The sequence below is a fragment of the Bombina bombina genome, chromosome 1 (assembly GCF_027579735.1).
Source record: "Bombina bombina isolate aBomBom1 chromosome 1, aBomBom1.pri, whole genome shotgun sequence".
NCBI lineage: Eukaryota > Metazoa > Chordata > Amphibia > Anura > Bombinatoridae > Bombina > Bombina bombina.
The window spans coordinates 234,549,756-234,621,844 of NC_069499.1; the positions used below are offsets into that span (position 1 = coordinate 234,549,756).

The 72,089-nt window shown below is 36.8% G+C and overlaps 1 protein-coding gene across 1 annotated transcript; it reads right to left on the reverse strand.

Annotated features, from left to right (window-relative positions):
* Nucleotides 1-13,760: 13,760 nt before the first annotated feature.
* Nucleotides 13,761-37,643, reverse strand: LOC128645111 (delta-like protein 4). Its single transcript, XM_053697875.1, has 11 exons — nucleotides 37,193-37,643; nucleotides 36,807-37,067; nucleotides 36,071-36,113; nucleotides 34,670-34,942; nucleotides 30,108-30,168; nucleotides 29,521-29,651; nucleotides 28,746-28,915; nucleotides 27,823-28,042; nucleotides 26,540-27,248; nucleotides 23,293-23,416; nucleotides 13,761-15,528 (listed from the first exon to the last, which is right to left on the reverse strand). The coding sequence occupies exons 1-11, from the start codon at nucleotides 37,250-37,252 to the stop codon at nucleotides 15,523-15,525; spliced, it is 2,058 nt and encodes a 685-aa protein (XP_053553850.1). The 5' UTR covers nucleotides 37,253-37,643; the 3' UTR covers nucleotides 13,761-15,522.
* Between the last annotated feature and the right edge of the window lie 34,446 nt (nucleotides 37,644-72,089).

The following is a 72,089-nucleotide window of genomic DNA, read 5'->3' on the forward strand; positions in this document are numbered from 1 at the left end:
TACAAAGGAAAGAAGTGTTCGCCAACCAGTCAGATAAAAATAAAAGTCTCTTTATTAATTGTATATAAAAAACACAATCCGATGGAGTAGTACAACAGCAACCGGACATGCAAACACACAAACTGGCGCAGCACTGGATGGCTTACGCGTTTCGGCTTACACAGCCGTAATCATAGCCTGATATGCTGAAATACTAACGAGTTTAAAACAACCTTAGAGGTTCCTAATTGGTTAAAAATTACAACGCCCTTTGTAAGTGATGTCCAATAGAAAGTCAAAAATATGACATGCATATATTATACATAGACGCCCATATATACCTGTAACACTATCTGCATTTGTAAAATACTGCATAGAATACTCGTCAATTGGAGACTGGGCAGTAAATACCTCTAGATTACCTATTATATGCAGCAGAACGCAAAGGCAGATATAAGGCACACCAAAAATGGAACAAAACAAAACAGAAAATAAATAATGGGGATAAAAATGCAGATAAGATATACGTACTACACTGTTTCATAATATGTCAGAGATACCACTAAAGAAATGTATATATGTATACTACAAAACTTAGCTAGTGGCCATACAGCTTCATAGGAGTTCCTGTGTTCATTTTCTTAACTTTCTCATTTGGTATATGCTGGCTATACCTGACCCAGTCTCCTAACATAAGACTCCGCCCACTGCAGTGCCATTATGGAGGAAAACATGCAACAATTTTATTCACTAATGTCCATTACTGCTCGAAACACTGACACACCAGATTGTGAACTGATTTTTTCGGATGATAAAGGAGTATTGACCCTCAGTACACTATTTGAGAATATGGAAAACCTTCTGTTGAAGGAATCTAAGGTAAAATAGGACATATGGACATTTGAGAAATATAGGGCACTAAAAATGATCCCTAGGGGTTTGAGAATTTTTAAATTCCCTACTTTTGATGTTGACACAACAGATAAAGAGTTCATAGAGTCCTGGAATAGTGTCTTAACAGAATGTTCATTAAACCTTATGTTTCTTTTGATTCATTATAAAAACAAACAACTAGAACAGATTAGGAGAGATATAGCAGAGTTACAGTTAGAAATGAATAAAAGGAGTACTACTGTTGAGTTTGCTAAATTTGATACCATTTTGAGAGGATTAGTAGCCAAGGGCAGGGCCTCGATTATGGAAAGTAAACATACTAAATTTGTAAGGGAGAAGTATGATTACTCTTCTAATATGGTCTATATATGGAACAAGAAGCTCAGGGGTTCTTATAGACGTAATCAACCCAGATATGGGAGAAGGAGAAACCGTAATAATAAAAAAGGCAACAATACAGCCAGTCAATCTAAGAATGATACCTTCTCAGGGAGTGATACAGACTACTCTACCGATGAGAAAACCTCAGATAACAAGTCCAATAGTGCTATAATGCATGTGATTTTAAAAAATACTAAAATAGCCCCATCAGCCTCTGGCAACTATAACAGCACTATTCCTTCCCATCTCAACCACATACATACAGACAATGAGAACAACACACATCACATGGTAGTCAGACCTAAGGATATGCAGACATCCTATTCTAATTCTATATCTACTCAAAACAAATCAGAAGAGTTGCTACTTGAAGAGGTTTTTCCCCAGGATCAGGACAACCAAAGAGGTGGAGGGACAAGCGGTATACCCAAGAATCCCACTATACAACAGAGCCAAGAGAGATATCAGTTGAGGGGGACAAAACCCCAAACCAAATATAAATAAGTGCAAATGAAAATGGAAGCATTAATAACACTCAAAAAAATGCTTATAATAATGTGATTAACATCTCATCCCTTTCTTTAACTAAGGACCAATTTAGAGTCCTAGGTTTAGGCTTAAGCTTCTCCCCGTCCAATGACTTTAATGTTTTCCAAACTATGATATATCTAAATAAACTGATTAGAAAGATCACATTGAGGAAGTTTTTTTCAGACAATAACCCTTCAACGCCAGCAGAGGTTGAGTGTAGACAGGGAATAGACCCTAGTACTTTTAAAGAGACATGTGATATTATCACATTACAACAACTCCAGATAGAAGGAACTAGAGAGACAGGAGAAACTAAGAGAGGCCCCACTTTCAAAAAGAAATCCACTTTCTACCCTATTCAGAATAGGGGAAACATAATAGAAACCTTTTATAATAGAGAAGAGAAAGATCTGGTGTCTCTTAAAGAGAGCACAAAACATCACAAACACAACTTGAGTTCTAAGGAGAGGGTGGTGTTGAAGAATTTGAAGGACAATATGGACATTACCATACGTAGAGCTGATAAAGGAGGGATAGTGGTGGTCATGGACCGCAAACAATATGTGTCAGAGGGTATTAGAAAGCTCACTAACCCCCAAGAATATTCTATTTTAAAAGCAGACCCCACAGATATTTTTCGACATGAACTGAAAGATATTCTAGATGAGGGAGTTGAACAAGGTTTTCTAGATACAGCCACTGCTGAATATTTATTACCGGACCATCCCAAAATTCCCCTTTTCCATCATTTCCCCAAAGTCCACAAGTCCCTTGTGAATATTAAAGGGCGTCCCATTGTTAGTGGCATTGATTCTCTTCTTGGGAATCTCTCAGAATGGGTTGACACAATCCTCCAGCCCCTGGTCACCACTCTCCCTTCCTACCTTAGGGACATCACTCACGTGCTTCAATTGATGAAGGACGTAAGGTGGACAGAGAAATCAAGATGGCTCACAGTGGATGCTGTGTCGCTTTACTCAAGTATACCCCATCACAGGGGCATAGAGGCCATCTGTTTCTATCTAGAAAATTTCCCAGACTTCACCAATGAGTTCAACATTTTCATCATTAAGGTGGTAGGTTTCCTACTCACACACAATTTTTTCTTATTTGAAGGGGTGTACTATCTCCAAAGATGTGGAACAGCCATGGGAGCTAAATTTGCTCCCTCATATGAAAATCTTTTTTTGGGCTGCTGGGAGTTTTTTCCACATCTTTGGAGACAGTAACCCATAAAGGCATCATGTATGGCTGTACAAGCGATACATTGATGACCTGTTGTTCATTTGGACTGGATCAGAGGAGGAGATTATCTTGTTCTTAAAAAATTTGAATACAAATTATATCGGCCTCAGTTTCACGTATGAGCAGAACCCAGTTCAAATCAACTATTTAGATGTCACTCTTATTGGACAGTCCAATGGGGTAGTCAAATCTGTAGTCTATCGCAAGCCCATTTCGGGGAACACTGTTTTGCATGGTACTAGTTGCCACCCAAAACATGTCCCCTTAGCTATTGCTAAAGGGGAATACACAAGACTTAAAAGAAACTGTTCAGATCCTGAGGACTTTAGAATACTATCTAAAGATCTGGAACAGAGACTAAAGGACAGGAAATATCTACGTAAAGATATACACAAAGTCAGATTATCGGTTTCAAATAAACCCAGAGATTCTCTTTTAACATCAATATAACAGCAAAAATAAGTTTGAAGGGGTTACTTTTGTTAAAGGGCATAGTACCCAGTATGCACAAATTTGTGACATCATACGTAAACATTTCCCTGTTCTAAATGCAGATGATAAACTTATTGATACAGTGAAGAAAGGTCTCAGGTGCACATATAGAAGGAGCCCCACTTTGGGGTCTTTGCTATCTCCCACACTTCTCCCTAGTAATAAGAATTCAAACAGTTCATGGCTCAGACACTTGGGTATGTTCAAGTGTGGACACCAAAAATGTAAGCCCTGTGAATTTGTAAATATTACCAGGACATTTAGGAGTAATGTAACCAACAGGACTTATTATATTGGTGCCTGCATGAACTGCACCTCTAGATATGTAGTATTTCTAATTGAATGTACCCTATGTGGCCTACAGTACGTAGGACTCACTTCCTGGGATGTGAACACTAGGATTAGGGAGCATTTTTCATCTTTTAAACCGACCAGGTCTACTACACCAATAGTTCAACATTTTGGTATACATCACAATGGCAGCCTTAATACTTTTTCCTGGTGTGCCATAGAAAAAATCCAGAAGCCAAAAAAAAGAGGTGATATTGATCGCCTACTAGCTAACGCCTAGATTTAGAGTTCTGCATTAGCCGTCAAAACCAGCGTTAAGGGCTCCTAACGCTGGTTTTGGCCGCCCGCTGGTATTTAGAGTCAGACAGGAAAGGGTCTAACGCTCACTTTCAAGCCGCGACTTTTCCATACCGCAGATCCCCTTACGCCAATTGCGTATCCTATCTTTTCAATGGGATCTTCCTAACGCCGGTATTTAGAGTCTTGGCTGAAGTGAGCGTTAGAACTCTACCGACAAAACTCCAGCCGCAGAAAAAATTCAGGAGTTAAGAGCTTTATGGGCTAACACCGGTTCATAAAGCTCTTAACTACTGTGCTCTAAAGTACACTAACACCCATAAACTACCTATGTACCCCTAAACCAAGGTCCCCCCACATCGCCGCCACTCTAATAAAAATGTTTAACCCCTAACCTGCCAACCGCACACCGCCGCCACCTACATTATCCCTATGTACCCCTATTCTGCTGCCCCTAATATCGCTGACACCTACATAATATTTATTAACCCCTAATCTGCCCCTCCCAACGTCACCGCTACCTACCTACACTTATTAACCCCTAATCTGCCGACCGGACGTCGCCGCTACTCTAATAAATGTATTAACCCCTAAACCGCCGCACTCCCGCCTCACAAACCCTATAATAAATAGTATTAACCCCTAATCTGCCCTCCCTAACATCTTTGACACCTAACTTCAAGTATTAACCCCTAATCTGCCAACCGGACCTCGCCGCTACTCTAATAAATGTATTAACCCCTAAAGCTAAGTCTAACCCTAACACTAACACCCCCCTAAGTTAAATATAATTTTTATCTAACGAAATAAATTAACTCTTATAAAATAAATTATTCCTTTTTAAAGCTAAATACTTACCTATAAAATAAACCCTAATATAGCTACAATATAAATAATAATTACATTGTAGCTATTTTAGGATTTATATTTATTTTACAGGCAACTTTGTATTTATTTTAACTAGGTACAATAGCTATTAAATAGTTAATAACTATTTAATAGCTACCTAGTTAAAATAATTACAAAATTACATGTAAAATAAATCCTACCTAACCTAAGTTACAATTAAACCTAACACTATACTATCAATAAATAAATTAACTAAACTACCTACAATTACCTACAATTAAATCAACTAAACTAAATTACAAAAAAAAACCCACTAAATTACAAAAAATAAAAAAAGATTACAAGAATTTTAAACTAATTACACCTTCTCTAAGCCCCCTAAAAAAATAACAAAGCCCCCCAAAATAAAAAAATGCCCTACCCTATTCTAAAATAAAAAGTTAACAGCTCTATTACCTTACCAGCCCTTAAAAGGACCTTTTGCGGGGCATGCCCCAAAGAAATCAGCTCTTTTGCCTGTAAAAAAAGCATACAATACCCCCCCCAACATTACAACCCACCACCCACATACCCCTAATCTAACCCACCCAAACCCCCCTTAAAAAATCTAACACTAAGCCCCTGAAGATCTTCCTACCTTATCTTCACCCAGCCGGGTATCACCGATCCGTCCAGAAGAGGGTCCGAAGTCTTCATCCTATCCGGGCAGAAGAGGACATCCGGACCGGCAGACATCTTCATCCAAACGGCATCTTCTATCTTCTTTCATCCGGCGCGGAGCGGGACCATCTTGAAGCAGCCGACGCGGAGCCATCCTTCTTCACCGACGGACTAACGACGAATGAAGGTTGCTTTAAATGACGTCATCCAAGATGGCGTTCCTCGAATTCCGATTGGCTGATAGGATTCTATCAGCCAATCGGAATTAAGGTAGGAAAAATCTGATTGGCTGATTGAATCAGCCAATCAGATTCAAGTTCAATCCGATTGGCTGATTGGATCAGCCAATCAGATTGAGCTCGCATTCTATTGGCTGTTCCGATCAGCCAATAGAATGCTAGCTCAATCTGATTGGCTGATCCAATCAGCCAATCGGATTGAACTTGAATCTGATTGGCTGATTCAATCAGCCATTCAGATTTTTCCTACCTTAATTCCGATTGGCTGATAGAATCCTATCAGCGAATCGGAATTTGAGGGACGCCATCTTGGATGACGTCATTTAAAGGAACCTTCATTCGTCGTTAGTCCGTCGGTGAAGAAGGATATCTCCACGTCGGCTGCTTCAAGATGGTCCCGCTCCGCGCCGGATGGAAGAAGATAGAAGATGCCGCCTGGATGAAGATGTCTGCCGGTCCGGATGTCCTCTTCTGCCCGGATAGGATGAAGACTTCGGACCCTCTGGAGGAGCTCTTCTGCCCGGATAGGATGAAGACTTCGGACCCTCTTCTGGACGGATCGGTGATATCCGGCTGGGTGAAGATAAGGTAGGAAGATCTTCAGGGGTTTAGTGTTAGGTGTTTTAAGGGGGGTTTGGGTGGGTTAGATTAGGGGTATGTGGGTGGTGGGTTGTAATGTTGGGGGGAGTATTGTATTTTTATTTTACAGGCAAAAGAGCTGATTTCTTTGGGGCATGCCCCGCAAAAGGTCCTTTTAAGGGCTGGTAAGGTAATAGAGCTGTTAACTTTTTATTTTAGAATAGGGTAGGGCATTTTTTTATTTTGGGGGGCTTTGTTATTTTTTTAGGGGGCTTAGAGTAGGTGTAATTAGTTTAAAATTCTTGTAATCTTTTTTTATTTTTTGTAATTTAGTGTTTTTTTTTGTAATTTAGTTTAGTTGATTTAATTGTAGGTAATTGTAGGTAGTTTAGTTAATTTATTTATTGATAGTGTAGTGTTAGGTTTAATTGTAACTTAGGTTAGGATTTATTTTACAGGTAATTTTGTAATTATTTTAACTAGGTAGCTATTAAATAGTTATTAACTATTTAATAGCTATTGTACCTAGTTAAAATAAATACAAAGTTGCCTGTAAAATAAATATAAATCCTAAAATAGCTACAATATAATTATTCGTTATAGTGTAGCTATATTAGGGTTTATTTTACAGGTAAGTATTTAGCTTTAAATAGAATTAATTTATTTAATAAGAGTTAATTAATTTTGTTAGATAAAAATGATATTTAACTTAGGGGGGTGTTAGTGTTAGGGTTAGACTTAGCTTTAGGGGTTAATACATTTATTAGAGTAGCGGCGAGGTCCGGTCGGCAGATTAGGGGTTAATACTTGAAGTTAGGTGTCGGCGATGTTAGGGAGGGCAGATTAGGGGTTAATAATTATAATGTAGGTGTCGGCGACGTTGGGGGCAGCAGATTAGGGGTTCATAGGGATAACGTAGGTTGCGGCGGTGTCCGGAGCGGCAGATTAGGGGTTAATTATATATTGCAGGGGTCAGCGATATTGTTTCCTATGGGGAAATCGTGCACGAACACGTTTTTCAAGCTGGCCGCTACCATAAGCAACGCTGGTATTTAGAGTTGAAGTGGCGGTAAATTATGCTCTACGCTCCCTTTTTGGAGCCTAACGCAGCCCTTCAGAGAACTCTAAATACCAGCGTTATTTAAAAGGTGCGGGGGGAAAAAAACACGCGTAGCTAACGCACCCCTTTGGCCGCAAAACTCTAAATTTAGCCGTAAGAGAGAAGCTTACTGAATTTTTACTCTAGAAACTAGAATACCCAAGGGCCTTAACTCTAGATGACATCATGAATTATTGGGAGCAATATGTCAGAATATGCATATAGCCTACAGTCATTTTCTATCACTGTGCTTACTAGAGATTTTTTCCAATAGGACTAAATCCCTAAGTATCTTCTAGTAATTCAGTAGCAATCAGGCCATTTGTGTGTGTTTTTTCCTAATTTAAGTGTTATATTCCTTTTATTTGCATACAGGGTAACAGATAAACATATTTTACATGTATGGCCACTGGCTAAGTTTTGTAGTATACATATATACATTTCTTTAGTGGTATCTCTGACATATTATGAAACAGTGTAGTACGTATATCTTATCTGCATTATTATCCCCATTATTTATTTTCTGTTTTGCTTTGTTCCATTTTTGGTGTGCCTTATATCTGCCTTTGCGTTCTGCTGCATATAATAGGTAATCTAGAGGTATTTACTGCACAGTCTCCAATTGATGAGTATTCTATGCAGTATTTTACAAATGCAGATAGTGTTACAGGTATATATGGGTGTCTATGTATAATATATACATGTCATATTTTTACTTTCTATTGGACATCGCTTACAAAGGGCGTTGTAATTTTTAACCAATTAGGAACCTCTAAGGTTGTCTTAAACTCGTTAGTATTTCAGCATATCAGACTATGACTACGGCTGTGTAAGCCGAAACGTGTAAGCCATCCATTGCTGAGCCAGTTTGTGTGTTTGCATGTCCGGTTGCTGTTGTACTACTCCATCGGATTGTGTTTTTTATATACAATTAATAAAGAGACTTTTATTTTTATCTGACTGGTTGGCGAACACTTCTTTCCTTTGTATCCTTAAAAAATATATGGCATTGTTTCTCAACCACGGTCTTCAGGTACCTCCAACAGGCCTGGTTTTCATTATAGCTGAACTAGTGCACAGGTGAAATAATCAGCTGATGGGTAAGAGCACGTTAGTAAACATTGTATTACTGACCAGCTAATTACTTCACCTGTGCACTGGTTCAGCTATAATGAAAACCTGGCCTGTGGGGGGTACTTGAGGACCTCGGTTGAGAAACACTGGTATATGAATGTAAATGGCTTTAATGTATATATATATATATATATATATATATACACACACACACACACATATATATGTGTGTATGTATACATGTGTAATTATGTTTATATGTATACATATATAAATAAACACACACACATTATATATATAAATATATATATATATATATATATATATATATATATAGACACACACACACTTTAGAGCCCTTTCCTCTCAAATACCTAAAACCAAGAAAAATATTTGTATTCAATTTCAATAATGTGTTTTACTGTGTATGTACTGTAAATATTTTACATTCCAATGTTCTTCACATATGGGGAAAATATTCTACACATTTTTAAATAGCTATATAAAAAATAAAAACACTACCATTACCAAAATTAAAAAAAAAACAACCAGTAAGACCTATCCTAAAACTAAGGTCCACTTAAAAAAAGCCCACCCCTAAAAAAACAAACCTAAACTAACATTAAAACCTACACTAAATACTTGATTCTGTTTAGTAAGCGCCTTTGTGCAAGGATTTATTTGTCAGGCAGTGTCCTAGTTGAAGTGATTAGCTCTTTTGCACAAACAATCCCTACACTAAAACCAAAGTAACCCCCCCCAATAAAACCATCTTTTAAAAAAAAAAAAAAAACTAACCTAAAAAAGGTGCCCTGCAAAGGGCATCAGTGATTTCTCTCTCTTTTTCTCTCTCTCTCTTTATATATATATATATATATATATATATATATATATATATATATATATATATATATATATATATATATATATATATATTTATATATTGTGACAGAGCTAATAAGATTGTGTATAATGGAATCTACAGTATGTTTCCCACAAATTTTACAATGTTCTTGATAGAATTGAAAATTTACTATTTATTGTGTATCATGGGCCGGTAATGCACTCCACAGTTTGGAGGTGGCAGAAAATTGCAGGCGAGGAATCCAGTTCAGGTTTTCCCTGTAAACTAAGGTTTTCTAATATTTTCATGTCGGGATAGTGCACTTGAGAATATGTGATCATGTTTGCATGCGAGTAGGGTGCTTTTTTTCTCCATTGACTTCTATGGGGAAATACAGTGGGGCAAAAAAGTAGTTTAGTCTGCCACCAATTGTGCAAGTTCTCCCATTTAAGAAGACGAGAGAGGCCTGTCATTTTCATCATAGGTATACATCAACTATGAGAGACAAAATGTGGAAACAAATACAGACAATCACATTGTCTGATTTGGAAAGAATTTATTTGCAAATTATGGTGGAAAATAAATATTTGGTCAATATCAAAAGTTCATCTCAATACTTTGTTATATATCCTTTGTTGGCAATGACAGAGGTCAAACATTTTCTGTAAGTCTTCACAAGGTTGTCACACACTGTTGCTGGTATGTTGGCCCATTCCTGCATGCAGATCTCTCTAGAGCAGTGATGTTTTGGGGCTGTTGCTGGGCAACACGGACTTTCAACTCCTTCCAAAGGTTTTCTATGGGGTTGAGATCTGGAGACTGGCCAGTCCACTCCAGGACCTTGAAATGCTTCTTACGAAGCCACTCCTTCATTGCTCGGGCGGTGTGTTTGGAATCATTGTCATGCTGAAAGACCCAGCCACGTTTCATCTTCAATGCCCTTGCTGATGGAAGGAGGTTTGCACTCAAAATCTCACGATACATGGTCCCATTCATTCTTTCATGTACACGGATCAGTCGTCCTGTTCCCCTTGCAGAGAAATAGCCACAAAGCATGATGTTGCCACCCCCATGCTTCACAGTAGGTATGGTGTTCTTTGGTTGCAACTCAGCACTCTCTGTCCTTCAAACATGACGAGTTGTGTTTCTACCAAACAGTTCTACTTGGGTTTCATCTGACCATATGACATTCTCCCAATCTGCTTCTGGATCATCCAAATGCTCTCTAGCATACTTCAGATGGGCCCAGACATGTACTGGCTTAAGCAAGGGGACACGTCTGGCACTGCAGGATTTGAGTCCCTGGCGGCGTAGTGTGTTACTGATGGTAGCCTTTGTTACGTTGGTCCCAGCTCTCTGCAGGTCATTCACTAGGTCCCCCCATGTGGTTCTGGGATGTTTGCTCACCGTTCTTGTGATCATTTTGACCTCACGGGTTGAGATCTTGCATGGAGGCCCAGATCGAGGGAGATTATCAGTGGTCTTGTATGTCTTCCATTTTCTAATTATTCCTCCCACAGTTGATTTCTTCACACCAAACTGCTTGCCTATTGCGGATTCAGTCTTCCCAGCCTGGTGCAGGTCTACAATTTTGTTTCTGGTGTCCTTCTTTGGTCTTCACCATAGTGGAGTTTGGAGTGTGACTGTTTGAGGTTGTGGACAAGTGTCTTTTATACTGATAACAATTCAAACAGGTGCCATTAATACAGGTAATGCGTGGAGGACAGAGGAGCCTCTTAAAGAAGAAGATACAGGTCTGTGGGAGCCAGAAATCTTGCTTGTTTGTAGGTGACCAAATACTTATTTTCCACCATAATATGCAAATAAATTCTTTTCAAATCAGACAATGTGATTGTCTGGATTAGTTTCCACATTTTGTCTCTCATAGTTGAGGTATACCTATGATAAAAATTACAGGCCTCTCTCATCTTCTTAAGTGGGAGAACTTGCACAATTGGTGGCTGACTAAATACTTTTTTGCCCCACTGTACATTATCACGCACACGGGATATTCTAAGTTTGGCTTTTTACACACATTGGGTTAGCGCGCAAACGAAAACGGTTTACTTTCAACTAGTAATACAAGTGCTACCCGGCGCTCGCAAAAAGCTTACTTCTTGCAGAGTTGGCGCTCGAACATTAAATACTGCTCCACTTGTAATCCGGTTCTGTAATGGTTATTTTATGCTGCTTGAATGGAAATATGACAACTAAGAAAAAAAGAGGAGAGAAAAACCTGGGGCTATTCGACTAAAACAACATATAGAGAAGATAGAGGCAGACTAACTAAAAGATAAAAAAAAAATTGAGGACAGTTGAAAAGAATTGAGAGGAGAAACATTGGATGAGGAGAGCAAATAATGTACACTGCAGGATCATCACATTATTTGCTTCTAAAAGAGGTATACCAATTGTTGCATCGCCCAAAAAAGCTTTATTTTACACTTCATTACTTTAACCTCTTAAGGACATATGACAGAATTTTTCCGTCATAAAACAATTGAGCAAACTGAAAGCTGTGTCCTTAAAGGGTTAAGGGGAAGCAGCTCAAATGGTGTTTACAGTTCAGTCCCTTATTTTATCGCACCTAGTAAGCACCAACTCTGCAAAATATATAAGCTGTTAGTTTCCAGTGATACTGTTTAATGCATTTAGATCAGTAAGAAAGAAGAGATGATAAAAAACAGAGGAAAGCGTGAAATAGATATGATGGAGAGCATCATACCACAGGGCAAACTTTCTGATAGGCTCACACTCCAATAGATCAAACCAGAGGATAATCATAGGTTACATTGAGGAGACTATAGTGTACTAATTATCTTTCTTAAAACTACCAAGATCCCAAATGAAAAAAAATTAGTTACACCCCATGTTTTACACTAATTAAACGGTGCCACAAACATATAGGGATAAATACTCAATAATTTTGTATAGATATGATTACTGTAATGCAAAGGCATTTATTTTTATAAAATTATTTGGAAATTAACCTGTTTTGAGAAGATTTTGCTTGCAAGGTTTATTTCTTAAATCCTCCAAAATCATAAAACAAGGCATGAAGAAAATGTAACATATTCCGATTTACTCTTCCCAGGCCCATATCTAAACTTAGAAATGAACCAACCTTGTTTACAAAGTCTTAGTCCTTAGGCTCTTGAATATAATGCAAATTCAGGATGCACATTCATTCATAGCAAGTGGATAGAGAATTCTTTCCTGTAAACTTCTACAGAAGAATCGGTGGGAAATGCATTTTTTGCTTCCTATTTGCCTGTTTTGACAAAGGCCACAGGAAAAGCAACAGGAAACAAGCTTGTATTATTTTTTCCCTTCAATGTACTATTTTGTTATTACCTAAATTTATCAAGCTGGTTTGTAGCAAGTGCACAACTATTTATGTCATCTTTTCTATAATTATTAGATATAATTATTGTCACATAAAAAAACTAAAACTTAGCAGTTAAAGGGACATTAAACTGCTGGGAACAATTATAGTAGCATGGACATTACTGTGCCGAACTTTAAAACGGTTATTTTATTGCAGGTTAGTGAAGCTCTGCATCTTCACACTGGGCGCAGCCATCTTGGAGCTTAGGTATTCTAGCACTCTATGAAATGTGGTGCACAGAAATCAGTGACGATGTCTTTTTGATATGTGCAGTTCAGTTTAGCCTGCATGATACAAAGCAGGAGCCGTACATTTATGCAGTGCCTTCCTTGCTCTATGTATTCCGTTGTTGTGTAACTTAAACTGTGTAAAAAAAAATAAAAAAATTAAGCTTTCTATTATGCAACTTCACCCGAAGTGCACAGTACAGCTGTCAAAAAGCCATTATCAACACTGATCTGTGAATGCATATAGCTTCTCTCACAGGATGCAATGCTCCAAGATGGTGGCATTCACTATGAAGCAGAGCTGCACCCACTGGCACCTGTAATGAGTTAAAATAAGAGAAGGGCTTTGAAGAGAGTTGCAAGCTCAGAAGGAAAAACCAATAGTATGGTGAGTAGTAACCTTGCTTCTGTATTTGTACTCAGCCGTTTAATGTCACATTAATGCTATAAGATTGTATTGATCGTTTGGCGGATTGCTTTTTATTATAATGCACCAAGGGTTATCTGGAAAGATTTGGAAAGCTACTTTGTGCGTTATCGGTATAGGAGAATAATCCTAAACCATCAACAGCTATTTCACTCAATCGTATTCCAATGTAATACCCCCCCCCCATGTGTATAACATGCCACAGTCTGTTCATATACCATTATTTCTGGCAGCATTAAAAAATAAATACAACTACACAAGGTATGAGGGAGATTTTGTTTTCATTGTTTGAAAATAAAAATAAAATTCAAACTGTGTTGCTAGCACAGTAAAAACATGACATAAGAAGAAATAAACATATTTACATTTGTTTGATTATAAATATACACTATATACAAACAACTCTATAAAATGTAAAAAGTTCAGTGCTTCTTGAATTTTAGTTAAATTATTGAAATGCAAGGTTTCAAAATGACAAAAAAGCCACAACAACAACAAAATAACATTTATTATTGAATTTCATAGTCTTTTTTTAAAAAAATCTGTTTGATGGGAGGCCTGGCATATAAATGTTAGATAAAACGGCAGAATTTAACTTTTCTTTTTTTCCATTGCTTAGACAGTAAATGAATGTGCCATAATATAAAAGTTAAATTCACAAGAACTCCAGCTTTTCTTTTTGTAAGAACATGTCACTGTTTCTATTTGATTAAATAGCACTCATTATTGCTACTCTATTTTCAGTATTTAAACATTTCTGAAAGTCATTTAAAGCCTTGTGTGGCAAATGGAATGTCTAGCTTCATCTCTAAAACCATAAAATAATTTAGGAAGCCAAAAAATATTTACATTCAATGGATGTAGTAAGTTCAGTTTCAGCAAGAATATTCCACTTTATATAAAATATTACTGATAATGACATCTTTCAGTTTTTGAATCTTGTGCTGTAGGACAGGAAATTGCTTAAAACCCCTTATTATGAATACATCAAAAATAACTTCATTAGAATTGCATTCTGGGAAATAATTAGAACATTATTACATATAAATAGAAACAGACATAGATTTTTGGATTCTAACGTTTATAACAGTTCAGTTGATGTTAGCTATTTTGAGGCTTTCATCCAATATTAAGGCTGTAATTAACAGAAATGTTGCCAGTTTTTTTTCAGTAGAAAATGAATATCTAGTGATAATTGTCAGTAGTGCAAAATGAAATATTAAAGGTGGCCAACTTGATTGACTTATTACGCAATATAAGGCTTTGACTAATGGTTGCTGGCCAAGGATGATCACAAGCATATAATGCCCATGTATTTCGATTACCAATCTCTTTACATGCAATAATGTCCAGTTGTCACTTTAGAACAGTCTATCCCACAACCTTTCCTCTGTAACTAAACTAACATGGTCATGATGGTTCAATAAATATCCTTAGCTTAATACTGTTAAGGTATTATATGGGAAAGCAGTGAACACCAGCCAACCTACTACAGACTATTGGACATGCTTTAGGCACTTCTAAACTCAGGAGGACAAAACCGAGATCTCGATAGCTAATAATTCTGCATAGCAAACATATCCAATTCCCCTTCCTGATGCATATGATCCATGGCATTAATTGCGAACATCCATTGCTGTCAGCACATGACACTTCAACTTAACAATATGGAATGCAATTTTAAAGGACACTTGAAGAGTAGCTTAAAATAATAAAAGTCTTTAATGTGAAATTTTCACTTCGTTTTTGATTTTCTTCCAGTTTTGTTACATTCAGTTGATCAAGTTTCTAAAATGCAGAGCTAAAGAATGAAGTCTATTGCATCTGATTTTTGCAAGTTCACAGTCTGTCCCTTCAGCTCAGTTTATTCGATCTTCTGAAAGCAGCAAGTTGTACGTGATACTAATCACCTCCAGTCCAGCAAAGTCCTGAATTGTAAACAACACAGCTACATGGAGTGAGAGCCTCTTGACTAGGCTGTTTGAGATAGCTTGCAAGTTGCACACCTGGATAACCAAATTAAGTTTTATACCTGAAAGAACAAAAAAATATGAGAAACAGGCAATTTGCAATTAAACTTTTGTCTTTATTACATCAGTCTTAATCTAGACTGGCTAATCTACTACTCATCAGGGGTTGCTAAACACTGACAAAACATATCTATGTACTCGATGTTAAGGGTTAAATTCCCATAATAAGTTCATGGATCCTAATTTGTTATTTCTTCCTGCAGGGTTCTACATACAGTTATACAAGTCTACAATCTGCTCACAATCATTTTTATTTCCTATAAATAAATAAAAAATAATTGCAACCCCTGAACTATTCCAGGAAACAAACTATTTAGAACACACTATGTGGGGGAAAAAGAAGTCAAACATAAAATGAGGTATCAAATTCAAACAATATTAAAGGGACACTATACCCAAACATTTTCTTTCATGATTAAGGTAGAGAATATAATTTTAAACAACATTCCAATTTATTTCTATTACCTAATTTGCTTTATTCTTTAGATATACTTTAATGAAGAAATAGCAATGCACACAGTGAACCAATCACAGGAGGCATCTATGTGCAGCTACCAATCAGCAGCTACTAAGCATATCTAGATATGCTTTTCGGCAAAGAATATCAAGAGAATGAAGCAAAATAGATAATAGACGTAAATTAGAAAGTTGTTTATAATTGTATGCTCTTTCTAAATCATGAAAGAAAAAAATTGGGTTTCATGTCCCTTTAACTAAAAGTATTTGTAGTTTACAATCTAAACTAAATGTATTGGTGAGAAGACAACTTGGCTTTTTACTAAACATTAAAGGGATAGGAAAGTCAAAATTAAACTTGCATGATTCAGATAGAGCATGCCATTTTAAGACACTTTTAAATTCACTTCTATTTTCAAATGTGCTTCGTTCTCTTAGAATCCCTTGTTAAAAAATTAATACACACATATCATACACTAGTGGGAGCTGCTGCTAATTGGTGCCTGCACACATTTGTCTCTTGTGATTGGATAAATAGATATTTTCAGCTTACTGGCAGTAGTGCAATGCTGTCCCTTCAGCAAAGGATAACAAGAGAATGAAGAAAATTTGATAATAGAATTAAATTGGAAAGTTGTTTAAAATTGTATGTTCTATCTGAATCATAAGACAATTTTTGGGGTTTACTATCCCTTTAAGGGCCAGATTACAAGTGGAGCAGTATTTACCGCTCTTGTGCTAACTCCACTAGAAGTAAGCGTTTTGCTCGCTTTGGGTAGTGCTTGTATTACAAGTTGAAAGTAAAAAGTTAATGCAATGCGTGCAAAAAGTCAGTTAGAATATTGCAACCGCATTAATGTATTTCCCCATAGAAGTCAATGAAGCAAGAAAAGTGGGGGGGAAACCCGAACACCCTACTCGTGCGCAAACCCGATCGCCACTTCTTAAATACGCTAACCCGATATGGAAATATTAATATATATATATATATATATAAAAGACATGTATATATCTCTATGTTAAAGCCCTTTGCAGACTTTTTTTTCCTTGAGACCTCATATCTTTGAAACCTTATAATTTTTTTGTGCAACATTTATTTTAATTTTTTTTATAAGATAGTGTTAATGTAACTGTACTTTTAAATCTATTTTTGATGTGTTTTGTGACACTTCTTTTGGGAAACAGTTAACCAGAGCTCTGAGGTTGCAATATCCTGACGCTCGTTAATTTCAATTGCGCTAAAACGATCAAGTTTACTTTCAACTTGTAATATGAGCCCTACATCCGACGAGCGCAAACAGCTGAGATAAACCAGATATCGTAATCAGGCCCTAAATGTACTAAAAAAATAACAGAATTTATGTTTACCTGATAAATTACTTTCTCCAACGGTGTGTCCGGTCCACGGCGTCATCCTTACTTGTGGGATATTCTCTTCCCCAACAGGAAATGGCAAAGAGCCCAGCAAAGCTGGTCACATGATCCCTCCTAGGCTCCGCCTTCCCCAGTCATTCGACCGACGTAAAGGAGGAATATTTGCATAGGAGAAATCATATGATACCGTGGTGACTGTAGTTAAAGAAAATAAATCATCAGACCTGATTAAAAAACCAGGGCGGGCCGTGGACCGGACACACCGTTGGAGAAAGTAATTTATCAGGTAAACATAAATTCTGTTTTCTCCAACATAGGTGTGTCCGGTCCACGGCGTCATCCTTACTTGTGGGAACCAATACCAAAGCTTTAGGACACGGATGATGGGAGGGGGCAAATCAGGTCACCTAGATGGAAGGCACCACGGTTTGCAAAACCTTTCTCCCAAAAATAGCCTCAGAAGAAGCAAAAGTATCAAATTTGTAAAATTTGGTAAAAGTGTGCAGTGAAGACCAAGTCGCTGCCTTACATATCTGATCAACAGAAGCCTCGTTCTTAAAGGCCCATGTGGAAGCCACGGCCCTAGTGGAATGAGCTGTGATTCTTTCAGGAGGCTGCCGTCCGGCAGTCTCATAAGCCAATCTGATGATGCTTTTAAGCCAAAAAGATAGAGAGGTAGAAGTTGCTTTTTGACCTCTCCTTTTACCAGAATAAACAACAAACAAGGAAGATGTTTGTCTGAAATCCTTTGTAGCATCTAAATAGAATTTTAGAGCACGAACTACATCCAAATTGTGCAACAAACGTTCCTTCTTTGAAACTGGATTCGGACACAAAGAAGGCACGACTATCTCCTGGTTAATGTTTTTGTTAGAAACAACTTTCGGAAGAAAACCAGGTTTAGTACGCAAAACCACCTTATCTGCATGGAACACCAGATAAGGAGGAGAACACTGCAGAGCAGATAACTCTGAAACTCTTCTAGCAGAAGAAATTGCAACCAAAAACAAAACTTTCCAAGATAATAACTTGATATCAACGGAATGTAGGGGCTCAAACGGAACCCCCTGAAGAACTGAAAGAACTAAATTGAGACTCCAAGGAGGAGTCAAAGGTTTGTAAACAGGCTTGATTCTAACCAGAGCCTGAACAAAAGCCTGAACATCTGGCACAGCCGCCAGCTTTTTGTGAAGTAAAACAGATAAAGCAGAAATCTGTCCCTTCAAAGAACTTGCAGATAATCCTTTCTCCAAACCTTCTTGAAGAAAGGATAGAATCTTAGGAATTTTTATCTTGTTCCATGGTAATCCTTTAGATTCACACCAACAGATATATTTTTTCCATATTTTATGGTAGATTTTTCTAGTTACAGGCTTTCTGGCCTGAACAAGAGTATCAATGACAGAATCTGAGAACCCTCGCTTTGATAAAATCAAGCGTTCAATCTCCAAGCAGTCAGTTGGAGTGAAACCAGATTCGGATGTTCGAACGGACCTTGAACAAGAAGGTCCTGTCTCAAAGGTAGCTTCCATGGTGGAGCCGATGACATATTCACCAGGTCTGCATACCAAGTCCTGCGTGGCCACGCAGGAGCTATCAAGATCACCGATGCCCTCTCCTGATTGATCCTGGCTACCAGCCTGGGGATGAGAGGAAACAGTGGGAATACATAAGCTAGGTTGAAGGTCCAAGGTGCTACTAGTGCATCTACTAGAGTCGCCTTGGGATCCCTGGATCTGGACCCGTAGCAAGGAACCTTGAAGTTCTGACGAGAGGCCATCAGATCCATGTCTGGAATGCCCCACAATTGAGTTATTTGGGCAAAGATTTCCGGATGGAGTTCCCACTCCCCCGGATGAAATGTCTGACGACTCAGAAAATCCGCTTCCCAATTTTCCACGCCTGGGATGTGGATTGCAGACAAGTGGCAGGAGTGAGTCTCCGCCCATTGAATGATTTTGGTCACTTCTTCCATCGCCAGGGAACTCCTTGTTCCCCCCTGATGGTTGATATACGCAACAGTCGTCATGTTGTCTGATTGAAACCGTATTAATTTGGCCTTTGCTAGCTGAGGCCAAGCCTTGAGAGCATTGAATATCGCTCTCAGTTCCAGAATGTTTATCGGGAGAAGAGATTCTTCCCGAGACCAAAGACCCTGAGCCTTCAGGGGTTCCCAGACCGCGCCCCAGCCTACCAGACTGGCGTCGGTCTTGACAATGACCCACTCTGGTCTGCGGAAGCTCATCCCCTGTGACAGGTTGTCCAGGGTCAGCCACCAACGGAGTGAATCTCTGGTCCTCTGATCTACTTGTATCGTCGGAGACAAGTCTGTATAATCCCCATTCCACTGACTGAGCATGCACAGTTGTAATGGTCTCAGATGAATTCGCGCAAAAGGAACTATGTCCATTGCCGCGACCATCAAACCTATTACTTCCATGCACTGTGCTATGGAAGGAAGAAGAACAGAATGAAGTACTTGACAAGAGCTTAGAAGTTTTGATTTTCTGGCCTCTGTCAGAAAAATCCTCATTTCTAAGGAGTCTATTATTGTTCCCAAGAAGGGAACTCTTGTTGACGGAGATAGAGAACTTTTTTCTACGTTCACTTTCCACCCGTGAGATCTGAGAAAGGCCAGGACAATGTCCGTATGAGCCTTTGCTTGTGGTAGGGACGACGCTTGAATCAGTATGTCGTCCAAGTAAGGTACTACTGCAATGCCCCTTGGTCGTAGCACCGCTAGAAGGGACCCTAGTACCTTTGTGAAAATTCTTGGAGCAGTGGCTAATCCGAATGGAAGTGCCACAAACTGGTAATGCTTGTCCAGAAAGGCGAACCTTAGGAACCGATGATGTTCCTTGTGGATAGGAATATGTAGATACGCATCCTTTAAATCCACCGTGGTCATGAATTGACCTTCCTGGATGGAAGGAAGAATTGTCCGAATGGTTTCCATTTTGAACGATGGAACCTTGAGAAACTTGTTTAGGATCTTGAGATCTAAGATTGGTCTGAATATTCCCTCTTTTTTGGGAACTATGAACAGATTGGAGTAGAATCCCATCCCTTGTTCTCCTAATGGAACAGGATGAATCACTCCCATTTTTAACAGGTCTTCTACACAATGTAAGAATGCCTGTCTTTTTATGTGGTCTGAAGACAATTGAGACCTGTGGAACCTCCCCCTTGGGGGAAGCTCCTTGAATTCCAGAAGATAACCTTGGGAGACTATTTCTAGCGCCCAAGGATCCAGAACATCTCTTGCCCAAGCCTGAGCGAAGAGAGAAAGTCTGCCCCCCACCAGATCCGGTCCCGGATCGGGGGCCAACATCTCATGCTGTCTTGGTAGCAGTGGCAGGTTTCTTGGCCTGCTTACCTTTGTTCCAGCCTTGCATTGGCCTCCAGGCTGGCTTGGTTTGAGAAGTATTACCCTCTTGCTTAGAGGATGTAGCACTTGGGGCTGGTCCGTTTCTGCGAAAGGGACGAAAATTTGGTTTATTTTTAGCCTTGAAAGACCTATCCTGAGGAAGGGCGTGGCCCTTACCCCCAGTGATATCAGAAATAATCTCTTTCAAGTCAGGGCCAAACAGCGTTTTCCCCTTGAAAGGTATGTTAAGCAATTTGTTCTTGGAAGACGCATCCGCTGACCAAGATTTTAGCCAAAGCGCTCTGCGCGCCACAATAGCAAACCCTGAATTTTTCGCCGCTAATCTAGCCAATTGCAAAGTGGCGTCTAAAGTAAAAGAGTTAGCCAATTTGAGAGCATGAATTCTGTCCATAATCTCCTCATAAGAAGAATCTTTATTGAGCGACTTTTCTAGTTCATCGAACCAGAAACACGCTGCTGTAGTGACAGGAACAATGCATGAAATTGGTTGTAGAAGGTAACCTTGCTGAACAAACATCTTTTTAAGCAAACCCTCTAATTTTTTATCCATAGGATCTTTGAAAGCACAACTATCTTCTATAGGGATAGTAGTGCGTTTGTTTAGAGTAGAAACCGCCCCCTCGACCTTGGGGACTGTCTGCCATAAGTCCTTTCTGGGGTCGACCATAGGAAACAATTTCTTAAATATAGGGGGAGGGACAAAAGGTATGCCGGGCCTTTCCCATTCTTTGTTTACAATGTCCGCCACCCGCTTGGGTATAGGAAAAGCTTCGGGGGGCCCCGGGACCTCTAGGAACTTGTCCATCTTACATAATTTCTCTGGAATGACCAAATTCTCACAATCATCCAGAGTAGATAACACCTCCTTAAGCAGAGCGCGGAGATGTTCCAATTTAAATTTGAATGTAATCACATCAGGTTCAGCTTGTTGAGAAATTTTCCCTGAATCTGAAATTTCTCCCTCAGACAAAACCTCCCTGGCCCCCTCAGACTGGTGTAGGGGCATTTCAGAACCATTATCATCAGCGTCCTCATGCTCTTCAGTATTTTCTAAAACAGAGCAGTCGCGCTTTCGATGATAAGTGGGCATTTTGGCTAAAATGTTTTTGATAGAATTATCCATTACAGCCGTTAATTGTTGCATAGTAAGGAGTATTGGCGCACTAGATGTACTAGGGGCCTCCTGTGTGGGCAAGACTGGCGTAGACGAAGGAGGGGATGATGCAGTACCATGCTTACTCCCCTCACTTGAGGAATCATCTTGGGCATCATTTTCTCTAAATTTTGTGTCACATAAATCACATCTATTTAAATGAGAAGGAACCTTGGCTTCCTCACATACAGAACATAGTCTATCTGATAGTTGTTACTGTCACTTTAAATTTTAAACTGAACACACTTTATTACTGAAAATGTGAAAAAGTATGAAGGAATTGTTCAAAATTCACCAAAATTTCACCACAGTGTCTTAAAGCCTTAAAAGTATTGCACACCAAATTTGAAAGCTTTAACTCTTAAAATAACCCAACCAAGCCCAAAGGGGAATACGATACCAAATGACGCCTTCAGTAAGCTTTTTCTATGTATCTGAGCTCCTCACACATGCATCTGCATGCCTTGCTTCCCAAAAACAACTGCGCAATAGAGGCGCGAAAATGAGGCTCTGCCTATGATTAGAGAAGGCCCCCAGTGAAAAAGGTGTCCAATACAGTGCCTGCCGGTTATTTTACATAATTCCCAAGAATAAAATAACTCCTCAAAGCTATGAAGTATTAAAAATGCTTATAAATCAATCGTTTTAGCCCAGAAAAATGTCTACCAGTCTTTAAAGCCCTTGTGAAGCCCTTTATTCTTATTTAATAAAAATGGCTTACCGGATCCCATAGGGAAAATGACAGCTTCCAGCATTACCAAGTCTTGTTAGAAATGTGTCATACCTCAAGCAGCAAAAGTCTGCTCACTGTTTCCCCCAACTGAAGTTAATTCCTCTCAACAGTCCTGTGTGGAAACAGCCATCGATTTTAGTAACGGTTGCTAAAATCATTTTCCTCTTACAAACAGAAATCTTCATCTCTTTTCTGTTTCAGAGTAAATAGTACATACCAGCACTATTTTAAAATAACAAACTCTTGATTGAAGAATAAAAACTACATTTAAACACCAAAAAACTCTAAGCCATCTCCGTGGAGATGTTGCCTGTACAACGGCAAAGAGAATGACTGGGGAAGGCGGAGCCTAGGAGGGATCATGTGACCAGCTTTGCTGGGCTCTTTGCCATTTCCTGTTGGGGAAGAGAATATCCCACAAGTAAGGATGACGCCGTGGACCGGACACACCTATGTTGGAGAAAAATAAAATACATTCCCACTCAAGAGAAATGTACTGCTGCTGTCCCTTTCAGCACTAAACAGGCTTCAGGATATACTGTGTTTTTCTATTCATAAGGAGTGTCTGCTCAGTAATCTCTCATTATCTATAGCACAAGGAAAAGTATCAGATTGTGTGGAAACCCTATACAGAAGGTTGTTTCCAGTAACTATGTTCTTACCTCTGTAGCTATCACACATTCGTTCCGTTCCTCTGCTATCACATAAATTGACTGGTACATTGAATCTCTTGGGGAACATATCGTTGATATTCTACACTCTGGTTTTTCACTGCAAGGTTTTTCACTGCAAATTAAAAGACACACGAAAATTAATAAAAAAAAATAGCAGTGCATGTATGTATGGAAGGATAAAACAGAAGGCAGCCAGAGGATTTCAGATTTTAAGATCTAATGGCTAATATATCTGTGTATTACTTTAACCCCTTATTGACCAGCATCATCGTTTAGCCCTTAAAGTGAAGGTAAAGTCAAACGCTTTAGTACAATTACAGATATGAAGGAAAATAAATATAAGTTTCATTCATCAATTGTTTCAAAAACATATATTACCTGAGTTATCTAATTTTTTTGTCATCTAATCAGCTTTCCGAAAAACAACCCGTAGTCTTTTTTTTTTTTCTAAAGAACGATCACGTGCTTGAGCCATCCAATTGATTGTTTGGCCGTTAGGCGGCCGTCAAATTTCATCATCAACATATGGGTCTACATGCGCATGTGTTACATTTTCTCCTCCTCAATTTCCAAGTGCGCGCGTACTCGTTTCACGCATGCGCAGTATAAACAGTATCAACTCACAAAAAAAACACACAACTATTCTCTGTGTGGTCCAATATAGTATTGAATGAATCTCGCAACTCATTCAATACTATGTTGCAAAGTTGTTTCGCCTGCGCTAAGATCACTGTCCTTAAATTATACGCATGCGCGGTTAATCCATGCTCGATGTGCACGAGCTTACTAGACACGTATAGAGCGGGTGGGACCGCTCTATACGTCACAGTATCTTAAACCCGGAAATGGAGGATGGGAGGAGAATCTGCAGGGAACGGTAGGAAAAGTAAATGTATAAATAGAACAAAATAAACAAAAATTTATTAAAAACAAACCTAGCGACTGGATTTGGGTTAGTAAAAGGGACATAAAAACGATTGCTGGTTAACAAAACTTTACCTTCACTTTAAAGGACCAGCGCTGCTATCCTGGGCCTCTTTCTGCCGCAATCTCACTAACAGTTGCGAGACTGCGCTATTTCTGCATGCCCCAAGAGTGAAGCAGTGCAGAAATAGCAGTACAGAGAAACCGATGCAGAGAGAGACACTCTGTGTTCCTCTCTGCATCGGGTAACAGTGGTGCCCATTGTTGGTGGTGTAAGAGGATCAGAACAAAGGCAGGTGGGCGGCCCATTGCTGGAGGGGGGTGGAACTACTACACTGCAGAAAAATAATTTCCACCGAGAGCAGGAGAGATACATTACAGAAAAATGTTTATTTGAAAAAACCAAAACAACATATAAATGTATACAGACAGCTGCCAGTACCTAAGATGGCGGACACTACTTAGAGAGGGGAGGGTTAGAGCCAGTACCTAAAATTGTGGTGACCAGCGGGGGAGTGAGGGAGACCTGTTTACCAGAGATCAGATAGGTGGTGGGAGGTATTAGGTGGGAGGGTAATCTCTACACTACATGTAAATTTAAAGGGACACTGAACCAAATTTTTTTTTATTTTGTAATTCAGACAGAGCATGCAATTTTAAGCAACTTTCTAATTTACTCCTATTATCAATTTTTCTTCGTTCTCTTGCTATCATTATTTGAAAAAGAAGGCATCTAAGCTTTTTTTTTATTTCAGTACTCTGGACAGCACTTTTTTATTGGTGGATGAATTTATTCACCAATCAGCAAGGACAACCCAGGTTGTTCACCAAAAATGGGCAGGCATCTAAACTTACATTCTTGCATTTCAAATAAAGATACCAAGAGAATGAAGAAAATTTGATAATAGGAGTAAATTAGAAAGTTGCTTAAAATTTCATGCTCAATCTGAATCATGAAAGAACATTTTTGGGTACAGTGTCCCTTTAACGATACAAGTCACCTGATTAACCCCTTCACTGCCAGGAATTTCAGAAGTGTGGTGCACAGCTTCAATTAGCTGCCTTCTTATTACCAAAAAGCAATGGCAAAGCCATGCATGTCTGCTATTTCTGAACAAAGGGGATGCCCGAGTAGCTTTTCCATCCATTTGTGTTATGACTGCATACATGGTATGTAAATAATTTCAGTGAGAACTCCAAAGTTTGTGAAAAAGTTAACATTTTTTTATATGACCACACTTGGCAGCGAAACAGTAGCATGAAATATACCAAAATGGGCCTAGATCAATACCTTGGACTGTCTAATATATATATATATATATATATATATATATATATATATATATAAATAGTTTTTATAGGTAAATTAAAAAAACAACAACCAAAGCTATATTTTTGTTTAAATGGAGTGATGGCAAAAAGCTAAAGAATCTCTAGTCTTTTGGGCAACGTTTTGTCTGAAATGCCTGGTCCTTGAAGGGTTAAAAAAGGACAGGTACTCATTGCTGGTCTTCATAAACAATATAACAAAAATGTAAATAGTGACTTTATGAGATAAAAATATACAAAACAACTTTCTATTTTTATCCTTAAAGCACCACTATTTTGATTTAAAGGGACATAATACTCATATGCTAAATCACTTGAAACTGATGCAGTATAACTGTAAAAAGCTGACAGGAAAATATCACCTGAGCATCTCTATGTAAAAAAGGAAGATATTTTACCTCACAATCTCCTCAGCTCAGCAGAGTAAGTTCTGTGTAAAAAGTTATACTCAGCTGCTCCCAGCTGCAGGTAAACAAATTAAAAAAAAAATGAAGAAATGAACAGCAGCCAATCAGCATCAGCAGTGAGATTTGACTTAACTCTCATGAGATTTCATAGTAAGCTTCATTTACCTGATTGGTGAAATAATATGAGAGTGCACGATGCTCATCCCTTCAGATGTCCCAGGACAAACACACTAAAATGCTGCTTAGAAATCCTTTACAATGGGAGGTGGCTACTGAGGAACTTTTGAGGTAAAATATCTTTCTTTTTTACATAGAGATGTTCAAGTGATATTTTCTAATCAGCTTTTTACAGCTATGCTGCATCACTTTCAAGTGTTTAAACATTTGGGTATTATGGCCCTTTAATAAACTACTATATTTTGTATGAAGAGCAGTGAGTTACCATTGTTTTTAAAGCATTGTTTGGATTACAACACACCCTGACAGTAGAAGTGAATGAATTTCTACACAGAGATTTGAGAATAATCAAAAACATTGTAAGACATTAGTTATGGTGCATGTGAGTAATGTCTTACCTGTGTAAACGAAGAGGAAATTTCTCATCTTCTAAACACTTTTCTCGATTGTGGTATTTACTGTCTTTTCCTATACCACAGCTAACACCACTTATTAAACCATTTGTTAGGTTACTGTCTATCGTGTGGTTTTTCAGTTTATAATTTGATTTCTCCAGACCACAGTCCACCTCCAAATCCATTTTCTTGTTTACATTCTTAAGCTGTGATGCAGAGATAAGGTTATCTTTCTGGAAATCAGACATATTGTTCATTGTTTTACTGTCCTGCATAGGCTTTTTCCGCAAACACCATATCATTATAATCATAAAGATGAGAACCAGGAGAAGTACCAAACCAATACCCATAATTATAGCTATCCAAGGGATTGATAGTCCTTTCTGAGTCCCAATGTAAGACTCACACTGGTCACCCAAGAATCCAGAGGGACATTCACAGACAAAACTGTCATATGGACCCATCCTACATGTTCCACCATTCTTGCAAGGCTTTAATGTGCATTGTGGGTCTCTGGCGTTCACTTCACAACTCTTTCCATTGAAACCCAGGGGACATTTGCAGTAGTAGTCGTTGTTTAAATAATAGCATGTTCCACCATTCGAACATGGGTTTCTTGCACAGTCATTCATATTAATAGCACAAGTTGGGCCTGAAAAACCAGAACGACACCGACAAACTTGCGTGTAACCAAGGTCAAAACACTGACCACCTGGAAAAGGGAATACAAATTCAACCGATTATTCCTACACACTGCAAGATGTATCAAATAATGCTGTTACCTGTCAGTCTAGATAATGAATGTATAAGAAATTGAACAGTTGCTTTGTAGGTTGAAAAAATACGTTTTAATGGCTTTCAGATAAGTTTGACTATACAATATATTGTGGACAATAAGAAATTAAAAAAAAAATGCCTTTTACGTTTGCAATGTATGTATGTTTATATTTTTATCATTTACATGCTTTAACCCCTTCATGCCTGGAGCAAGTGTTTAACATTGGGAGTTTTGCAGTGGAAACAGCCACAGGCAGATGTGCCTTTAGCGTTCTCAAACAAAGAGGTTAATTTTGAGAGGTGAGTCTTTTTGCCTTTTGGAACTTACTCCTCAGCTGATTAACAAAATTCTATCGTTGAAGAAAATGAGGTCCCTTTAATTGTTACAGATGGTTCTATTTAGGAATTATTCTTATGGGGAAATTACAATGAAAAGGTAAAATCAAATTTTATTTTATATACTGGTAATATGTAGCATAAAAGGTGATAAGACTTGATTAACAACATACCATTCAGACAAGGGTTTGTAGTGCATCTGTCTACTTTCTTCTCGCAGTTTGATCCTGTAAAACCAAGTGTACAAAGACAGGTATAACTGCCGCCTGGTTCTCTTTCTCTGCAAGTACCACCATTGAAGCATGGAGAGTCAGCACAATTTAACACACTATTTTCACAATGGATTCCATAATATCCTTGAGGACACTGACAAACATAGCCATTTTCTGTATCCTAAAAACAACGGGGGAAAAAAAGATTAACCAAAATGTCTGGATAGGGTATATAAGGAAGCGGTGAAGCGAAAAACACTAACTTTAAAATAAAAGTAACAGTAAACTCTAAAATTAATCTCATGCGTATAAAGAGGCACCTCTTTTGAACATTAAATATATAAATATATATATATATACACATACAGTATTTTTTTACTTTTCCATGGTAAAAACTAGTGAAACTGAAGCTGATTATTTTGAAGCTAACATTCAGGGCATGTCTAAGTAAAACTGGGTTTTAAGGATTGGTTGCCCACTGGTTGATAAAAAGATAAAATGTACACAGAAGTTATTCATCTAAATGTTTATGGTGGAAACAACTAAAAGAGGGAGGGGACCTAGTTTGGAAAATTTTGCAATGCAGGACAGGAAAAACAGGAACTTCTGTAGAATAACAAACCACTCAAATATGGTGTACAGAAAATAGTAAACAGCTTATGATTAGAAACTAAAGCAATATAACCTTTTGTGGCTTCATTCAGAAAAAAAGGACTGGGTGGGTGCAGTTGTCTAAAAAAAAAAGCTGCCACACTTCTACCTTGTGAACTTGGAAATGTAAGTTTATTGAATACATAGTCAAAAGAGGAATCTATTTTTATTTTGGAAATATATTGATTGCTTGCAGGGTTAATTTATTTATTTAGTATAAATATTATTCTTACCGTGCAGCTGCCACCATTTCTACAAGGGTTGCTGTCGCATTCGCTGATTTTGTCTTCACAATTGACTCCACTAAAACCAGGCTTGCATGAGCAAGTGTAGCTGCCCTGTCCTGTATTCATGCAAGTGGCTCCATTTTTACAAGGTTTATGGTGGGTGCAATAGTTTAAGTCTGTAAAGGATAGCAAAGATTGAGTTTTACATTTAAATTAAATGAATATTTGGGTCAATCAAAACAATGTTGTTATTTTGATAAAAAGAGATTAATTATATTAAATAGCAGTTATAATGTGACGAGCAAGAAACTTATTTGCATAGGGAAATCTGCTCATGGTTATTATTATAAATAAATGCTAAAACTACATAATTATGTATGTCTAGCTATATACACACATAGACATACATATTTATTTGATGGCTGTCATTTAGAAGGCAGATAAAATAATCTGTCATATTAAAAGTATATTAAACATATCTTGCTTTCTTGTAACATTTGTGCTTGTCTCACATTCCCTAAAGAGGCCAAAAAGCAAATTGTTTAATTGTTTTTCTTCAAAATGCTGCAAATTACCTAAATAAACTATTGATCTGCAGTAACACGGGTTACTAAATTTGCTTGTAGGCTTGTCTAGGGACTGTGGAACTTGTATACTGCTAAATAATTTATAAATTGAAAGTATTATGACATCATATAAGCTTGGTAAAAAAAAATAACCTAGTTTTATTACATTGTAACTAAACAGATGTCCAGTGACAAATAGTTATGTACAAAATTACCTTGGTCACAGAAAAGGCCACCCCAGCCCTCATCACAGATACATTGCCACTGTGCTTGGCATGTCCCATGTCGGCACCCGATATGGGGAATGCACTCATTGCAGAAACGACCTTGCCAACCAGGACGACACCTGGAAAAGATGAATTTTCAAATTACTTGCCACAAGAATATAATTTGTATCCTCTGTACTGAATATGACCCACCCTCCATCTGACATTGAAATATATGTATCTGTGATAAACTAAAGTACAAATAATGCTGATCAGGAAGGCAACAGGATGATGTCTGATGGGGCTATAGAATTTTCTCAGCATTATTTGGACACTGTAAAGCAGTTAGTCACTTTCCTGCTACTTAGCCAGTTCTTTGTTAGGATTTACAAAAAAACAAAAGATTAAATATAACAGTCTGTACTTTTGTGGTTTTACTAAATCTGATTTACACTTCACTACATTACGATCATGCTAAAACAAATTATATAATTTAATTTCCTTGCAAATACTTCTGACTTTATATCCTTAACGATGAATTTTAAAAAGTATTTTTAATAAAATTATTATTGAACAAGGCTTAAATTCCTACTTACGTGCACTCTCCTGGGTTGTTGCAATATCCATTTTCCTCACTGCACCCATCTAAACAGATTGCTGTTGAAAACAATAATTAGTTAGGCCTCATGGAAATATTGCACAGACCCATTCTGTGTTGTTATATATACAAAGGCATGAGCAACTCATACAGGACAGAACTAGTTGCATGTAGACAACTGCTAAAAGAACCAGCTAGAAGCATGGTAATAACATCAGGCTATTTTTCACTGAGCTTTGAGATCAGTGTTTGCATGAAAGATCAAAGTTTATATCCTTATTAACATTTCAGTACATACTGTCCAATACTTGCTCAATAGAGATACAAAACAAAAAGAGAATAGTGTAATTTACATTACATAAATAGACTGATCTTAAAAAAATGGGTTGTTGATCAATATTGAAGTATGTACATGTATATAGAAAACTATTGTCTAAATATGATTCATACATTAAAATTGACACTGTTGCCATTATGGAATTCTTATTTGCTGAAAACGAAACCAAGCTTTTAAAATGGAAATGTGTGTTCATTTATTTATAGATTTTTTATTATTATTATAACACAATGCACATACTTATGTAGAGATTTCAGCTTTTTCGGAATTCTGCATCCTTTATCTTTAGGTAGGACTAACAAATCAACATATATCAAATGGACCACACGTTTCACAAATCCAATGTAACTTGTACATTAAATTGACTATTTAATGGTCACATTGCATATTAAACTTTAGATTTAGCCAGCCCTCTAGATATTGTCTCATGGGACACATGGGAAATCTATACATTTATTCATTAATACAGAAATGCATTTGAATGTGGATTTTCTTTTTACGGACCAGATGCTACTTATGCCCAGTCTTTCCTTTTATATCTGTTTAACATACTGTCCTAACATTATTTTCATTTGTTTGCCCTCTTAAATACCTATTTTTGTCTCTGTATAAATCAGACTTAAAATCACTACCGTCTGCATACGAGGTATATTTGTAGTAAAACGTTCTTTTTGTGCAAGAAAAAAAATGTAAAGGGGATGTCCTATTTCACCCCTCCCAACATAAAGCAAATCTGTTAAATTGAAGCAAGCAGCCAGTTAATTTACCACTCTTTTACCATACTGTGCTCGTGTGACATTGATTTTGCACGCTTACAAGGGCCTCGTTTAATGCCTGGTTGCCTCTGAACAAGGCATTTTATCCCTCCCACCCCATCTCAATGAGATAACAGCTGCTACTGGTTTAAGCCACCGAAACCCTCCCCTCATCGCTACAGCTGTTAGGCAGCTTCATCCCCTCGGGCTAAAGCCAACTACAACAATAACAGCGCGTGGCGCGCGGCACAAGTCCGCCACCGTGGAGAAGGATCGCGCGCAGCTGCTGCACTTGACCCCGGGGTGGATAATATTGACAACCCGCGTCACAAAATGTAGCTCGTGCAGCACGCTGGAAGACCGCCCACGCCTCTATTTTGGCGCCTATTTCTAGAGCCGCGCGTGCCATTCCTCGTGTGTTTGTTTACTGTGAAGGGATAAACCAACCAATCAACTCCATTTGTGGTTTCCAGCTTGGAAATACTATAAAACTAGAAAACCATATGCAAAAAAATCAAAATATACTACGAGTATTCGATAAATAATTACGTATAGCGTCACAGACACATTCACATATCCTAGACACCAGTTTCAGAGCTAATTCCATACATAAGGTAAAGGCCAGTGGGCTTTCCCCACAGATCGTTTAAACTAGCACAAACACTAAGAATGTGAATTTATACCAGTGTTTGGCGACAAAGCAATCAAAAGCCACTAACAGAAGTGATACATGCGTATGCAAAGTTCTTTGTGCTTCATAAGTGATACCAAATTATTTTAAAAGAAACATCATGAAGCATAATAGTACACTATATATAAAAACATGCTCTTTTTAATGAACATTAGCAAGGACAGGGTATTTATCTGGTCAACAAACAAAGAACTACTAAAAACGCTGTACATAGATTTGAGTTATACACAGCTTAAGCAATTAGCCCCGAATATCAATTAAGAAAGTAGAGTATGTTGTAGGTTACTTCGAAAGTTATAGATTTTAACAAAGACAGCTAGGAAAGGTCTGTATATTAAAAGGACATTAAACCCTTTGCTTTCATATAAATGGTTTTTGCCCCAAGCTCTCTAGGGAAGTCCAATAGCAAATTCTGCAAATTAAATAGCTGGTTTGAAAACCTGGTTTACAGCTGTTTCACTTTTTTTCTCTTTGGGAAGATTGGGGCAAGCACAATTTTTACATAAAAGCTAAAGGTGTTTAATGTCCCTTTAAGTAACCAGCAGTAACATAGGGGCCTAAACAAATTATTATATTTAAATGAAAATTCCTAGGTGGCTAAGACAGAATTGTGGAGATCCCTAAATATTTAAAGCGACAGTTTACTCAAAAATGTTCTCCCCTTAATTGTGTTTCCAATGATCCACTTTACCTGCTGGAGTTTATTAAATTGGTTACAGGTATCTCCATTACCCTTATATTGGCATTTGAAATAGTTTATTTAGCCTGTGGTATCCCCACCCATCCTGAAAGTTTTTGGCCTAAAAGCCAAGCTGTGTTAACACAGCCAGTAGAAGCAAATACACTCCCAGTGGGTTATAGAGGATATAAGGTAATACAATGTTAATTTTATAGTATACTGTCCCTTTAAAAAGACTCATAGAAATGCTTTATATTTACAGTGATGGTAAACTTAGAACGATTGCTCAATCAAATCAGATTTCAAATAGAATAATATTAGTTTCATTAATCAAACACTTTTGAATTCCAGCGTTTTTCTTTTCTAACTGCTACTATTCTAATGATTGCTCCAGCAGCCCCGACATTTAATCTTTATCTTTTTTTTTGGACTTGTTTTCCTTCAGCCAATCAAATATCTGTCATTTTGGCATGTTTCTTGAAAAAAAAAAAAAGATATATTCTTCTGCGCAAGCGTTCATAACGTCATGCGTTCAACTAATGCTAATGTTAAGAATAACGTTATGAATGATTGCGCAGAAGAACATATATTTTTTTTTCAAGAAACATGCCAAAATGCCAGATATTTGATTGGCTGACGGAAATCAAGCCCCAAAAAAATAAAAATGTAAATGTCGGGGCTGCTACTATTCTAATGATTGCTCCAGCAGCCCCGACATTTAATCTTTATCTTTTTTTTTGGACTTGTTTTCCTTCAGCCAATCAAATATCTGTCATTTTGGCATGTTTCTTGAAAAAAAAAAAAAGATATATTCTTCTGCGCAAGCGTTCATAACGTCATGCGTTCAACTAATGCTAATGTTAAGAATAACGTTATGAATGATTGCGCAGAAGAACATATATTTTTTTTTCAAGAAACATGCCAAAATGCCAGATATTTGATTGGCTGACGGAAATCAAGCCCCAAAAAAATAAAAATGTAAATGTCGGGGCTGCCGGAGCGATCATTAGAATAGTAGCAGTTAGAAAAGAAAAAAAACATTAGAATGCAAAAGTAAGTGTTTGATGAATGAAACTAATATTATTTTTTTATTTGAAATCTGATTTCATTGAGCAATTGTTCTGAGTTTACCATCACTTTAAGCAAGAGGTTGCTATATTATATGGCTAGTGTGAGTCAGTCCCCCACCAGACCGGTCTCCATGTGACCTTTGCCAAGACACATCCTTTTCCCTAGACACCAGATTAGATTGTAATATCTGTAAAACAGGATTTCACTTCTGTAAAACAGGATTTCACGTCCAGTATTGTTCTGTTTAGTATGCTGGACATGGCTGTATACAAACTTTTATGTTAAAAAAATGATTTTCCATTGAACTATAAACAATGGGCATCTTGTTCCTATACGTTGTCTGTCTCTCATAAATGATCCCCTTAAAAGAGGGGCTAAGGTGGAAAAGGAATGCTTTTTATAATACATTGTGCTACATCACACTCTGCACAAAATGATTACTGCTACTTCATTAGACTAATTAGGAAGCTCTCTTTTTTCTTACAACTGTAAAGCCTTGAGCAGAATGTGTGATCACACAAACTATTTCTTTTTCTGTGCTATGGATATCATCCTTTCATTTGTGTTTGGTTTTGTTAATGAACAGCTGAATGAGACACAGATTGAACATGTATCATGGGATTAATGACAATTTTCACAAACTGGCAGGTGTTCCAGAGCATAAAAGATGCTAAACTGTGTGTGTTTATTTGGAGCTAGGTAAATAATGGGCAAATACATTTGCTTTTTGGTGCCAGAGTATACAGCAAAATTGTTTATTTGGCAACCTACTGTTTAGTTATAGTTAAAAAAGAAATAAACCATTTAACAACTCCCAATACAGAGTTATAACTATGTATGTGCCATTAAATATATCATTATAGTAAGTATTACTTGTCACTGTGGCACATCATTAAATACTCATTGAAAGTAAAAATACTCTTATATGTATTTTGTGATAGGTAAATTCATCGAGTTCAATTTTGAGTTTCAAAGACATTTTGTAATCTTTTTTTATATATACATTAAAACAAAATCTTACACTTACCTTTAGAGCAGTATTCTCCTTTCCATCCTTTCAGGCAGGTTATCGTGCCATCGGATTCACAGACATAATGCCCAAAATGATCATCACGGCTCTTACAAATTCGTGAGCAGCTTTCTCCGTAATAGTGTTCACTGCAAACTACTCTATAGGAATATCTCAACTGAGTTTGTGACCTTGACGTTTGGACATCATGTAACCATTCTTCTCCCACATTAAGTTGCGTCTGGATTGCAAATTTGCTAATCAGCATGTCCTCTGAATTTGGTCCTTTGGCTGAAAAATAAAAAAAAGTTTAATGTTAATAGCATGTAAACAAATGAAAATAAAATAACCGCTGTAAATTATACAAATTGCAGAGAATACTACAAATCATTTTGAGGAAGTTGTGTGCGAAACTCCAGTGTGGAATTTTTCTACTCATGTACCAGCTGATTTTGTAATAACAAATATTTGCAGTAAGTCTTAAGATGTGATGATCTGAGGGTGAACCAGCTGCAAACACCTCATTTTACAGAAACTAGTCATGCAAGGGGATATTTTTGTGTGCTTGGATCTGTTACACATAAGTCTGTTGTACTTTACAGTATTACAAGAGCAAAAATGTTAAAAAGAGCCAACCAACCAAAACACAGCATTCTCATTGTTTATTATGACTGTCATTGTCTTGCAATTTGCTACACACAAGTACAATTTGCTCAACACAGGTATATAACCAAAATGTATTTAATATATTGATAGGAAAGTACTCAGAATTTTGATTGTATATTTTAGCCCAGATCATGGTTTGTTTGTTTTTTTGCAAACCTGTGAGCTGCCAATATTAAAATAAGAAAAATAATATAAAAACAATAATTCAAAATATGAAGTAGTTATAAAATAATTGGATGCACATATATCGTATAATGATTAAGGCATATAAGCTTGCACTTTGTATAAAATGTTGAATGTGAGAATTGTTTTGTTGAAATATTCTCTTCCTTTATGTCAGCAAAACATCCAAAAGTCATTATTTCTTTTCCAATGGGCGGAATTTGAAAAAGGTGTAAAATACAGGAAAAGGCAGTCAGGACAATTTGGCAGACTTTTAGTTTTCTCACCAAAGAGCGGATTTCTTTCCCACGCCAAAAATAAACTGGAGGAAACGCAATTGTGTTGGAGATTAAGTAGGGGGGACATGAAAAAATATGTATATATATCAAAGCAGTAACTGATTTCTATCTTTAAAGGAATTACTTTTTGATTTAGGCTCAAGCTAACATTTAAATCATTTTACAAACATAAATAAAATAAGGTCAGTACAGTTTATTTAGACTTCTCCTAACAATTTAATTTTGCCAATTAGCTTTCCTTTTGTGGAGTACTGCCGCCCCCTAGTGGCTGCAGTAGTTATTAAGTATTTACCTGTAGGAGAATGAACAGCTTCGATAATCAGGGAAAAAGTTTTCTGAAATAGAAAGCATAAAGCATACTTAATACATGATGCTAAAGAAATAATACTGCAGTATAGTATTATATGCAGATCACACAAAACATTTTTTATATACACTCACAGTTTTGAAATGTCTAATGTTAACAAGTTCACTGTGTTTTTTTAAATACAGCTGTGCTTGTTTACTTTTCACAAATCATAATAAAAATTAAGCAATTTAAGTTAATTTTAACAGAAGATTAATAGTATGCGGTGATGTAGTTAACGACAATAAAGACTGAGTTGTTGACATATGCTCCCTTACATATACAGGGATGGATTACTTTACTATTGCCCATAAATATTTCGTGCTTGTTATTAATTCATGGACCCATCCTTGACTAGACAAGCAAACATAACAAACCATTTGCTCCTTAACCTATAGGCTGTGCAGTGTCCTCTTACATGATCCACACAAAGCCATTACTATAATTATAATGATTAAGACGTTCTTTCAATAGAATACACCAGCGCATGTTATCTGACATCTGAAGTCAGCACACCCCTGTCAGAGGGGGCTCCAATGTATCACATAGCCCTCTTTAATAGCTAATGGATTGGATTCATAGTTTAGTCTTAGAACAGCACTGCTAATACAAACGAGTGTTGCATTTGTTATCACTGCAGAATAATCTAATGGTTCAGTATTGATAAAAGTAAAAGTCTCACCGGCCATGAGAAGTTGAAGGGTAACCTGATGGGGTTGGTAAACCCGTCAACGTTTTTAATGCTGAATGAGTTGGATCCAAGAACCGTTGTATCCAAACTGCCGAAGGTACAGGATCCGGGAGAGGGCACCGACTGATAATGTTTCAAGCAAATCTTGAAGTAGGTCCTGCAGTTTGGCAAACACGACTCGCCATTCGCCAAGATCCCGTTGCTATTGATAAACTCATGAAGCTCCAACTGGAAGACGCCGGAGCTAGACACCTTGGAGGAAAAATACACAACACCCCTAATCAGATCTCCCTGGCAACATAAGTTCCCATCACTCAATCAACAAAACCCATCAGACCACCAAGGTACAGAAAAAAGAATCTTTCAACGGCTATTACCTGATGCAAAATTATTAATAGTAACGTCATGCCAAAGATGCTCCTGGGTTCCATCTTCATCTCTTCCCTGCTTCCAACAAACCCAGTAGATCAGTAGATACTGATCAGTATTTTCCACAATGGAGCTTAATCCTGAAATCCTTCGATAATTTGTTAAAAATGAAAAAATAAAAAAATATATTAAAAAAAAATAAAATAAAGAAAAATAATACTCCACAAAAATATTCAACGAAATCACGGTTTGCGGATGAAATAGCAAACAAACGTCGTCTGGAGCACCAACAAAGCTAGAGAGGTGTAATCCAGCTGGTTAAACATGCCGTTCTGGAAGCACATACAGTATCCCACTTTGTGGAGTTGTTTCAGAAGTAAAGGTCCCACCAATAATGTTAAACTCCTGAATCGTTTTTAATCTGAAGCCTGAGGTTATGATATTGTTCATCTACTACTGTATCGCGCTCAGCAAATGGAGAACTTGTAGTCCCAGAAGCTACTTATATAGTGTTGCTTTTCTATTGAAAGCTCATTATGCGCCTGTCACACACGGCCCGCCCCCTTTCATCTTCCATAAGAGAACTCATACCCAGAATTAATACCCTTCTGCTGCTGCAGCGACCACCAACAAGCCTATCTGATTATGACAAAGCCAAGCATCTGTTGGGATATTTACAACACTCATATGAGAATATTTCCTAAAAGCAAGCTGCTTCCTAAAAGGGAGAATCATAGTTATATTTCCAAGCAGCAACCATTGCACTTGCACGATTTGTCTCTGTTTTCAGATTGCATAATGTTGTTCTTTCCAGTAATAGGATATTTAATCATGATGATTTGTAAAGTTTACGAAAATATAAATATTATTAAAACGTTAGGGAGCTTTTACTTAAAAACAGTCAAATGTATATGTTGTTTAATATATAAATTTGTGTTTCAAACAAACAATAATGTAATCTTACACTAGTGGGTTATGTCAATTCCTCATATACTTTTGTAGATCTAGGTTTTCACGTACTAATATTGCTGTAGGAGGACTCTAGCATGGCGTGTGCCAGTAAAACTCCTGTCTGATTGCAATATGGGCTTATTGTTGAGTCGCGTGTCTCTCATTAAATCCAGGCACATAGAGGGCCTTTCATGTGCTTGTTAAAAGGGGGGAGAGGAGGGGGTAGTTGGGCAGATAAAGCTTCAGCTGTATGTTAATGAGTGCACGCTTGCCTTCTACTATCTATCCCTTAGCTCATAAAGCAGTAAACCTATTGATTCACCTGTACAAAACAGCAACTCCTCTATTACACTAAACCATGTCTCATATCAGAAAACAACACATTTATCTGGAGAGCTTGATTCAACTAGATTTTGCGTTTATGACATGTATCATATCAGTGCATGTTTATGTGAAATATTAAGCATGATGTCATACAGTTTTCAAATCAGTACATGTAGCATTTGTGTTCACTCTACTTCAGGCAGCCCTTAAGGGATTATTCTGCCCCATTAAACAGTTTTACACTTGCTGATTTATTTACACTTAATTTCCATCAAGAAAAATAAACACCCTTACACACTGCCATAAAATCATTCATCATTTATTATATGTCTTGCTTTTTTCCAGCCTTCATTTCCTACCCAATGGTAAGAGAAATACAAACTAAAACACACTAGGGTCAGGGTTAGAAAACAAAGGTTTGAAAGAAATATGCTGAAAAAACACTAGATTTTTATGGACTTTTGATGTGCAGCACAGTGCAGTAAAATATATTCCAAAGTATGGTAATACACAGAAATTATATATCAGTTAATGTATAGTGTGCTTCACATGACCAGACTTGTATTCCTTCAGAGCTTTAAATAGTTAACAGACCAGGAGATGTTAATGTAGAACAGTAGGATCATGACTCTTGGACCTACATTAGGTAAGAGTTACTAATGCAATGACAAGCCTATTAGCCACTGATTAACTTTATGTTGTAAGTGATGCTTATTTTCACTTTATATGTCACCTTAAATTGATCCCTCTTAATATCAAAGATGATAAAAAATAATTATATTCATTGCTTAATACATTTCTAACTTATGCTACAAAGGAAATAAACATGTCCATCCTTTCACTGTCTAATGCATTAGTAGGGATATTCAAGGTTAGATTTTTTATTATGCAATGCACTTTCTTTCAAAGGGGAACCATCCAGGTTGGTCGTGATAACACTGCATTATACTGTCGCATCATACAATCTGTGTTTTGTACTTTAGGCTGTCCAGCACAGACACTCAGAAACATTTTAGTTATATACAAAACATTATACAAGGTCTTCTTAAACAGATATGCTTATGGTCTTGCAGTAGTCAGTGGGCATGTTAGTGGTGCCATGATCATGACAGGAAGTGGGTTGCACAGTCAGAAAGTATTGTCAATTTAACCTAGGGGTGCCAGCAGTCTATTTGTGTGATGGGAATAAATGTAGAAAGTACATAAAATGGTATTTATCTGGAAATTATTATTATGTCCTACATAAAAATAATGCAAACGTAGTCTATACATTTACTATTGTAGACCAAATTAAAGGATTACTTTCTGTTATAATTTTTAAGCTAAACAACTAACATATTAAAGTTAATAAACATTAATTAAAACCTACTGACCTATATTTTCTCCAAAACAAAGTTTCATAACGTTCTAAAAGTTATATCTTTTATTCGCCGATGATGTCACGTTATCCTGCCCACTATTTTCAGCACTGCATGTTCAAAATACTTAAACCAATAACTTTGTGTTTAAGCGCCATTTTGAAACCTAGGTATTGTAAGCGGATTGGTACAGAGCAAAGGATACCCATGGAGTGGGTTTGGAAAACAATTAAATTTGCAGACAAGATTTCTGATATACGGTAGAGATATGTTAATGAAATGCTATTGATAAAAAGCGTATTTGGGGTAGTTAGTAACAGGCATAGAAAATATTTACTTACAGTGGCCCTTTAACTCAGCTGCAAATGAATACACATTTTAGCAAATGTTGAAAACTCTTTTTTACACATACAGGGAATTAAGCCTCTATGTATTATGGCATAGCAACTATATGTATATAATCATCAACAATAAATGTTATTGTTTTGTCCACAAGCTATGGAATGTTTTTGAAAATCTGTGTGAATTATATGTTTCATATTTAATTAATGTATATCTTCTACTACTACAGAAAACCTTTACATTTTGTGAAAGTTCTCTGAAATACCTGCTGATTTTGTAGGATTTTAAGACACGATTAACTCTTAAAAGAGCCCTTTGCAAAACATGTGAGCAAGACAATGGTTATACAAGCAATGGAATATACAAAGCCTATATTACGGTAATGTTTACAGGATTTATATCTTTACCATGAACTGCAGGTACTACACGTAGAAAACACTTTATCCAAACTGCTTGGGACTTGAAAAAGTTTGGATTACGGAATAGTTTGGCTTTTGGAATATGTTCATCTGTAAAATGGGACAGTTTGGAGAAGGGATGGGACCAAGTGTAAACAACAGTATCTTAAGTCATTTAGGCAATATTTACATGGCATATACAGCACATGCATGCAATCTAAAGGTAGTTTTTTTAATCATGTTTAATACTTTTGTATACATAACACCCTCAGAAAGATAGTACAGTACTGTAAACAGAAAGGTAATATTTGTTGTTTTAAATGAATATAGACTAATATTTGCATTTTATAATACAGAAACCAAACTAAAGACCCAGGCAGAGAAGATTGTGACTTACAGACAGGGAAAAATAGCAATTTTTACTACTATAATCTAATACATTTTTATATGTCTGGAACATGAACATAAAAAAACGTTCTTATTTTAATCTGGCCTTTTCACTCTAGAACTCTAGCACTGACATTGTTCTCTAGTTTATGACAATGGTATAAAATCAGCTGTACATTTGGACTTAACATATTCTGTTCTAATTGGTACACATTTAATACATATTTTGCAATAGGCTACTATCAACAAAGCATCTCCTTTAGCATTATATATTTTTATTTACAAAGCACACTATAACCTACCATTGCACAATGTTGTATCATCAATCATAGAAATGGCATTTGTTGTAGCAGACAAAGAATAATAATGGTGGTGGACAAAGGAGCTTGCAATTAAACATAAATATGGATATTAGGTCATTTAGTAATCACAGATCATTGATAAGAATCCAGGAATATATACTATACCTATAAAAAGTGCAATCTATATAAAATAAAGAAACTAATTTTGCACTAAATTTACATAGCAGACCCAACATATTGTAGATAACCATTAGTTGCTATTCATGGTCAATTGTAATATCCTGCACTCTCTGTAGTGGCGAGATAGCATCAGAGCTTCATAATAATTTAAAATCTGTATATAATGGAGCAGAAGGGTCAGGGGCTCTTTAATTCACCATTGAGAGACAAACTAGGTAATATTGACTTCAACAGATGTTCATATATATGTGTGTTTTGATTTTTTTGACTTGTACTGCAGGTTTACTGCACTAAGCAAAGCCACCCCAAGCAGGGTGATGTAGCCGGAGACGCCATCTGGCACAGCCATAGAGATCAGGGGTATGGCTTCAGTACTGGAGAACCACATACAATATCAGACAGATGGACTCGAGCAGTGATGTTGGAAATTCTATCAAGGCCTTCCATGTTTAACCCACTGGCTGCCATGGGGGCTGCAATATGTTGCAAGCAAGGGGTTAAATAACACAATAAGCAGCAAACAAATTGGCTTGGTGATTTATAACTTGTTTATATATGTGCACTATATGTATATTATCACCTATTAATACTTACTAATAATAAGGATGATGGTGAATATTGTTATTGTATTCAACATTAAAGGGACATGAAACCCAACATTTTTCTTTCATGATTTAGACAGAACATAGAATTTCCAGTTTACTTCTATTATCAAATTTGCTTCATTCTCTTGCTATGCTTTGTTGAAGGAGCAGCAATGCACTGCTGGTTTCTAACTGAACACATGGGTGAGCCAATGACAATCGGTATATATATGCAGCTACCAATCAGCAGCTAGAACCTAGGTTCTTTGCTGCTCCTAAAATTACCTAGATAAACCTTTCAGCAAAGGATAACAAGAGAATAAAGCTAATTAAATAATAGAAGTAAATTAGAAAGTAGTTTAAAATTGTATGCTCTGTCTAAATCATGAATGACTAATGACTTTACTGTTCCTTTAACTACAATTGTATACTTAAGGGGACACTAAACCCACATTTTTTCTTTCATGATTTAGAAAGAGCATGCAATTTTAAGCAACTTTCTAATTTACTCCTATTATCAAATTTTCTTCGTTCTCTTGTTATCTTTAATTGAAAAAGAAGGCATCTAAGCTAAGGAGCCAGCAAATGTTTGATTCAGAACCATGGATAGCACTTGTTTATTGGTGCTGTCCAATCATCAAGCACAACCCAGGTTGTTCACCAATTGTGGGCCGGCATCTAAACTTACATTCTTGCTTTTCAAATAAACATACTAAGAGAATGAAGCAAATTTGATAATAGGAGTAAATTAGAAAGTTGCTTAAAATTGCATGTTCTATCTGAATCACAAAAGAAAAAAATTGGGTTCAGTGTCCCTTTAACTTAACTTTAACTGGAGTGTGTGGTGGAGTCAAATTAAAACTAATAAAAAAACAAAACAGAAAATTTGTTAACAACATCATTCTAAGACTTGCAATAAAATAGCACAAACATCTGTAATTTTACATTCAAGGAGGCACATTTAGGCTCATATTTTCTAAAAGAGCAAATTGTATATAGACAAGAAATGTATAGATGCATATATGTATGAAACATGTTTTCTGTAAACAAAACAAACAAAACATGAAACAGTATGTGATTATTATAATTATTGTGTATGTATATATATATTTCTAATAATTCATTAAATGAGACAACTAAATGGACTGTCAGACTATTTGTAATGTAGTCACTAGTGTTTTATAAATATACTGCTTGCCATTTTACTAATAGAGAGCAATAGTGACACAGAATCCCTCCAACATTCTGTGAGGAACAAATTGTAAAGACATTATCATTCTCATATTCAGGCATCTAATATAAACTTCATACCTTAAAGTGAATTTAATGTCTTAAAATATATATGATAATGTACGAGTACCTGTGCAGACGTTTCCCTGAAGCCCATCTTCCCACATGACATTGGCATCAACGCAAAGCAATGTAGATTGGTAAGAAAAATGACAGCTAATCAGATTAAAATTCTGAATCCTGAGGAATATAGGGCCCCTGTTTTCAATATGCCCCAGGTAGCTAACAACTCTTCTTCTGAGAAATCCATCCCTGGCAATGTATTAAAAAGTGCATATGTAACACACACATAATTTTATTCTGCCTCATTAGTCCACAAAAATAACAAGTTAACAGCCCTGCATTATGCATAACAGAAATGTATTCATTTTATTTTGTTTTTAAAGTGTGATGTGGTCAGATATCTTTTCATAACAATATTAAACTATTTTCTTCATTTGAAAGGAAGATTTGTGCGTGATATTAACGTCATTTTCCAACCTGAACTGCTCTAGACTCAACTCAAAGAAATCCAAGATGGTTTTTAAGTTATATGGACTGACCAAAAAATTTCCGGCATGGAGAGTAATCATGCCAAATCTTTGGGGGCTTTTTTTGGAGCATTATATTGTAATGTCTGTGTCTCACCTTCATATTCAGAACCCTGCATAGCTAGATAAATAGCTCTTACAGTAACATATGCCTTTCTGAAATTATTTTATGAACTGCGCAGTACTGATGAGACTTCTTAGATAATATTGCAAAAGAGGAGAGCTTTAGATCATAGTGCCCCGTGTCAGTAAGCTTCATTTTAGGGTATATTTTGGTAGGGTGTTTTTTTTTCTAGCCAAACTAGATCTCTTGGGATAAATTGATAATTTGATCAAACCACTCAAAAGCAAGGTTTGTAATTTTGTTGTATCAGCTGCCTGTTTAGCATGTGTGTTACTAATACATATGTATCTATTATAAATGTCAGCACACCCAAAAATAAAAAAAACATGATCAACATTAATTTTTAATTGTTTTAGTTTTAAAATAGTAGATATGAAATAATACATGATTGTATATCAAGCAATTATGCTGAACATGCTAAAAGATGTAATACATTTGAATAAATAATTGCACCTTGATCTAGAAACTCAGGCCTAGAGTGTCAAATTCTGAGCCCCTGAATACTAAACAGCACTCCACAGTTTAGACTTGTGCCCCTCAGCATAAATATGCTGCCCTAGTTACTGGGAAACTGGCGTCATGCTCAGCTTAAACTTCAAGACTAGGTCCAGTTTACTTATGTCCATTACAGACATCCATTTGCCAGCTAGATATGAGCAGCCCAGCAAAGCATCAGGGGTAGATGAAGAACCACTGCATTTTTTAGACACGGGATCTCCAGAGGCCAACTGCTGAAGAGGTTATTGGGGTAATTGGATATTCTTGGCAGTAAAGAGGAAAATTCCTTCTGAGTGTGTGCTACTGTCCACAAGAAAATTAAATAACTATACACATTGTATTACTGGTAATATAAGCGTTAAATCTACTATGTGTGTTACTGACAGCAATGAGGTTAAAATACTTCAATTTACCAGGGTTAAATCCTTATCCTTACTTATTATTAGCAATAAGTTTGTCACATTGCTGTATTGTATGAGTGTCTGTCTGTAAGAGGATCAGATCATTTCACTGTATGGGTTATTGGCAATATGAGGGTAAAATCACTGCCCCTGTGTTGCTGGCAATAAGGACACAAAGTGCTTAGCAATAAGCTGTATTTTTAACCAATATTAAGAAGCATTGGGTTCAGTATTCCTTTAACACTTAAATGTCCCTTTAATCTTCAAGTTTTCTATTTCATGTACATGCTACTATGGAATATCATATCAGCCAAGTCTACACAATAACACACAAAAATAAACCCTTCTTATTTGCTGCACTTTTTTTTTCAGTAGTCAAACTCTGTCCACCACTTGCTTTATTTGGAGGAGGCAATCTGGGCTTGAGTCTGCTGCAACATGGTCATAATGTTAATATCAAGTGATCTGGTTTGCAGTTATATTTAAAAACCAATTAGGAAAAGGTATGTGGCAGGGTTAGCACTGTGAAGTATGCATGGTACATTTTTAGTTCTGAGAATTGAAAAACTCACAATTTTCATGGTTAAACTATATTAAAAGGAGCCAACATAAATATTGGAAGTATAAGTTGTTTTACTATACATAAAGATTTTATATTAACATATAAAGGGGTTGTCTACTTGGCTTAACAACTTAACGACCAGCGCGGTATCCTGTACAACGCTGGTTGTCATGCCCTTAAGGACCAGCGACGTACCCTGTACGTCACTGCAGTCCTGGGCTTCTCTCTGCCGCGATCTAGCGCAAAATAGCAAGATCGCGCTATTTCTGCATGCCCCACAAGTAGGGCACTGCAGAAATAGATTTGCAGAGTTACCAATGCAGAATTGGATAGCAGTGATGCCGATCGTTGGTGGGTGGGAGGTTAAGGAAGGAGGCGGGTGGGCAGCCCATCGCCGGAGGAGGCGGAAGGAGGGTAGGAGTGGGTGGGACCGCTTGGCTACGCTACAGGAAATATACATTTTTGTTTAAAAACTGTGTCATTGAGGGGGAAGGAGGGAGTAGGGGCGATGAGGGGGATCCCTTAACGGAAAGGGATCTGGGAGGGGGGTATTAAGGGGGGGGGGCAGCTACACTACAGAAAAAATAGGTATTTATTTTTTTATGAAAATTAGCCAAATTTGCAGCAAACTGAGACCTTCTGCCAGTACTTAAGATGGTAGTGACAATTGTGAGGTGGGGGAGGGAAGAGAGCTGTTTGAGGGGGATCGGGGAGGGATCAGGGGATGGGATGTGTCAGGTGGGAGGCTGATCTCTACACTAAAGCTAAAATTAAGTATACAAGATACCTAATTAAGTCCTTACTGTGGTGCTTAGCGGCCTTCTAATTACCAAAAAGCAATGCAAAAGCCATAAATGTCTGCTATTTCTGAACAAAGGTTATCCCAGAGAAGCATTTACAACCATGTGTGCCATGATTGCACAAGCTGTTTGTAAATAATTTCAGTGAGAAACCTAAATTTGTGAAAAAGTGAAAGTTTTTTTTTTATTTGATCGCATTTGGCGGTGAAATGGTGGAATTAAATATACCAAAATGGGCCTAGATCAATACCTTGGGTTGTCTACTAAAATATATATATATATTTTTGATAGATAAATACATAAAAAGGCTCTATTTCTGTTTAAATGTAGTGATGGCAAAAAATGCTAAAAATGCTCTGGTCTTTTGGGGAAGTTTTTTGTCTGAAATGCACGGTCCTTAAGGGGTTAAAGGGACATGAAACGCAAACATTTTTCTTTCATGATTAAGCAAGAGCATGTCATTTTTAACAAATTTCCAGTTTACATCTATAATCTTATTTGCTTCATTCTCTTGATATCCTTTGTTAAAAAGCCTATTTAAATAGGCCCAGTAGCTGCTGATTGGTGCCTGCTCATGCCTCGTGTGATTGGTTAACCCATGTGCATTGCTATTTCTTCATCAAAGGATATCTGAAGAATGAAGCAAATTAAATAATAGAAGTACAATGGAATGTTTAAAATTGTATGTTCTATCTGAATCATGAAAGAAAAATTTTGGGTTGCATATCCTAAGCTCCTGATGAGTAATGTCAGAGATTTGTTGGAGCAATGTTATCTTTATTAAGGATCTTATGTTGTATGTACTGTCCAAGAGTGCATTCTTAGTTACACATGATGTTATGTTACAAGCATTGGGGAGTAGATTATGCATAAATATATAGCTAGATAGTCAAGATGCTAGCCTCTAGAGAGAATAAAAAATAGCCTTTCTTAAAGCCACTTGTGTAGTGTGAATTTGAGTCTGTAGTATCTTTCCAATGTCTACAATGTACTATAATAATCAATGTTTAGTTTATGGCACAATGTAGTTATCTTTCTTTCTTATATATGTACACACATTATGGTCCAAGAATGACCCATATGCTAACTACTGATTTATATGATTTTTAGTTATTCTTTTGTTTTACTCCATGAGTGACCAACTTATGTAGCTAAAATTCTTCTGCATTGTACGTCTAAAAAATAGGGAAAGCACAAGGTACTACCCTGTCATCAGTGATAATGTCAGAAGATATCACAATAGATATGGAAGTACTACTTTATTACAAACATCCTCTGTTTAATTTTATGTAAAATGTGAAAGGATTTGTTGCAATGTATTTCCTTATTGGACCTAGATCCATGAGAAGGCATGTGTTTGTGGGAGGGGGCAGTACAACACAAGGGTCCATAATAGATGAATATTCTTGTCTTTACTCTCTGATTTAGGATGTTAGCTGCTGCTACCCCCAGCAATGACTTTGGTAATGTCCCTCTTGGTCACCCAATCTTATCATGTGATCCTGAATAGTATTTGACCCTAATTAACAATATAACTCATAACATAGTTATAAGTAAGCCTAGATCAACCAGTAACATACAGTATAGTTTTAATTAATCCCTTGTCTACTAGTAATACACAGCAAAATGATAATAGATCCTCTGGCTGCTGGTAACACTTAACATTCATAACTGTGTGTTGTCTGTACAACCTATTGCAGTGATGATCCTCTGGCTGCCAATAAGACAACATAAACTTTACTGTTGACCAAAAATATACAGATCAACCTTGATTAAACACTGAACCACTTGTTCACAGCAGCATCTAGGTTTCCTTTCCCTTCACACCACTGAGTAGCTGTTTTGTGATTGAGTTCTCTTGCCTTGGTTTAGACTTGAGGAAGTAGCAGTGGTGGTGAGACAAGTTAGGGAACTATTACTGGCATATCCATAGAGAGACCAATAAAGAGCTGATGAGATGTGAGGTTTACTAAGCAAGATCCTTGATTGCAAACCCCCTGCTCTCCCAGCACCTAAGTCTTTTATTCTGAATGAATTACTTACCTTTGATATTTTGTCAAAGTTAGTGATAATCAGGGGTCAAGTCGAGCAGGAACGCATGGGAACGGAGTTCCTGCACTATTTTTGCAGGTTGAACTAAGTTCCCCTGGACAGAGAACAGAAATGCTTAAGTAAACACTGCTGCTGCTGATGGGAGGAGCTGGATTAGAGGGATAGTGAGATCCTGTAGTAATGGGCAGTAAAACTTCCTACTATACACTAAATGCAAGCCTGTCAGCAATCCTGCTGTGTAATCACCCTGCACTGTGCTTACATTTCTGTGTGGCTTGCTCTGGGGTTATTTAGCTCCCCTCAGCAGAAATAGGACTATTGCACCTTAAGTGGGTGAGACTCTGTGACAGGGGAGGAGTCTCAGGCCCAAAGGCAACCATTCAACTCTTAATTGGATTTGCTTTGCTTTCATTAACCAAAGTGTATAGATTATAAACATATAAATATAGTGTGTGTATGTGTATAAAACAATATAATTTGTTTTGGGGGTGGAAGTCTTGGTGAGTTCCCACACTTTTTTTAGTAGAACTTGACCCGCCCTGATAATTATTTATATAAAAAAGGTTATTGATTAATTCTCAGTATTCCTACCTTTGTTAGAAAAAAAAACATAATTGTTACTATATATTTGAAAAAGCATTTTAACACCCCCCCAAAAAAAACAACAACAAAAAACTACTTAGTTCCATATAAACATATTCCATATTTACACTATAATATTAAAATGCATATAAATTGCCGGATGGGAACCATGTTCATGCAAACTGATGGGCTAGAAACATAGGTATTAATATAATAATTAAAGGGACAGCTTATTCAAATGCTGAATCACTTGAAAATGAGGCAACATGTTTGTAAAAAGCTGATTAGAAATACCACATAAACATACCTATGTAAAAAAAAGGAACATACTTGTCTACATGTTGTAAGCATCCAGTAAAGATGCTCCTCCCAGATCTTTCAAGGAAGTGAGCATGTGTCATGTGCACAAGTGACCTCAACACTGATGATGCAGATTGGCAGAATCTCAGCATGTGGATGACAGGAAAACAAAAGAGTAACTTTATGATAACTGTTTACAGGACACTAGAGCACATTTTAGTCAGTTAATTTGTGTTTCAGATCAGTTTAAGCATATGGCCATCATATATCTCTAAATGTTTTATGTTGATCAATAAATGATAGATAAGTTATCAGAACCAGCTAACAATTGCACCAAAAAAAGATAAGGTACATCAAAAGAGTAGTCTATTAAAAGTATTAATTATTTCCATTAACTGTGCATACCAGAAGATGTAGGGATTTTTTTAAAGGGACAATAAACACTACATAAATGCTAGATAGAATGATGCATTCAAATAAAAGATTAGTCCGAGAATAACATGTAGATGTATTTTTAAAGTTTCATTAGCTGATTAAATATTGACAAAATAAGTGTAAAGTTTAAGTGTCTAATAAAACAATGGAAGCTGCCATGTTGTAACTTAGGTTGCCTTCTCTCCTGTGGCCAATTAGGGACAGTTATAAATAGGTCACTAGAGTGTGCAGCCAATGGTTATGTGAAATATAACAGTGTTCTGCACTTCCATTTCTAACAGGAACGGAAAAGCTCACAATTTCAGAATGGAATTTCAGGAAAAGAGGACAAAATAAATAATTAAAGTATATTGCAAATTTGGCTTATATATACAATTTATAATTGTATATTACCATATCAAAGTGTTTAATGTCCCTTTAATGAATTACTGATATGAAATAAAAATGATGAATTCCTTAGTGCCTCCATGCAGCAAGCTCTATTGGTAAGGAAGATAACAGGGATGATCTGGGGCACAAATGTTAGGAAATGTTTCCTGATTGCACTGGAGAAGAGAAGTGGAAAGGATGGCCTAAGCAAACTGTTGCTGACACATGGCTCTCCCATTGATATTTTAATGAGCATGGCGTGTGCCTCAATCACAGGAGTGGTGGTGGGGGGAGAACAGCCACGTGCCTGTAAGGATAACACTGCAAAGAAGCCGAACTTGGCACCTTGCACAAAAGGGTGAGGACACAGCTGGGTCTATAAGGTGACCTCTGCTAACCAGCTCTGCAACCTTCAACGATAATTAACAGCTTGTGTGCTAGAGGGTAATGCGACACTTTATTACATTTAGCATAATAAGGACTTGTAATCATGCTCTGCACACATTATCACATACTAGTGAAAGTCAGTATCACATGGATATGAATTGCTAGACATTCATTAGTCTACCCATTTATTTATATTATACCAAAAGCATTGCGCTATTTACAATGCAGACATAACCTCTGACCATCAAATGCTTGCATCGATCTGTAAGTAAAGCTGCTATAGTGGAGAGGAGACCATTGCTTAAAGGGACACTGAACCCAATTTTTTTCTTTTGTAATTCAGAAAGAGCATGCAATGTTAAGCAACTTTCTAATTTACTCCTATTATCAATTTTTCTTCGTTCTCTTGCTATCATTATTTGAAAAAGAAGGCATCTAAGCTTTTTTTTGGTTTCAGTACTCTGGACAGCACTTTTTTATTGGTGGATGAATTTATCCACCAATCAGCAAGGACAACCCAGGTTGTTCACCAAAAATGGGCCGGCATCTAAACTTACATTCTTGCATTTCAAATAAAGATACCAAGAGAATGAAGAAAATTTGATAATAGGAGTAAATTGGAAAGTTGCTTAAAATTTCATGCTCAATCTGAATCACGAAAGAAAATTTTTGGGTACAGTGTCCCTTTAAATTCACTCGCAAAAGGTTATGAAAAGGAAATAGTTAATCCTAACGACATTAACAGTGTAATCAAGCAGCAATTTACTTCTAAACCTTAACAAAGTGCTAGAGGGGTCAGAGCTGCAAGGGGTTAATTACAGCAGTTATCTATTTAGTTTGTATAATAGCCACATGCCGGGAGCTATTCACCCTTACTAATCATTTACAAGTTAGCCAATACAGAGATAACATTGTGATCAAACAAGATAACGATCCAGATGAAATGTTTGACTGTAAATCGATTGTATTTTTTTAGACACGGTGATGCTTCCCATCTGCCTCTAGTTATAACACCTGCCATTCAATAAATCGATTTTACAATTTCATGTAACTGCTCAATAGTGCAGATTCCTAGCGCCAGATGCCACTGCACCAGCTGAATATCTCTTAGTCACCTCTCACTAATGAAAAGTAAAGCAGTGTGTTTTAATGCACTTCATGATTTTAGATTGTATGAACAGTTCTCAATAGATTAGCTGGATATCCTGCTGCCTTCATGTTCATTTTAACCAAATTAACCAATTATATCTATTGCTGCTGCCTGAGTTAAATATTATTTGATCATGTCTCAGGTGTATAACTCATTTCAATATGTAATACAAAACATACTGTTTAACTTGTGCAGGTTTGTTGTAGAACCTAACATTAATTCTGCATGCAATAATAGCTATTGATATAACTGCTTGGTTATATATATTTTTGGAGCAGGTATTTTTGTTTGGTATTACTTATATTAACATACAGAGTACATGTTCTCATGATTAGCAAATTTATATATAGTTTAGGCACATAAACTAACAATCTATCATTTATTTCCTTTATCATTAACCATTTCAGTACCAGAAGACTCTAATTTCTTAAATGCATTCAGATAAACTGTACTCTAATAAACTATAATAGTGAATTATGTAGGAAAATCATTAGAAAAACTCATTATTATTTATTTACCATGTCATAGATCAGTTAGAATTATAATTTAAAGGGACATGAAACCCAAAACATTTCTTTCATTATTTAGGCAGAACATACAATTTTATACAACTTTCTAGTTGACTTCTATTATCAAATTTGCTTTATTCTTTTGGTATCATTTGTTGAAGGAAAAGCAATGCACTACTGGTTTCTAACTGAATACATGGGTGAGCCAATGAAAATCGGTATATATATATATATATATATATATATATATATATATATATATACACATATATATATGCAGCCACCAATCAGCAGCTAGAACCTAACGGCTAGATTTAGAGTTCTGCGGCCAAAAGGGGTGCGTTAGCTACGCATGCTTTTTTTCCCCCGCACCTTTTAAATACCGCTGGTATTTAGAGTTCACAGAAGGGCTGCGTTAGGCTCCAAAAAAGGGAGCGTAGAGCATATTTACCGCCACTGCAACTCTAAATACCAGCGTTGCTTATGGACGTGGCCAGCTTCAAAAACGTGCTCGTGCACGATTCCCCCATAGAAAGCAATGGGGCTGTTTGAGCTGAAAAAAAACCTAACACCTGCAAAAAAACAGCGTTCAGCTCCTAACGCAGCCCCATTGTTCCTAAGTCTGCACCTAACACCCTAACATGAACCCCGAGTCTAAACACACCTAACCTTACACTTATTAACCCCTAATCTGCAGCCCCCGCTATCGCTGACACCTGCATTATACAATTAACCCCTAATCTGCCGCTCCGTACACCGCCGCAACCTACGTTATCCCTATGTACCCCTAATCTGCTGCCCCTAACACCGCCGTCCCCTATGTTATATTTATTAACCCCTAATCTGCCGCCCCCGCTATCGCTGACCCCTGCATATTATTATTAACCCCTAATCTGCCGCTCCGTACACCGCCGCAACCTACATTATCCCTATGTACCCCTAATCTGCTGCCCCTAACACCGCCGACCCCTATATTTATTAACCCCTAATCTGCCGCCCCCAACGTCGCCTCCACCTACCTACAATAATTAACCCCTAATCTGCCGACCAGATCTCACCGCTACTCTAATAAATGTATTAACCCCTAAAGCTAAGTCTAACACCCCCCTATGTTAAATATAATTTAAATCTAACTAAATAAATTAACTCTTATTAAATCAATTATTCCTATTTAAAGCTAAATACTTACCTGTAAAATAAACCCTAATATAGCTACAATATAAATTATAATTATATTGTAGCTATTTTAGGATTAATATTTATTTTACAGGCAACTTTGTAATTATTTTAACCAGGTACAATAGCTATTAAATAGTTAATAACTATTTAATAGTTACCTAGTTAAAATAATTACAAAATTACCTGTAAAATAAATCCTAACCTAAGTTACAATTAAACCTAACACTACACTATCAATAAATAAATTAAATAAAATACCTACAATTATCTACAATTAAACCTAACACTACACTATCAATAAATTAATTAAATACAATACCTACAAATAAATACAATGAAATAAACTAACTAAAGTACAAAAAATAAAAAAGAACTAAGTTACAAAAAATAAAAAAATATTTACAAACATTAGAAAAATATTACAACAATGTTAAACTAATTACACCTACTCTAAGCCCCCTAATAAAATAAGAAAGACCCCAAAAATAAAAAAATGACCTACCCTATTCTAAAATTAAAATAGAAAAGTTCCGATCAGCCAATAGAATGCGAGCTCAATCTGATTGGCTGATCGGATCAGCCAATCGGATTGAACTTGATTCTGATTGGCTGATTCCATCAGCCAATCAGAATTTTCTTACCTTAATTCCGATTGGCTAATAGAATCCTATCAGCCAATCGGATTCGAGGGACGCCATCTTGGATGACGTCCCTTAAAGGAACCGTCATTCGTCGGGAGGTCGTCGGTGAAGATGGATGTTCCGCGTCGGCGGGATGAACATGGATCCGGAAGAAAGAAGATTGAAGATGCCGCTTGATAGAAGACTTCAGCCCGATCATGGACCTCTTCAGCTCCCGCTTGGATGAAGACTTCAGCCCGATGATGGACCTCTTCAGCTCCTGCTTGGATGAAGACTTCAGTCGGATCATGGACATCTTCAGCCCCCCGCTTGGGCTTGGATCAAGACATCGGAGGAGCTCTTCTGGATCGATCGGTGAACCCGGCGTGGTGAAGACAAGGTAGGGAGATCTTCAGGGGCTTAGTGTTAGGTTTATTTAAGGGGGGTTTGGGTTAGATTAGGGGTATGTGGGTGGTGGGTTGTAATGTTGGGGGGGTATTGTATGTTTTTTTTTACAGGCAAAAGAGCTGAATTCTTTGGGGCATGCCCCGCAAAGGCCCCTTTTCAGGCTGGTAAGGTAAAAGAGCTTTTCTATTTTAATTTTAGAATAGGGTAGGGCATTTTTTTTATTTTGGGGGTCTTTGTTATTTTATTAGGGGGCTTAGAGTAGGTGTAATTAGTTTAAAATTGTTGTAATATTTTTCTAATGTTTGTAAATATTTTTTTATTTTTTGTAACTTAGTTCTTTTTTATTTTTGTACTTTAGTTAGTTTATTTAATTGTATTTATTTGTAGGTATTGTATTTAATTAATTTATTTATAGTGTAGTGTTAGGTTTAATTGTAGATAATTGTAGGTATTTTATTTAATTAATTTATTGATAGTGTAGTGTTAGGTTTAATTGTAACTTAAGTTAGGATTTATTTTACAGGTAATTTTGTAATTATTTTAACTAGGTAACTATTAAATAGTTATTAACTATTTAATAGCTATTGTGCCTGGTTAAAATAAATACAAAGTTGCCTGTAAAATAAATATTAATCCTAAAATAGCTACAATATAATTATTTTTTATATTGTAGCTATATTAGGGTTTATTTTACAGGTAAGTATTTAGCTTTAAATAGGAATAATTTATTTAATAAGAGTTAATTTATTTCGTTAGATAAAAATTATATTTAACTTAGGGGGGGTGTTAGGGTTAGGGTTAGAATTAGCTTTAGGGGTTAAAAAATTTATTAGAGTAGCGGTGAGCGCCGGTCGGCAGATTAGGGGTTAATGCTTGAAGTTAGGTGTCGGCGATGTTAGGGAGGGTAGATTAGGGGTTAATACTATTTATTATAGGGTTATTGAGGCGGGAGTGAGGCGTATTAGGGGTTAATACATTTATTATAGTAGCGGTGCGGTCCGGTCGGCAGATTAGGGGTTAATAAGTGTAGGTAGGTGGCGGCGACGTTGGGGGCGGCATATTAGGGGTTAATAAATATAGGGGTCGGCGGTATTAGGGGCAGCAGATTAGGGGTACATAGGGATAACGTAGGTGGCGGCGGTGTACGGAGCGGCAGATTAGGGGTTAAAATTTTTTAATAGAGTGGCGGCGATGTGGGGGGGCCTCGGTTTAGGGGTACATAGGTAGTTTATGGGTGTTAGTGTACTTTAGAGCACAGTAGTTAAGAGCTTTATAAACCGGCGTTAGCCCAGAAAGCTCTTAACTACTGACTTTTTTCTGCGGCTGGAGTTTTGTCGTTAGATTTCTAACGCTCACTTCAGCCACGACTCTAAATACCGGCGTTAGGAAGATCCCATTGAAAATATAGGATACGCAAATGGTGTAGGGGGATCTGCGGTATGGAAAAGTCGCGGCTGCAAAGTGAGCGTTAGACCCTTTCCTGACTGACTCCAAATACCAGCGGGCGGTAAAAACCAGCGTTAGGAGCCTCTAACGCTGGTTTTGACGGCTACCGCCAAACTCTAAATCTAGGCCTAAGTTTTTTGCTGCTCCTGAGCTAACCTAGATAAACCTTTCAGCAAAGGATAATGAGAGAAGGAGGCAAATTAAATAATAGAAGTAAATTAGAAAGTTGTTTAAAATTGTATGATCTGTCTAAATCATGAATTTAGAATTATGACTTTACTGTCTCTTTAAGTTTTATTCTAAGATCTAATTCTTATTTTTTTGTATGACACTCCTAATGTATTTTTGAAAGTTATGTGACAATCCATATTTTATGTAACGATGAAAAAACAGAACCAAGGAAAAAAATACAATTGAACAAAACATACAAAATATAAGAGGCAGGATATAGAGGCAATAATTCCCAAGATATTGCATAATACTAATGAAGATAAAGACAAAGTAAAAAATTGGACAGATCGGTTCATTCACTGAATGTAATGTTAAAGGGGTGTGGAAGTCAGAATTAAATTTGATTCAGATAAAGCCTGCAGTTTTAAGAGGCATTTCAATTTACTTCTATTAGCAAATGTACTTAATTGTCTTGCTATCTTTTGTTAAAATAGCATACCTATTACCTAGGTAGGTTAGTGGCTACACATATATGTCCCTTGTCATTAGTTCACCAGGTGTGTTCAGTTAGGTCCCAATAGTGTATTGCTGAACTGACTTTAACTATGTGTTTAACAAATTTGCAGGGGTTAAACACAGCTATATGCAAGTGACTGTGCAATAATAAAATTAAACAATATACTGCCTTTTTTGCACGTTATCTCCCTTTAACTGCTGTATTAATAAATTACTTCCACTTTACCCAAAGGACAGACTTGCCTCTTGCTTAAAAGCTGGGCTTTGTGTCCATTAAAGGGACAGTTTACACTAACATTTCTCCCCTTTAATTTGTTCCCAATGATCCATTTCACCTGCCAGAGTGTATTTAATTGTTTATAAATAGCTCATTTATCTTTATATCAGCAATTTAAATAGCTTTATTTGCCGGTGGTATCCCTACCTATACTGGGAGTTTCTATACCTATAACTATAAGCTATAAAAAAGCTGAGTAATCATAGCCAGCAGAAGAAATTACACTTCCAATGGTAGGTAGGTGAGATAGTAGGCGAGATAAGTAATACAATGTTCATTTCCATTTGTTCTCTCTAACTATTGGGCTTTGGTATACAAACAGAGATAAGCACTTGTGTGTAGATAAAATGATAACATAGGGAGATCTGCAAGCTCAACCCATTTTGATGGATTGTGGTGTCAAAAAACAAAGAAAGTTATTTCATATCTAAAATTAAACCTAAAGAATCAATTTCTCATACATTTTATACTATTGGTATAACAAGTCATTGGAAGCCCATCACAGGAAACACAATGTTACAGTATACTTCCCCTTTAAACAGCAATTAAAATATAAAATGTTTAATTATAAAGTCTTGGGTGCCACCATGTTGGAACCTAGTTTTCTCCATTATCTCTCACAGTTGCTAAGGTCAATTAGGGACAAATATAAAACAGGTAATGAATTGTCCAAACTGTAAACGGTGCAAACAATGGCTGAGGGGAAACCCTGTTAAATACCACAGTCATTATTTGCACAATTCAGTGTTTGGAAACTTTATTGCCTGTTATATCTGTCCCTAATTGTCAGATAATTACAAATCTAGATTTCATCATGGTGGCGCCTGTTACTTTATTGAAATTAAAACTTTACACTTGTTTCTTCAATTTTTTTACATTTTTTTACATTTCTAGAATGTATTTACTGTTATGGAGCACATGTAAATCAAAATTAAACTTTCATGATTTAGATAGAATGTACAATTTAAAAAGCAAAATCCCAATTTGTTTCTGTTACCAATGTTTCTTTTGGTATCCTTTGTTGAAAGTTTGTTTCTTTCCATGAGAGTATAGTAGGCTTAGGAGAATGCACCTGTCCACTATATATACAACATTTTTGCTGCCAAATAGTGCTTTAGACACATGCACAGTGCACACCTCCTGAACCTATCTCAGTATGCCGTTATGGAAAGGAGCTAACTTTTAGCAAAAGATAGCAAGAGGGAGGTAACTTTGATAATAAAATTGATTGAACTCTCACTCTGAATCATGAAAGGTTAATTCTGACTTCTATATCCCTTAAAGGATAATATGAAACCCAAATTTCTTCTTTCACGATTCAGATAGAGCATGTCATTTTAAGCAACTTTCTAATTGACTCTCATTATCAATTTTTCTTTGTTCTCTTGGTATTTTTTTTGAAAAACAGGAATGTAAGCTTAGAAGCCGGCCCATTTTTGGTTCAGCACCCTGGGTAGCGCTTGCTGATTGGTGGGTACATCTAGCCTCCCCTTTGCTTCTGGGAATTTCAGAGAAAATCTTGCCCAAAATACAGGAGAATTTCTAGCATTTTTGCTATCACTTCATTTAAACAGGCATAGAGCCATTTTTTATTTTAATTTACCTAACAAGATAGTAGATATTTTTTAAGTAGACAACCCAAGGTATTGATCTAGGCCCATTTTGGTATGTTCATGACACAATTTCGCAGCTAAATGTGACCATATAAAAAAAAAGTTAACTTTTCATAAACTTTGGGTTTCTAACTGAAATTATTTAAATACTGCTTAACAGTCATAACACAAATGGTTGTAAAAGCTTCTCTGGGATCCACTTTGTTCAGAATTAGCAGACATGCTTGGATTTTCTATTGCCTTTTGATAATTAGAATGCAGTTAATTGCAGCTGTACACCACGCTTATGAAATTCCCGGCAGTGATGGGGTTAATCATTCAGCTTGTAAGGGTAATATTTAACCTACCCCCTGATCCCTAACTGATCCCTCCCAAACAGCCCCCCCATACACTCTTCACCACTAGTACACTAGATTTTTCTTTGTATAAATGTTTTATAGATGATCTATTTATAAAGCCTATCTGGTATTGTTTTTATAAAAATGTATAGTTTTGCTTATTTTTTAAGAACATTGTGCTGATTTTCAGACTCCTAACCAAGCCCCACATTGCCAGATGTATACATGCGTTTACAGACTCCTGCAGGTTCCTGTTTATGTTATCTGTCTTTTTATATGCAGGGGAGGAGGGTAGTGTCTGCTTTTTTTGTTTACCCAGCCCCTTTCAGTGGGTGTCCCAGACTACCTCATCAACAGTGCTAAACTGGGAGCTTCTAAGTAAGTTTTTAAAATGTTTTATACTGGATTTTTAGATCAGCATCTGTGCATATTTTTCTTTATAGTGGTGTCTATACATGCAGTTATATGAAAATTGGTGTATACTGTCCCCTTAAATACTGGCAGACAGTCTGCTAGTATGCAGTTTAGTTTTTTTAAATTAATTATTCTATTTTTTTCTGCAGTGTAGCGATCCCTCCTTAAAGTGAAGGTAAAGTTTGACATTATGCAAGACAACCTAGCATTTGTCCATATGACCCTAATCCAGTCGCTAAGTTTTTTTTTCTATTAGTTCAATATTTTGCATAAAAAATTATATTTAAAAATCCCTACCGCTTAGCTCACAACTCCTCCCATGCCCTACTTCCATCTTCTTATCTTAGGAATTTCCTTCAGCGGTCCCACCGCTCTTTGTATCTCTAAAATGCGCGGTCACGCTGTAGTTTATAACTGCGCATGCGCTAATCGCTGACATCCACAGATTTACAATGGGATTCTTACATGTAAGTAGCACGCATGTGCGAAACAGGAGCGCACATGGTTTCCCATCTTCAGAAAATTTCAGTAGCGCATGCGCTTACAACTAAAGGGGTGGATGACGTAGAGTGACGGCCGCCTAACGGCCGATATTTCAATTGGATTCAACAAATACGTGACCCACTGAAAAAAAAAACATGGGCTGAATTTGTGGACATTCGGTAATTGATTTAGAAAGGTGACAACTCAATTAATATTGAAAAATATAAGAATTGATGAATTAAACTTATGTTTATTTTACACACTTTATGCTATACTGTATTGACATTACGGTAACTTTACCATCACTTTAACCCTTCCTACATCTCGATCCCTCCCAAACAGTTCTCTAACCTCCCCAATAGTACCAGCCATCTTAGATACCCAGTTTATGTTTCTGTGGTGTAGTGAACCATCCCCCCTCCTCCCTTCAAAAAGTATTTGCAGTGTTTCCAGTGACATATTATATCAATGTACTGTACCAGAGTATAAATGTATGAGAAATTGCTTTTTAGATTTATTTTTGTAATTAAATGGTTTGATAGTTTCCAACCACCGTCTATAATAAGGAGTTTGCCCTATGGTCAATTATTGACAGCCAAATAGATTGTAAGTGTTCAGGTGCCAAGTGGGACTGGACAAAATTATTAGCAAATTTCAGAAAAAAAGGTTACCCTAATGATATTTTACAGGAAAATCTAAAAAAGGCCCAGGAAGAAGAAAGTTTGGTTTGGTTTCTATTCGGATTGATTTAGATTTTTCAAATTTCGGTTCGGATCGATTCGAATTCAGCAAAATTTGAATGAATTCGTTTCGGATTTATTCGGATTCGAATGAATTTGTTTCAGATTTATTCAGATTCGGATAAATTTGGCTGAATTCGGTTCGATTTGGTTCCGAAATTCGGAATTTCGGTATGTTTTAGGTGGGATATGCTGTGTATTAGACTAGTATTATGTACTGTATATTAGGTGTAAATAGTACTAGTGTAATACACGGCCATCCGAATCTACCGAATAAAGTCAGTAGTTAAGAGCTTTATGTGCTAACACCGGAATATAAAGCTCTTAACTACTGTGCTCTAAAGTACACTAACACCCATAAACTACCTATGAACCACTAAACCAAGGCTCCCCCACATCGCAAACACTATCATAAAATTATTTAACCCCTAAACTGCCGACCGGACACCGCCGCCACCTACATTATAGCTATTAACCCCTAATCTGCTGTCCCTAACATCGCCGACCCCTACATTATAGTTATTAACCCCTAGTCTGCCCCCCCAATGTTGCCGCAACCTAACTACAAGTATTAACCCCTAGTCTGCCGACCGGACATCGCCGCCACTATAATAAATGTATTAACCCCTAAACCGCTGCACTCCCGCCTCGCAAACACTATAATACATTTTATTAACCACTAATCTGTCTCCCTGACATTGCCGCCACCTACCTACAATTATTAACCCCTAATCTCCCGTCCCCAACGTCGCCACTACTATAATAAAGTTATTAACCCCTAAACCTAAGTCTAACCCTAACCCTAACACCCCCCTAACAAATATAATTTAAATAAAACGAAATAAATTTACTATAATTAAATAAATTAATCCTATTTAAAACTAAATAATTACCTGTAAAACAAACCCTAATATAGCTACAATATAACTAATAGTTACATTGTAGCTATTTTAGGATTTATATTTATTTTACAGGCAACTTTGTATTTATTTTAACTAGGTACAATAGCTATTAAATAGTTATTTACTATTTAATAGCTACCTAGTTAAAATAATAACAAAATTACCTGTAAAATAAATCCTAACCTAAGTTACAATTAAACCTAACACTACACTATCATTAAATTAATTAAATAAATTAATCCTATTTAAAACTAAATAAATAGTCATTTACTATTTAATAGCAACCTAGTTAAAATAATTACAAAATTACCTGTAAAATAAATCCTAACCTAAGTTACAATTAAACCTAACACTACACAATCATTATAAATTAAATAAATTAAATACAAATACCTACAAATAAATACAAATAAATACACTAACTAAAGTACAAAAAATAAAAAAAGAACTAAGTTACAAAAAATAAAAAAATAATTTACAAACATTATAAAAATATTACAACAATTTTAAGCTAATTACACCTACTCTAAGCCCCCTAATAAAATAACAAAGCCCCCCCCCAAAAAAATGCCCTAACTTTATTATAGTAGCGGCGACGTTGGGGGCGGGAGATTAGGGGTTAATAATTGTAGGTAGGTGGCGGCGATGTTAGGGAAGGCAGATTAGGGGTTAATAAAATTTATTATAGTGTTTGTGAGGCGGGAGTGCGGCGGTTTAGGGGTTAATACATTTATTATAGTGGCGGCGATGTCCGTTCGGCAGATTAGGGGTTAATACTTGTAGTTAGGTTGTGGCGACGTTGGGGGGGGCAAATTAGGGGTTGGTAAATATAATATAGGGGCCGGCGATGTTAGGGACATCAGATTAGGGGTTCATAGCTATAATGTAGGTGGCGGCGGTGTCCGGTCGACAGATTAGGGGTTAATACTATTTATTATAGGGTTTGCGAGGCGGGAGTGCGGCGGTTTAGGGGTTAATACATTTATTATAGTAGCGGCGAGGTCCGGTGGGCAGATTAGGGGTTAATACTTGTAGTTAGGATGCGGCGACGTTGGGGGGGCAGATTAGGGGTTAATAAATATTATGTAGGTGTCGGCAATGTTAGGGGCAGCAGATTAGGGGTACATAGCTATAATGTAGGTGGCGGCGGTGTCCGGAGCGGCAGATTAGGGGTTAATAAGATAATGCAGGTGTCAGCGATAGGGGGGGCGGTAGATTAGGGGTTAATAAGTGTTAGATTAGGGGTGTTTAGATTCGGGGTTCATGTTAGGGTGTTAGGTGCAGACTTAGCGTTTCCCTATAGGAAACAATGGGGCTGCGTTAAGAGCTGAACGCTGCTTTTTTGCAGGTGTTAGGTTTTTTTTCAGCCGAAACTGCCCCATTGTTTCCTATGGGGGAATGCCGAATTTTCCAAGCTTATTCGGATTTATTCGGTAGATACGGCAGCTAATTAGGATTCATTCGGTAGATTCGTAAGTATTTTAATTCGGAAATTCTAATCGAACCTAATCTCCGAATTTACCGAATTTTCAGAATTTCCGAATTAATCCGAAACGAATCGCACATGTCTAGAAGAAAGTTTCCGTTCCACTTGTCACATTATGGTTATCATAGAAGGAAGTTACAAACAGTCATTATAAAACATTTGTTGAGTCATGATTCAGAATTTTTCAAAGATTCTCCACTTTTTCATATAAAATGACAGATTTGGGGACTCTGAGTATTTTCCCTCCCATGCAGAAAAAGTGCTGCTTTGCTTGTTTTAATTGTGCTCACCGTCATTCATTACAGAAAGGTATCTATGTCACATATCCTTAATAATCTAAAAATGAAAAACCAGTCTGGACCTGATCAAATCCCAGCAATGCTGTTGAAGCTCCGTGTGCCGGCAATTGCTAAACCTGTCACAACCCTAATTAACGAATCCTTGGTGTCTGGATACATACCCAAACTTTGGAAGACTGCAAGAGTAGTGCCTATCCATAAAAGTGGTGTGTTAACCTTGGTTACTAACTAACGCCCAATATCATTGCTCGCAGTATTGTAAAAAATCTTAGAAAAATGCGTCCATACGCAACTATGTGAGTGTTACCAACAATCTAACTATTTGACACCTGTCCAATCAGGTTTTCCCCCAAATTACTCCACTACAACTGCCCTTCTAAAAGTTTGCAACAATATCCAAACTGGCATGGAGCAAGGAGGCCTAACTGGAGCAATTTTCCTTGATTTTGCAAATGCCTTTCACACAGTAGGCCACGACATACTACTGCTCAAACTAAAAAACTCAGGTATCGGTGATCGTCCGCTATCCTGGTTTCTATCATATGTATCAAATCGATCACAGTATGTCTCCATTTCTGTCAGCGACTCCCTCCCTCTCCCAGTCATGTGTGGTGTTCCCCAAGGTTCCATTCTCGGCCCCCTACTATTCACATTATGTATAAATGATCTGCCAAATGTCTACAAATCCTCAACTGTACACATGTACGCAGACCACACAGGAATCTATGCAAGCAAATCCGATCTGCCGCAGCTTGAGGCAGTGCTCCAAGACCAGTTCACAGAGGTAGAAAAGTGGATCTCAAAAAACAAACTCTTCCTAAACACTGACAAAACTGTCACAATGATCTTTGGAATGGTACCTAAATTACACAAACTACAAAATTCCCATCTACGCATCAAAACAAAATCAAATTGCACACTGACTGCAGTCCACTCTTTCAAATACCTGGGTATGTTGTTAGACCCCAATCTATCTTTTGGCCTCCACATAGAAAAACTTGCATCTAAACTCTATCCAAAACTAGGTGCCCTGTACAGAAACAAATCCTGCCTCAGCCCTACAGTAAATGAAAAGATTGTACAACAAATGCTGATGCCAATCATGGATTATGGGGACGTAGTATATGCACCTTCACCACAAATTCACCTTAATAAACTTAATACATTGTATAACTCGTTCTGCCACTTTGTGCTACAATGTAACTACAGGACCCACCATTGTGACATGCTAAATGAACTAAACTGGCTGTCGCTGGAATCCAGACGCACCCTCCATCTTTCCAGCAGTGTGTTTAAGAGATTTTCTGGGAAGCTCACACCCTACCTGAGCAGAATGCTCTCCCCAGCTGTTCCCACCTCCCATAACCTCCGATCTAGTACCAGCACATTATTTAGTCTGCCTCCACACAAAAAGAAAGCAGCTCGATCCTCTTTTTCCTACAGAGCACCACATTTATGGAACGACCTCCCGCACACTTTTAAACCTTCCCCAAGACTAAAATCCTTTAAGAGATCTCTCTCTACATATCTAAAAACAGAATGCACCTGTCATGGTTGATTATATATTTCCTACCTGTTCTATGTTAAGTTTTGCATATATTATGTATTAATATTGTTTATGTATTTTATTGTATCCTATTGTATCAATGCAATATTTTGTGGACCCAGGACATACTTGAAAACGAGAGAAATCTCAATGTATCCTTCCTGGTAAAATATTTTATAAATAAATAAATATCCACATACTGGACGACAAGGATAGAATTTGATAACACAAATTAGATAACAATGCTCTGGTTATTTATCATTTTATGGTGATATCATACAACAAGAGCCAGTTAAGATTCTAGATTGTAGATGGGGGATAGACAAAAGTTGCTTTTTACAAAGGAGGCACATTGTTTTTTAACAAGTTGAATACCCTGTTACGAACGGGTTTTAATCGTGATATCTATTGGCGAAATTTAATTTAAAAAGTACTGTGGTCTGTTATACTTAATAATGGTTCTTCGTTTATATTACAATTTTAAAAAATCCAGCTGTGTCTCCTTTGTTGGATTGATAATGATCCATTAATGCATGGATGTTATCTATTATGTATTTGACAAGTCCCTTCCACCTTCAGAATTGTTATATAGACAGAATAGATAAGGTCATCCAGCTGTGGTATTCCTTTTTTTTCTGATTGCTTTTTGTTTGTATCCATAATGTACATTCTAATGCATAACTATGGTGAATCATAGCTTTGTTTTATGGGGGACTGAATTGAATACCTACTGTGTAAATTATTGCCTGTTACCTTTATTTCAAATTTTCCACCTTAAATGAATGAGGTATAAATGTGGGGTGATTGTTTATATCCAGCAATGAGTTCTGTTTTCCCTACCATTCAGGGTAGTTGTTTTGTCCAATATGTTTCAGAGTCCTGAAAAGTGCATCATAGTTGTTTGCCAATGCAATCACAAGGGCACTGTAGATGCTGAACGTTGTATGCTACACCATCTTTTATGAAAGCCAGTTGCCCCCTTCAAATTGATGGCACAATGTGAAGGCAGAGAATTTATGACCTATATGGGGGAATATCCCTATGTAACTGCAGGTATTATAGTGAAGTGCGTGATGAACTTTGGATTTATTATGGCATCCTATATGTGGTACAAGGCTGCATAAGAAAACAGTTTATTCCTCCTAGAGAGTGTTCATTTAAGCTGGTGTGATGATGGGGTATTTTAGACTAATATAGAAGCCACACTGGACAAGCTATTCCTGATATAGGTTAGAAAGATTTACAAGATCTGCCTCAGCCCCACAATACATGCAGTTTAGCTGCGTTACAGATATTGTTTTTGCTCAATATCATTAGTGAGACTGATCCAATATAACAGCCAGAAAATGTTTAATTCATGGAGAATTTCCGCTGACTGTTGTCACACTAATTAGATTTTATAAGGATAGACACTGACTGCTTTTTTGAACACTTGTTGATGTTTTTCCATCTTCATCTCTTATCATGATGAATGGCTCCCCATTGGGATGCCTTGTTTTTCCCCCCAATCCTTTGTATTGTATTTTTGCTTCTTTTTTTTGCCTGTGTTTGAGGTATGAATTGTGAGTGAGTGGTTTCTGGGAATATTATATCTCTATCTCACTACATGGTATGTTTTTATGTTTCAAATAAAATAGTTGTTTGCATTTGATATATAATGTGCTGGGATTGGATATTTGTCTATTATATAAATAGTATAACACACAACTTGAACTATATGAAGAACTCTACATGCGCATCAGCTTAGCACACCCTTGGCTTAGCGCTTAAGTAATATCTGACGTTATACTGTGCGCCCCCATAGAACTCTCTTATGTGAGGGATTTGGTGCACCCACGCTACCTGACATCCAGATGCTAACACACCCTAGACAATTGCTCAAGGCATAAATACTTGTAATATATGCTCGAAATAGCAGCGATATTGATTGTATTTGAGCGATGTTAACGCACAATAACATATTTTTGTTCTTCACTTGTAATTTAGAGCCCGGTTCTCAAAAACTCTCTGGCATGCAGAGAAACCGTTAGCTTTTTTTTTACTGAGTATTATAAAGTAAGTAATGGTTCCTAACATAAAGCTTTAAAGAATCAGGCCCCTAGTCCTTATGAAAATACACAATAGTTATTTAACACCACATTGGTAACATTAATTATAAATCTTTTGTAACACTGTTACCATTGCAATTATAGAATAATTTACTAATGTTCATGAAGGACCTTAAATATAACTTGTAAAAAATGTTGTAGCTCAGGTTATGGTAACTATTGGTAGCTAAAGACCAGTGGCAACTATTTTTTTGCATTTTACAGATGTCTATGTATACATTTGTCTATGTATAAATTTCCACTTTTTTAATTCTTGACTGCAGACTTTCATATTTAATATAAATGTGTTGACCCTTGGCCTTGCCATTACCCCAGGTTCTCTCTTAAAGGAAAATGAAACCCATGATTTTTCTTTCATGATTCAGGCAGAACATGCAATTTTGAACACATTTCAAATGTAACTTTTTTATCTAATTTGTTTCATTCTGTTGGCATCCTTTGTTGTAAAAACCAAATACACACACACACACACACATATATATATATATATATAAGTAGAAAAAAACGGGATGCAGACGTCTTTGTTCCAAATTCCAATACTTTATTTATTGCAAGATAAAATCATCCATGTTGTACATGATCAAAAGGAAAATCACACAAATCCAACATAAGCTTGTCGGAAAACTGCTGCTGAGCTGACATGTTTCCCACTCACGGCATAATTATAGCTACAGATAAAATCCCAGCATACCTATTTAAGAATGCTGGAAAAACCCAATAGGTTAAAACTTGATTAACAAGGCATGCTGGCTAAAGGTATTTAACCCTATGTTCACTGGAAACATTTAAACTATTAAGGATTCAAGCCCTGTTTATTGTACTAAAGTACTTTTTATCTACAAAATTGGTGAAATGAATTATATGCAAAAACACTTCAATCCCTTTAAAAGTTATTAATTGAAGTACATATATTTATATATATAAATACAAATACATATTTTTGAGCTCTAGCCTTTTTTTTTCTTTGGTACTCCCCCATACTTAGCATTCTGTCCATATATTGATTGTAATTGAAAGACTACACTTAGCTGCATTGGCCTAGATTCCTAGATATTTGTGAGATTGCAGATTGGCCTTATTAAAAAAGACAATGGGCTACATTAATAGTGACGCACTAACTCTTGCATGTTAGCGATATAATTTTTTCTGCAACGAAAATAGCACTCGTATTACAAATTGAAAGTGAATGCAAGAGCGCAATCGTGATTTATGCTCGTCAGGGTTAGCACGACTGAAAACCTTGTGTAAAAGGGTAGTAAGTTAAAAAAAAGTTGCACCAAACACAACATAAATACTCTAAAATAAACTGTTACACTCATATAAACAGAGTCCAAAAGATGAGGCAGCAGTCGGTTCCTTCATCTTTTGGACTCTATCTATTTTGGGGATGACAAGGAGTCCCCTTATTGGCAGTTTGTCCCTTCAAGGATCCTCACACTCCGGTTTCTACACTGCAAGGTTATTACAGAGCAAGTGCCGTGTTCCCTGGATGGTGATAGGCTGTAGGCGACACACCCCTGACTTTGCACAACCCCGATGACGTCACACGCTAAGCTACGGAGGCCCGACATTCGAAAGTAAAGCAGAACGGAGAGGAGTTAATCCCTACAGGGGAACCGGCGGCTCTAGCCGCAGTTTGTCCCCATTTAGGACTACACCTCGGAGGAGTTCGCTCTTGCATTCTCATTGGGTCATTAGAGACTTCCTACGGCAGAAGGGTGAGTTCCTTATTGTCACCCTATTCCGCATTAGTGGATGCCTTGGAGGATTGGGGTTGTTGAAGCTCTTGCTTTTGCTTTTGTCTTGGGGGTGTGTTTTTGCGCCACCACTACAAGCCTAGCTTTCACGGTACATTGCCTATGACTGACGCTTTTACCGGAGTTTAAATATCCACAAGAGTGTTTATGTTACATCTGGGATAGCGTTCTATTACTCATATAAACACTATCTGATAAAAATAAATATTTAGTGTCGTATATGTGCGCTAAACCCGATAGTAGTTATATCAAAGTGCGTTATGTATTTAATTAATATAAAATATTGGAAAAAATATTATTCATTTTTAATAATTAATACACATATTAAAATGTGTAATTCATTATTATAATGGTTTATTATAATATATAATAACTTCTAAAGTCATTTTTTATTTTATTAATATTTTTCAATATTTTAAATAAAATAAATACATAAATCACCCTAATAGAACCCCTGTCTGGTTTAACGCACATGAAGAACTTTATGCGCCTCAGTAGAAATAACTCAGGTGCTCTAAAACCAAAAGAAGTAAAATAATTATTTATGTGCAGTGCACTAAACCCACTATTAGTTATATTAAGGTGCTTTATGTATTTATTTTAAATAAAATACTGAAAAATATTATTAATCAAAATAATTACTTTAAAAGTTCTTATAAATGATAATAAATCATTAAAATAATGAATTAAACATTTTAATATGTTTACTAATTATTAATAATTATAAATATTTTTTGAAAAATATAACATTATGCACCTCCTGTCAGGTTTAACGTACATTAAGAATTCTTTTACTCCTGTCAGATTTAGTGCACATGAGGATCTTCTGTAAGTTCTTCACTAAGCTGACAGGCGTAAAATAATTCTTCATGTGCACTAAACCCGACGGGAGTTATTTTTGTATTGCCGTAATATATACATATAGGGCTAAAAGGTGGGAAGTAGCCTCCACAGGGGGATGGAATTACTTGGTATGCTAACTGTCCATCGTCTTCATTTTAGTGCGGTATAAAAGGTTCTGTACTGCACAATCTTATCACCTGTGAAATCTGCTTTAACGCGTTAGGCACAGAGATTTTGAGCGGGATGAGAGAAGGAAGTTTTTGGCTAGTGAGTTAGTGCTTGTTAGGTTTTATTTCAGAACATATTCATAATTCATATTTGTTTGTATTATTCACTTATATTTGTTTAGGTACACGCATACATGTACAGTTCATACAGTACATAGTTTAATTAAAAATACACTTAGGCCTACAATACATACAGCTGCACACACACACATACTTTCCCTTTTCCATACTTTACCCCTTCCTACCTTCACAGAAGGAACCTTTGCTTTCACAATCCTTTTCCTACCCCAGTGAAACAATTAACCTTCACTTTGTGTTTTACATTTATTTCATATCTTATTTTTGAATTTTTATTTCCTTTCCTCAGACTGTTTAATTTTTTTTTCACAGCCAATTTATTAAGTCCTGATAGTGTTTTTGCCCCTTCTTTCTCAAAAAACTTTGACTTTGACGGTGATTCCCTTTTTTCTTTAAAAAACTTCTATTCCCTAAGTGCTAGAATACAAGTGAGGCGCAAACTGTGTTATTGTGAGCCATTTTCATTTTGTTAATATTACAAGTAGAGCGAAATCATTACCGCGATCTCAGAGCTGTGGTTAACTGTTTTCCGAAACAAAAAAGTTGCACAAAACACTTCAAAAATACATTACAAAGTACAGTTACACTCATAATAACAATGTCTAACAAAAATGATTAAAAAAGAATATTGCACAAAAAAGTACTCAGATATAGGAGATCTCGGGTGTTAGAAAAAAAGGCAGGCAAATGGCTTTAAAGTGAAGGTCAATTTTGACGTATAAGTGCCCGGTTTTTAATAATCCTATTAAAAAAAGAACACTTTAATTCATAAAAATTGACATTTCAAGCGTTTTCTTCAAAAACTTACCTTTTAATTCTGAAAGCTGCTCCATCAATTCCCCCGGCCAACGAAAGCCTCTGCTTACGTCAGAAATTACGAATCTGGCTTCCCCCAATCACAGCGTTTCCCCTGGGGGGGATCATGGCCTGAGGGAACGCCGTGATTGGATGAATCTTTGGACCCGCGAAGAGGACTTGCGACGGGTGGAGGAAGCGCTGCAGCGGCTCTCAGGATTAAAAGGTACGTTTTTGAAGAAAACGCTTGAAATATCAATTTTGATGAATTAAAGTGCCCTTGTTTTTAATAGGATTATTAAAAACCGGGAACTAATTGGTCAAAATTGACCTTCACTTTAACATTGAGACACATACAGATACATGTTTAAACACATATATTTATGCAATATTCATATTTAATAAATATTTTAAGTATGTATTTACTGTAAATATTTCACATTTGCTAATGCGAATATGCTATGATGTTTGCGCGATGGGTCTTTGTTTTATTACCAACAATTTTTGTTTCTCAATTGACTTCTATGGGAATGCGAAAATGCAATGGAGTTTGTTCGATCTTGTGTGTTAGTTTCCCCCCCCCCCCCCACTTTTTTCTCTCTATTGATCTCTATGGAGGAATACATGCACATGCACGCGAAAACTATTCCAGTTAACGCTTGCGCAAAATATGTTTTTTTGGAACTTGTAATACGAATGCAACACGACAAGTGCTAAAATGAAAAAATTGTTTTTTTGTTGTAATTTCCTAAAAAACATGTATCCTTGCGTTCTTGTGCATTTCTTTTTCCATTGTGTTTTTTTTTTTATTGTGTTTTTAGATAGAAGAGTTTTTTGTTTTGTTAACTGTATTTTAAAATTAGGGATTTGGTAATTCTCACAGATTTTTTTAATTTCTAGAGGTCTTTGTGTTTAGTTAAGGCTAGCAGGAGTGATAGCCTTAGAGGGAGGGGTAGAGAAAACAATAGAGGGGGATTGAGGTGGACGAGGGAGCTTGAGTGCAGGTTTAGGTGCTAGGGGGATAGGAAGAGGGAGGGATAGAGTAAGGGGTGGTGGTGTATTTGTGCTTCCTAAATTCCTAGTGGGATAGGCCCAGAGGGGAGGTAGTAGTGAGTTAGTGTGTCCCAACCTAGGATAGGTAGATTAAAGTAGGGACAGAGGGAAAGAGGCCTAAGTCTGGGTCTGTAGAGGGTGGGAAAGGGGATAGGAGGACTCAGGCCAAAGGGACAGATCAGGGAGAGAGGGCTGGTTTCTCATCACAGGTGGGAGGGCAATAGTCTGCTGGGCCTCCTCAGAGGCCCAGGATGAGGGCGGAGCAGTATAGTGAAGCCGAGAAATTGACTCTGATAGAGGCGTATGTGCAGTGAGCCCTGCAATTGAAGAGGCATAATTTGACCAGGAATGCTAGAAGTAGGCTATGGAAGGAAATCAGGAAGGCTTGCATAAGAGTGGACAATCGCCAACACACCAAATATAGTATTAAGCACCAGTGCAGAGACTGCTGGCGGGTAGTGAAAGAGAAAATGAAAATAGAGGAAGAGCAGTAAATTCACTCTGGAGGCCCAACACATAGTCCATAGTGGTTGGGAGGAGCTGCTGAGGAATAGAATGACTGCAGCTGCAGAGCCCAAGATCACATGATCAGGAGATATGGCTGCTGCATCTTATGAAAGGCAGTCATGTAAGTAAAAAATGTCTTTTGTATTTGTATAATTTTTTATGTTAAAAAAAAAATCTTGTCTAGTTTTAAAAGAATGTTGTATTTAAAAAATTATATCAGGCAAATGAAAGAAAGGTAATTACATATATAGATAAACTAAAAAAAGGTATGTTATTGAAAAGTT

What these genes read in the sequence shown, in the direction of transcription:
- LOC128645111 (XM_053697875.1), bottom strand. Translation starts at nt 37,252, where the DNA reads ATGAAGATGGAACCCAGGAGCATCTTTGGCATGACGTTACTATTAATA. An exon ending in AGGAGAATACTGCTCTAAAG is followed by an intron (nt 30,169 to 34,669) that starts GTAAGTGTAAGA and finishes TGTTTTCAACAG; the next exon opens with CAATCTGTTTAGATGGGTGC. An exon ending in TTTCCTCTTCGTTTACACAG is followed by an intron (nt 23,417 to 26,539) that starts GTAAGACATTAC and finishes TTTAATTTGCAG; the next exon opens with TGAAAAACCTTGCAGTGAAA.